The sequence below is a fragment of the Oncorhynchus keta genome, chromosome 35, assembly GCF_023373465.1.
Source record: "Oncorhynchus keta strain PuntledgeMale-10-30-2019 chromosome 35, Oket_V2, whole genome shotgun sequence".
In the NCBI taxonomy this organism is placed as follows: domain Eukaryota; kingdom Metazoa; phylum Chordata; class Actinopteri; order Salmoniformes; family Salmonidae; genus Oncorhynchus; species Oncorhynchus keta.
Window position 1 is genome coordinate 80,937,411 of NC_068455.1, and position 72,089 is coordinate 81,009,499.

The following is a 72,089-nucleotide window of genomic DNA, read 5'->3' on the forward strand; positions in this document are numbered from 1 at the left end:
AGCAGGTCAGATCAGTAGTCTACTAAAGCAGGTCAGGTCAGTAGTCTACTAAAGCAGGTCAGTAGTCTACTAAAGCAGGTCAGGTCAGTAGTCTACTAAAGCAGGTCAGGTCAGTGGTCTACTAAAGCAGGTCAGGTCAGTAGTCTACTAAAGCAGGTCAGGTCAGTAGTCTACTAAAGCAGGTCAGGTCAGTAGTCTATTAAAGCAGGTCAGGTCAGTAGTCTACTAAAGCAGATCAGGTCAGTAGTCTATTAAAGCAGATCAGGTCAGTAGTCTATTAAAGCAGGTCAGGTCAGTGGTCTACTAAAGCAGGTAAGGTCAGTAGTCTACTAAAGCGGGTCAGGTCAGTAGTCTACTAAAGCAGGTCAGATCAGTAGTCTACTAAAGCAGGTCAGGTCAGTAGTCTGCTAAAGCAGGTCAGTAGTCTACTAAAGCAGGTCAGGTCAGTAGTCTACTAAAGCAGGTCAGTAGTCTACTAAAGCAGGTCAGTAGTCTACTAAAGCAGGTCAGTAGTCTACTAAAGCAGGTCAGGTCAGTAGTCTACTAAAGCAGGTCAGGTCAGTAGTCTACTAAAGCAGGTCAGTAGTCTACTAAAGCAGGTCAGTAGTCTACTAAAGCAGGTCAGGTCAGTAGTCTACTAAAGCAGGTCAGGTCAGTAGTCTACTAAAGCAGGTCAGTAGTCTACTAAAGCAGGTCAGGTCAGTAGTCTACTAAAGCAGGTCAGGTCAGTAGTCTATTAAAGCAGGTCAGGTCAGTAGTTTACTATAGCAGGTCAGGTCAGTAGTCTACTATAGCAGGTCAGGTCAGTAGTCTACTAAAGCAGGTCAGGTCAGTAGTCTACTAAAGCAGGTCAGGTCAGTAGTCTACTAAAGCAGGTCAGTAGTCTACTAAAGCAGGTCAGTAGTCTACTAAAGCAGGTCAGGTCAGTAGTCTACTAAAGCAGGTCAGGTCAGTAGTCTACTAAAGCAGGTCAGTAGTCTACTTAAGCAGGTCAGGTCAGTAGTCTACTAAAGCAGGTCAGGTCAGTAGTCTACTAAAGCGGGTCAGGTCAGTAGTCTACTAAAGCAGGTCAGATCAGTAGTCTACTAAAGCAGGTCAGGTCAGTAGTCTACTAAAGCAGGTCAGGTCAGTAGTCTACTAAAGCAGGTCAGGTCAGTGGTCTACTAAAGCAGGTCAGGTCAGTAGTCTACTAAAGCAGGTCAGGTCAGTAGTCTACTAAAGCAGGTCAGGTCAGTAGTCTGCTAAAGCAGGTCAGGTCAGGAGTCTACTAAAGCAGGTCAGGTCAGTAGTCTACTAAAGCAGGTCAGTACAGTAGTCTACTAAAGCAGGTCAGTAGTCTACTAAAGCATATATATATATATATTATATATTAAAGCAGGTAAGGTCAGTAGTCTACTAAAGCAGGTCAGATCAGTAGTCTACTAAAGCAGGTCAGTACAGTAGTCTACTAAAGCAGGTCAGGTCAGTAGTCTACTAAAGCAGGTCAGGTCAGTAGTCTACTAAAGCAGGTCAGTAGTCTACTAAAGCAGGTCAGGTCAGTGGTCTACTAAAGCAGGTCAGGTCAGTAGTCTACTAAAGCAGGTCAGGTCAGTAGTCTACTAAAGCAGGTCAGGTCAGTAGTCTACTAAAGCAGGTCAGGTCAGGAGTCTACTAAAGCAGGTCAGGTCAGTAGTCTACTAAAGCAGGTCAGTACAGTAGTCTACTAAAGCAGGTCAGTAGTCTACTAAAGCATATATATATATATATTATATATTAAAGCAGGTAAGGTCAGTAGTCTACTAAAGCAGGTCAGATCAGTAGTCTACTAAAGCAGGTCAGGTCAGTAGTCTACTAAAGCAGGTCAGGTCAGTAGTCTACTAAAGCAGGTCAGGTCAGGAGTCTACTAAAGCAGGTCAGGTCAGTAGTCTACTAAAGCAGGTCAGTACAGTAGTCTACTAAAGCAGGTCAGTAGTCTACTAAAGCATATATATATATATATTATATATAAAGCAGGTAAGGTCAGTAGTCTACTAAAGCAGGTCAGATCAGTAGTCTACTAAAGCAGGTCAGTACAGTAGTCTACTAAAGCAGGTCAGTAGTCTACTAAAGCAGGTCAGGTCAGTAGTCTACTATAGCAGGTCAGGTCAGGAGTCTACTAAAGCAGGTCAGATCAGTAGTCTACTAAAGCAGGTCAGTGGTCTACTGTGCTGATAGTTCAGAAAGTATTGTCATTAATAGTTGTTACTGCAATTGAATTATACCAATGTGTTTTCATTCATTGAATTCCTTTAGTCTATTTTATGAGAATTTGTAAGATTCTTGTTAACATAAAATAGATGGAGACCAGTCTTATCAATAATAGGTAACATAATTTATTCTCGGAGCACATTCTCACGTTACCACGAACAACAGTTTATATACAATAACATGACGTCATTTCATTGCTTAACAGGATCCCCTCCTCTTGACCGGGACAAAGGGAACTTTAAAAGTTCATTTTGAGTTCATTCTGACCCCCCAGCACATACACAAGACACACAACACAACTTAATTAACTTTTGACTCCTCACCATTATCGATCACCACTTAGCTGACAGTTCTAATTAACAGAAAACCTAGGAATGCACTCACTGTCTTATCTAAAACACCTCAGAGCTCAGTTTGGTCGGTTCAACCACAGGTTAACTACCTTATCTGTTTACTTAATCCACAACCCATTTCTTTCTTCCTAGTTGGAATGGTGTTCATTCACTTTAATTACTCCTTGTCCGTGTCACACAATCCCACCTTATGAACTCATATTGTTAATCAGATATAATAAAACAGAGTATAAGTTTACTTAGTTACAATTCAATTTAAAATGAGAATATTGTTTATTCATTTATTCATAATATTTCTAACAATAGTGAATGTTGATCATTTATTCATAATATTTCTAACAATAGTGAATGTTGATCATTTATTCATAATATTTCTAACAATAGTGAATGTTGATCATTTATTCATAATATTTCTAACAATAGTGAATGTTGATCACAGAGTGAAACTCAGGTCAGACTAAACCAGGTTCATTATTACCTGCTTGACCTGATGATGTCACAGCTTCCTGGCTTTTCAACCCTTTTTGGTTTCACCTGGACACCACCGTTCAATTTCCATTTCAAGTTTGTTTTTGGTTTTTGAGAGACAAGAAGCTCTGTCAGAGGAGTATAAACTTTTTGACGCTTAGGTTTTGAGAGACAAGAAGCTCTGTCAGAGGAGTATCAACATTTTGACGCTTAGGTTTTTAGAGACAAGAAGCTCAGTCAGAGGAGTATCAACTTTTTGACGCTTAGGTTTTGAGAGACAAGAAGCTCTGTCGGAGGAGTATCAACTTTTTGACGCTTAGGTTTTGAGAGACAAGAAGCTCTGTCAGAGGAGTATCAACATTTTGACGCTTAGGTTTTTAGAGACAAGAAGCTCTGTCGGAGGAGTATCAACATTTTGACGCTTAGGTTTTTAGAGACAAGAAGCTCTGTCGGAATATCACCATTTGAACACTGATCTGGGAACACCTTGACATCACCAACTACGACACCATAAACATGGTAATATTGGTTCAACATTACATTCAGATCAGCCAAGGAATGGGGTCCCAATACTTCTGTGTTCAGTTCCTCTTTGTTCTCACCCCAGTGTGCTCCGGCCATCCACTTGTCCTTCTCACTGTTGTAACAGCAGAAGGCTGTCCACAGGAGATCTGGGATGTTCACTCTGTTGTTCAGTTTGTTGTTCTTACTGGGAACTGCTCCAGTCAACACATAGGCTTTTATCCTGTTGTTGTTATCCTTACAGTTATTCACAAGAGCTTCTCTGACTCTCTTCTCCATTGCCCTCCATCTGCCTCGGTTGAAGCCTCTTTTCTGGGGAACGACGTTCGTCAGGGTGAAAGTGGACCTCATGGTATCATTATCAGGTGTGTGCGAACATGGGAACAAGTGACCCCTCTCCAAAGGCATGTTCTTTATTTTTGCATTGTAGTCTGCGTCCACAGCCTGGTTGACTCCTATGTCTATATTATTATTAAGCACCTTCGCCTCATGTTGGGTTTCATCTCTTCTACATGTTTAGCTTCAAGCTGCAGAAACATCAGAAACATCAGTCAGACATTACAACTCTGTAACAAGTTCAGACATTACAACTCTGTAACAAGTTCAGACATTAAAACTCTGTAACAAGTTCAGACATTAAAACTCTGTAACAAGTTCAGACATTACAACTCTGTAACAAGTTCAGACATTACAACTCTGTAACAAGTTTATACATTAAAACTCTGTAACAAGTTCAGACATTACAACTCTGTAACAAGTTCAGACATTACAACTCTGTAACAAGTTTATCTGTAACAAGTTACAACTCTGTAACAAGTTCAGACATTAAAACTCTGTAACAAGTTCAGACATTACAACTCTGTAACAAGTTTATACATTACAACTCTGTAACAAGTTCAGACATTAAAACTCTGTAACAAGTTCAGACATTACAACTCTGTAACAAGTTTATACATTAAAACTCTGTAACAAGTTACAACTCTGTAACAAGTTCAGACATTACTCTGTAACTCTTACAACTAACAAGTTCAGACATTACAACTCTGTACATTACAACTCTGTAACATTTAGACATTACAACTCTGTAACAACAAGTTACAACTCTGTAACAAGTTTATACATTACAACTCTGTAACAAGTTCAGACATTACAACTCTGTAACAAGTTTAGACATTACAACTCTGTAACAAGTTCAGACATTACAACTCTGTAACAAGTTTATACATTACAACTCTGTAACAAGTTCAGACATTACAACTCTGTAACAAGTTTATACATTACAACTCTGTAACAAGTTCAGACATTACAACTCTGTACATTAACATTAACTCTGTAACAAGTTCAGACATTACAACTCTGTAACAAGTTTAGACATTACAACTCTGTAACAAGTTCAGACATACAACTCTGTAACAAGTTTACATTACAACTCTGTAACAAGTTCAGACATTACAACTCTGTAACAAGTTCAGACATTACAACTCTGTAACAAGTTTTACAACTCTGTAACAAGTTCAGACATTACAACTCTGTAACAAGTTCAGAACATTCAGACATTACAACTCTGTAACAAGTTTAGACATTACAACTCTGTAACAAGTTCAGACATTAAAACTCTGTAACAAGTTAGACATTACAACTCTGTAACAAGTTTAGACATTACAACTCTGTAACAAGTTTAGACATTACAACTCTGTAACAAGTTCAGACATTACAACTCTGTAACAAGTTTAGACATTACAACTCTGTAACAAGTTCAGACATTACAACTCTGTAACAAGTTCAGACATTACAACTCTGTAACAAGTTCAGACATTACAACTCTGTAACAAGTTCAGACATTACTCTGTAACAAGTTTAGACATTACAACTCTGTAACAAGTTCAGACATTACAACTCTGTAACAAGTTTATTACAACTCTGTAACAAGTTTAGACATTACAACTCTGTAACAAGTTCAGACATTAACAACATTACAACTGTGTAACAAGTTCAGACATTACAACTCTGTAACAAGTTCAGACATTACAACTCTGTAACAAGTTAGACATTACAACTCTGTAACAAGTTTAGACATTACAACTCTGTAACAAGTTCAGACATTACAACTCTGTAACAAGTTCAGACATTACAACTCTGTAACAAGTTCAGACATTACAACTCTGTAACAAGTTTAGACATTACAACTCTGTAACAAGTTCAGACATTACAACTCTGTAACAAGTTCAGACATTACAACTCTGTAACAAGTTCAGACATTACAACTCTGTAACAAGTTTAGACATTACAACTCTGTAACAAGTTCAGACATTACAACTCTGTAACAAGTTCAGACATTACAACTCTGTAACAAGTTCAGACATTACAACTCTGTAACAAGTTTAGACATTACAACTCTGTAACAAGTTTAGACATTACAACTCTGTAACAAGTTTAGACATTACAACTCTGTAACAAGTTCAGACATTACAACTCTGTAACAAGTTTAAGTTTAGACATTACAACTCTGTAACAAGTTCAGACATTACAACTCTGTAACAAGTTCAGACATTACAACTCTGAACAAGTTACATTACACTCTGTAACAAGTTCAGACATTACAACTCTGTAACAAGTTCAGACATTACAACTCTGTAACAAGTTTAGACATTACAACTCTGTAACAAGTTTAGACATTACAACTCTGTAACAAGTTCAGACATTACAACTCTGTAACAACATTACAACTCTTAACAAGTTCAGACATTACAACTCTGTAACAAGTTTAGACACAACTCTGTAACAAGTTCAGACATTACAACTCTGTAACAAGTTCAGACATTACAACTCTGTAACAAGTTTAGACATTACAACTCTGTAACAAGTTCAGTTTTAACTCTGTAACATTTACATTACAACTCTGTAACAAGTTCAGACATTACAACTCTGTAACAAGTTTAGACATTACAACTCTGTAACAAGTTTAGACATTACAACTCTGTAACAAGTTCAGACATTACAACTCTGTAACAAGTTCAGACATTACAACTCTGTAACAAGTTCAGACATTACAACTCTGTAACAAGTTACATTACAACTCTGTAACAAGTTCAGACATTACAACTCTGTAACAAGTTTAGACATTACAACTCTGTAACAAGTTCAGACATTACAACTCTGTAACAAGTTCAGACATTACAACTCTGTAACAAGTTTAGACATTACAACTCTGTAACAATTACAACTCTGTAACAAGTTCAGACATTACAACTCTCTGTAACAAGTTTAGACATTACAACTCTGTAACAAGTTCAGACATTACAACTCTGTAACAAGTTCAGACATTACAACTCTGTAACAAGTTTATACATTACAACTCTGTAACAATATCTGTAACAAGTTCAGACATTACAACTCTGTAACAAGTTTAGACATTACAACTCTGTAACAAGTTCAGACATTACAACTCTGTAACAAGTTCAGACATTACAACTCTGTAACAAGTTTAGACATTAAACTCTGTAAGTTTAGACATTACAACTCTGTAACAAGTTTAGACATTACAACTCTGTAACAAGTTCAGACATTACAACTCTGTAACAAGTTCATTACAACTCTGAACAAGTTCACAACAACTCTGTAACAAGTTTAGACATTACAACTCTGAACAAGTTTAGACATTACAACTCTGTAACAAGTTCAGACATTACAACTCTGTAACAAGTTTAGACATTACAACTCTGTAACAAGTTCAGACATTACAACTCTGTAACAAGTTCAGACATTACAACTCTGTAACAAGTTCAGACATTACAACTCTGTAACAAGTTCAGACATTACAACTCTGTAACAAGTTTAGACATTACAACTCTGTAACAAGTTTAGACATTACAACTCTGTAACAAGTTCAGACATTACAACTCTGTAACAAGTTCAGACATTACAACTCTGTAACAAGTTTAGACATTACAACTCTGTAACAAGTTTAGACATTACAACTCTGTAACAAGTTTAGACATTACAACTCTGTAACAAGTTTAGACATTACAACTCTGTAACAAGACATTACAACTCTGTAACAAGTTACAAACTCTGTAACAAGTTCAGACATTACAACTCTGTAACAAGTTCAGACATTACAACTCTGTAACAAGTTTATACATTACAACTCTGTAACAAGTTTAGACATTAGTAACAAGTTCACATTACAACTCTGTAACAAGTTTAGACATTACAACTCTGTAACAAGTTCAACTCTGTAACAAGTTTAGACATTACAACTCTGTAACAAGTTCAGACATTACAACTCTGTAACAAGTTCAGACATTACAACTCTGTAACAAGTTTTACAACTCTGTAACAAGTTTAGACATTACAACTCTGTAACAAGTTCAGACATTACAACTCTGTAACAAGTTCAGACATTACAACTCTGTAACAAGTTTTACAACTCTGTAACATTCAGACAACAACTCTGTAACAAGTTTCTGTAACAAGTTTACATACAAGTTCTTACAACTCTGTAACAAGTTCAGACATTACAACTCTGTAACAAGTTCAGACATTACAACTCTGTAACAAGTTTAGACATTACAACTCTGTAACAAGTTTAGACATTACAACTCTGTAACAAGTTTAGACATTACAACTCTGTAACAAGTTCAGACATCTGTAACAACTCTGTAACAAGTTCAGACATTACAACTCTGTAACAAGTTTAGACATTACAACTCTGTAACAAGTTCAGACATTACAACTCTGTAACAAGTTTAGACATTACAACTCTGTAACAAGTTCAGACATTACAACTCTGTAACAAGTTCAGACATTACAACTCTGTAACAAGTTTAGACATTACAACTCTGTAACAAGTTTAGACATTACAACTCTGTAACAAGTTTAGACATTACAACTCTGTAACAAGTTCAGACATTACAACTCTGTAACAAGTTTAGACATTACAACTCTGTAACAAGTTTAGACATTACAACTCTGTAACAAGTTCAGACATTACAACTCTGTAACAAGTTTAGACATTACAACTCTGTAACAAGTTCAGACATTACAACTCTGTAACAAGTTCAGACATTACAACTCTGTAACATTTAGACACAACAAGTTCAGACATCTCTGTAACAACTCTGTAACAAGTTCAGACATTACAACTCTGTAACAAGTTCAGTAACAAGTTATTACAACTCTGTAACAAACTCTGTAACAAGTTCAGACATTACAACTCTGTAACAAGTTCAGACATTACAACTCTGTAACAAGTTGTAACAGATTACAACTCTGTAACAAGTTTACAACTCTGTAACAAGTTTAGACATTACAACTCTGTAACAAGTTCAGACATTACAACTCTGTAACAAGTTCAGACATTACAACTCTGTAACAAGTTTAGACATTACAACTCTGTAACAAGTTCAGACATTACAACTCTGTAACAAGTTTAGACATTACAACTCTGTAACAAGTTCAGACATTACAACTCTGTAACAAGTTCAGACATTACAACTCTGTTTAGACATTACAACTCTGTAACAAGTTCAGACATTACAACTCTGTAACAAGTTTAGACATTACAACTCTGTAACAAGTTCTTACAACTCTGTAACAAGTTCAGACATTACAACTCTGTAACAAGTTTAGACATTACAACTCTGTAACAAGTTTAGACATTACAACTCTGTAACAAGTTCAGACATTACAACTCATTTCAGACAAGTTTTAGACATTACAACTCTGTAACAAGTTCAGACATTACAACTCATTAACAAGTTCAGACATTACAACTCTGTAACAAGTTTATACATTACAACTCTAACAATAACAAGTTCAGACATTACAACTCTGTAACAAGTTCAACATTACAACTCTGTAGTTTATACATTAAAACTCTGTAACAAGTTCCAGACATTACAACTCTGTTCAACATTAGTTTAGACATTACAACTCTGTAACAAGTTCAGACATTACAACTCTGTAACAAGTTTAGACATTACAACTCTGTAACAAGTTCAGACATTACAACTCTGTAACAAGTTTAGACATTCTGTAGTTCAGACATTACAACTCTGTTTTAACAAGTTTAGACATTACAACTCTGTAGTTTACAACTCTGTAACAAGTTTAGACATTACAACTCTGTAACAAGTTCAGACATTACAACTCTGTAACAAGTTTAGACATTACAACTCTGTAACAAGTTTAGACATTACAACTCTGTAACAAGTTCAGACATTACAACTCTGTAACAAGTTCAGACATTACAACTCTGTAACAAGTTCAGACATTACAACTCTGTAACAAGTTTAGACATTACAACTCTGTAACAAGTTCAGACATTACAACTCTGTAACAAGTTCAGACATTACAACTCTGTAACAAGTTTATACATTACAACTCTAACAATATCATTACAACTCTGTAACAAGTTTATACATTACAACTCTGTAACAAGTTCAGACATTACAACTCTGTAACAAGTTTAGACATTACAACTCTGTAACAAGTTCAGACTAACTCTGTAACAAGTTCAGACATTACAACTCTGTAACAAGTTTAGACATTACAACTCTGTAACAAGTTACATTACTCTGTAACAAGTTCAGACATTACAACTCTGTAACAGGAGTTCAGACATTACAACTCTGCAACAAGTTTAGACATTACAACTCTGTAACAAGTTTAGACATTACAACTCTGTAACAAGTTCAGACATTACAACTCTGTAACAAGTTTAGACATTACAACTCTGTAACAAGTTCAGACATTACAACTCTGTAACAAGTTTAGACATTACAACTCTGTAACAACTTACAACTGTAACAAGTTTAGACATTACAACTCTGTAACAAGTTTAGACATTACAACTCTGTAACAAGTTCAGACATTACAACTCTGTAACAAGTTCAGACATTACAACTCTGTAACAAGTTTAGACATTACAACTCTGTAACAAGTTCAGACATTACAACTCTGTTTCAGACATTACAACTCTGTTTAACATTACAACTCTGTAACAAGTTCAGACATTACAACTCTGTAACAAGTTCAGACATTACAACTCTGTAACAAGTTCAGACATTACAACTCTGTAACAAGTTTTACAACTCTGTAACAAGTTCAGACATTACAACTCTGTAACAAGTTTAGACATTACAACTCTGTAACAAGTTCAGACATTACAACTCTGTAACAAGTTCAGACATTACAACTCTGTAACAAGTTCAGACATTACAACTCTGTAACAAGTTCAAACTCTGTAACAAGTTTATACATTACAACTTGTAACAAGTTAGACATTACAACTCTGTACAACTCTGTAAGTTTTAGACATTACAACTCTGTAACAAGTTCAGACATTACAACTCTGTAACAAGTTTATACATTACTCTGTAACAAGTTCAGACATTACAACTCTGTAACAAGTTCAGACATTACAACTCTGTAACAAGTTCAGACATTACAACTCTGTAACAAGTTCCAGACATTACAACTCTGTAACAAGTTTAGACATTACAACTCTGTAACAAGTTCAGACATTACAACTCTGTAACAAGTTTAGTTCAGACATTACAACTCTTACAACTCATTAACAAGTTCAGACATTACAACTCTGTAACAAGTTCAGACATTACAACTCTGTAACAAGTTTAGACATTACAACTCTGTAACAAGTTTAGACATTACAACTCTGTAACAAGTTCAGACATTACAACTCTGTAACAAGTTAACAACAACTCTGTTCAGACATTACAACTCTGTAACAAGTTTAGACATTACAACTCTGTAACAAGTTCAGACATTACAACTCTGTAACAAGTTCAGACATTACAACTCTGTAACAAGTTTATACATTACAACTCTGTAACAAGTAACAAGTTCAGACATTACAACTCTGTACAACTCTGTAACAAGTTCAGACATTACAACTCTGTAACAAGTTCAGACATTACAACTCTGTAACAAGTTCAGACATTACAACTCTGTAACAAGACATTTAACAAGTTCACATTACAACTCTGTAACAAGTTCAGACATTACAACTCTGTAACAAGTTACATTACAACTCTGTAACAAGTTCAGACATTACAACTCTGTAACAAGTTCAGACATTACAACTCTGTAACAAGTTCAGACATTACAACTCACAACTTACAACTCTGTAACAAGTTTAGACATTACAACTCTGTAACAAGTTTAGACATTACAACTCTGTAACAAGTTTAGACATTACAACTCTGTAACAAGTTCAGACATTAGAACATTAGACATTACACTCTGTAACAAGTTCAGACATTACAACTCTGTAACAAGTTCAGACATTACAACTCTGTAACAAGTTTAGACATTACAACTCTGTAACATTAGTTTAGACATTACAACTCTGTAACAAGTTTAGACATTACAACTCTGTAACAAGTTCAGACATTACAACTCTGTAACAAGTTTTAGACATTACAACTCTGTAACAAGTTTAGACATTACAACTCTGTAACAAGTTTAGACATTACAACTCTGTAACAAGTTCAGACATTACAACTCTGTAACAAGTTCAGACATTACAACTCTGTAACAAGTTTAGACATTACAACTCTGTAACAAGTTTAGACATTACAACTCTGTAACAAGTTCAGACATTACAACTCTGTAACAAGTTCAGACATTACAACTCTGTAACAAGTTTAGACATTACAACTCTGTAACAAGTTCAGACATTACAACTCTGTAACAAGTTCAGACATTACAACTCTGTAACAAGTTTAGACATTACAACTCTGTAACAGACATTAGACAACTCTGTAACAAGTTCAGACATTACAACTCTGTAACAAGTTCAGACATTACAACTCTGTAACAAGTTCATTACATTACAACTCTGTAACAAGTAAACTCTGTAACAAGTTCAGACATTACAACTCTGTAACAAGTTCAGACATTACAACTCTGTAACAAGTTTAGACATTACAACTCTGTAACAAGTTTAGACATTACAACTCTGTAACAAGTTTAACAAGTTTACATTACAACTCTGTAACAAGTTCAGACATTACAACTCTGTAACAAGTTTAGACATTACAACTCTGTAACAAGTTCAGACATTACAACTCTGTAACAAGTTCAGACATTACAACTCTGTAACAAGTTTAGACATTACAACTCTGTAACAAGTTTAGACATTACAACTCTGTAACAAGTTCAGACATTACAACTCTGTAACAAGTTCAGACATTACAACTCTGTAACAAGTTTAATTACAACTCTGTAACAAGTTCAGACATTACAACTCTGTAACAAGTTCAGACATTACAACTCTGTAACAAGTTCAGACATTACAACTCTGTAACAAGTTTAGACATTACAACTCTGTAACAAGTTTAGACATTACATTACATTACAACTCTGTAACAAGTTTAGACATTACAACTCTGTAACAAGTTCAGACATTACAACTCTGTAACAAGTTCAGACATTACAACTCTGTAACAAGTTTATACTCAACTGTAACAAGTTCAGACATTACAACTCTGTAACAAGTTTATACATTAAAACTCTGTAACAAGTTCAGTAACAAGTTACATTACTCTGTAACAAGTTCAGACATTACAAACTTTAGACTTACAACTCTGTAACAAGTTCAGACATTACAACTCTGTAACAAGTTTAGACATTACAACTCTGTAACAAGTTCAGACATTACAACTCTGTAACAAGTTCAGACATTACAGAACATTACAACTCTGTAACAAGTTCAGACATTACAACTCTGTAACAAGTTTAGACATTACAACTCTGTAACAAGTTCAGTAACAAGTTCAGACATTACTCTGTAACAGACATTACACTCTGTAACAAGTTTAGACATTACAACTCTGTAACAAGTTTAGACATTACAACTCTGTAACAAGTTCAGACATTACAACTCTGTAACAAGTTTAGACATTACAACTCATTACAACTCTGTAACAAGTTTATACATTAGACAACTCTAACAAGTTCAACATACAACTCTGTAACAAGTTCAGACATTAGAACATTATAACAAGAATTACTCTGTAACAAGTTCAGACATTACAACTCTGTAACAAGTTTAGACATTACAACCTGTAACAAGTTTAGACATTACAACTCTGTAACAAGTTTAGACATTCAGACATTACAACTCTGTAACAAGTTTAGACATTACAACTCTGTAACAAGTTTAGACAGACATTACAACTCTGTAACAAGTTTAGACATTACAACTCTGTAACAAGTTCAGACATTACAACTCTGTAACAAGTTCAGACATTACAACTCTGTAACAAGTTCAGACATTACAACTCTGTAACAAGTTCAGACATTACAACTCATTAACAAGTTACAACTCATGTAACAAGTTAGACATTACAACTCTGTAACAAGTTCAGACATTACAACTCTGTAACAAGTTTAGACATTACAACTCTGTAACAAGTTCAGACATTACAACTCTGTAACAAGTTCATTACAGACATTACAACTCATTAACATTAGTTTTCAGACATTACAACTCTGTAACAAGTTCTTACAACTCTGTAACAAGTTCAGACATTACAACTCTGTAACAAGTTCAGACATTACAACTCTGTAACAAGTTCAGACATTACAACTCTGTAACAAGTTCAGACATTACAACTCTGTAACAAGTTCAGACATTACAACTCTGTAACAAGTTTAGACATTACAACTCTGTAACAAGTTTACATTACTCTGTAACAAGTTCAGACATTACAACTCATTAGACATTACAACTCTGTTTTAGAGACAACAAGTTTAAAACTCTGTAACAAGTTTAGACATTACAACTCTGTAACAAGTTCAGACATTACAACTCTGTAACAAGTTTAGACATTACAACTCTGTAACAAGTTCAGACATTACAACTCTGTAACACATTACAACTCTGTAACAAGTTTATACAGACATTACAACTCTGTAACAAGTTCAGACATTACAACTCTGTAACAAGTTTAGACATTACAACTCTGTAACAAGTTCAGACATTACAACTCTGTAACAAGTTCAGACATTACAACTCTGTAACAAGTTCAGACATTACAACTCTGTAACAAGTTCAGACATTACAACTCTGTAACAAGTTTAGACATATAACTCTGTAGTAACATTACAACTCTGTAACAAGTTCAGACATTACAACTCTGTAACAAGTTTAGACATTACAACTCTGTAACAAGTTTAGACATTACAACTCTAACAAGTTTAGACTCTGTAACAAGTTCAGACATTACAACTCTGTAACAAGTTCAGACATTACAACTCATTAACAAGTTCAGACATTACAACTCTGTAACAAGTTTAGACATTACAACTCTGTAACAAGTTCAGACATTACAACTCTGTAACAAGTTTACAAGTTCAGACATTACATTTAACAACTCTGTAACAAGTTCAGACATTACAACTCTGTAACAAGTTCAGTTTACATTACAACTCTGTAACAAGTTCAGACATTACAACTCTGTAACAAGTTCAGACATTAGTTCAGACATTACAACTCTGTAACAGACATTACAACTCTGTTTTAGACATTACAACTCTGTAACAAGTTTAGACATTACAACTCTGTAACAAGTTCAGACATTAAGTTTAGACATTACAACTCTGTAACAAGTTTAGACATTACAACTCTGTAACAAGTTCATTACCACTCTGAACATTACAACTCTGTAACAAGTTTAGACATTACAACTCTGTAACAAGTTCAGACATTACAACTCTGTAACAAGTTCAGACATTACAACTCTGTAACAAGTTTTAGACATTACAACTCTGTAACAAGTTTAGACATTACAACTCTGAACAAGTTACATTACTCTGTAACAAGTTCAGACATTACAACTCTGTAACATTAGTAACAAGTTCAGACATTACAACTCAAACAAGTTTAGACATTACAACTCTGTAACAAGTTTATACATTACAACTTCAACAATATCACAAGTTCAGACATTACAACTCTTTAGTTAACAAGTTTATACATTACAACTCTGTAACAAGTTAGACATTACTCTGTAACAAGTTCAGACATTACAACTCTGTAACAAGTTCAGACATTACAACTCTGTAACAAGTTTAGACATTACAACTGTAACAAGTTAACATTAGTTTCAGACATTACATTAAAACTCTGTAACAAGTTCAGACATTACAACTCTGTAACAAGTTCAGACATTACAACTCTGTAACAAGTTTAGACATTACAACTCTTAAAACTCTGTAACAACTCTGTTTAGACATTACAACTCTGTAACAAGTTCAGACATTACAACTCTGTAACAAGTTTATACATTAAAACTCTGTAACAAGTTCAGACATTACAACTCTGTAACAAGTTCAGACATTACAACTCTGTAACAAGTTTAGACAGACATTACAACTCTTAACAAGTTCAGACATTACAACTCTGTAACAAGTTTAGTTTTAACAAGACATTACAACTCTGTAACAAGTTTAGACATTACAACTCTGTAACAAGTTTATACATTAAAACTCTGTAACAAGTTCAGACATTACAACTCTGTAACAAGTTTAGACATTACAACTCTGTAACAAGTTTAGACATTACAACTCTGTAACAAGTTTAGACATTACAACTCATTAACAAGTTTATACATTAAAACTCTGTAACAAGTTTAGACATTACAACTCTGTAACAAGTTTAGACATTACAACTCTGTAACAAGTTTATACATTACAACTCTGTAACAAGTAACAAGTTTAGACATTCCAACTCTGTAACAAGTTCAGACATTACAACTCTGTAACAAGTTCAGACATTGCAACTCTGTAACAAGTTCAGACATTACAACTCTGTAACAAGTTTATACATTACAACTCTGTAACAAGTTTATACATTACAACTCAGTAACAAGTTCAGACATTACAGACTCTGTAACAAGTTCAGACATTACAACTCTGTAACAAGTTTATACATTACAACTCTCTGTAAGTTCAGACATTACAACTCTGTAACAAGTTTAGACATTACAACTCTGTAACAAGTTAACAGACATTACAACTCTGTAACAAGTTTAGACATTACAACTCTGTAACAAGTTTAGACATTACAACTCTGTAACAAGTTCAGACATTACAACTCTGTAACAAGTTCATACATTACAACTCTGTAACAGGTTCAGACATTTACAACTCTGTAACAGTTTAGACATTACAACTCTGTAACAAGTTTAGACATTACAACTCTGTAACAAGTTCAGACATTACAACTCTGTAACAAGTTCAGACATTACAACTCTGTAACAAGTTTAGACATTACAACTCTGTAACAAGTTCAGACATTACAACTCTGTAACAAGTTCAGACATTACAACTCTGTAACAAGTTTATACATTACAACTCTGTAACAAGTTCAGACATTAAAACTCTGTAACAAGTTCAGACATTACAACTCTGTAACAAGTTTCAGACATTACAACTCATTAACAAGTTTAGACATTACAACTCTGTAACAAGTTTATACATTGCAACTCTGTAACAAGTTCAGACATTACAACTCTATAACAAGTTCAGACATTACAACTCTTAACAAGTTTAGACATTACAACTCTGTAACAAGTTTAGACATTACAACTCTGTAACAAGTTTGAACATTACAACTCTGTAACAGTTTAGACATTACAACTCTGTAACAAGTTTATACATTAAAACTCTGTAACAAGTTTATACATTACAACTCTGTAAGTTCCAGACATTTACAACTCTGCTTAACAAGTTCAGACATTACAACTCTGTAACAAGTTTAGACATTACAACTCTGTAACAAGTTTATACATTACAGCTCTGTAACAAGTTTAGACATTACAACTCAGTAACAAGTTTAGACATTACAACTCTGTAACAAGTTCCAGACATTACAACTCTGTAACAAGTTTATACATTACAACTCTGTAACAAGTTCAGACATTACAACTCTGTAACAAGTTCAGACAATACAACTCTGTAACAAGTTTAGACATTACAACTCTACAACTCTGTAACAAGTTTATACATTACAACTCTGTAACAAGTTTATTACATTACAACTCATCTGTAACAAGTTCAGACATTACAACTCTGTAACAAGTTTAGACATTACAACTCTGTAACAAGTTCAGACATTACAACTCTGTAACAAGTTCAGACATTACAACTCTGTAACAAGTTTAGTTTATACATTACAACTCTAACAATATCACAAGTTCTATACATTACAACTCTTAACAAGTAACAATTTTATTACATTACATTAACAATATCACAAGTTCACTCTGTAACAAGTTCAGACATTATAACTCTGTAACAAGTTTAGACATTACAACTCTGTAACAAGTTCAGACATTACAACTCTGTAACAAAGTTTAGACATTACAACTCTGTAACAAGTTCAGACATTACAACTCTGTAACAAGTTTAGACATTACAACTCTGTAACAAGTTCAGACATTACAACTCTGTAACAAGTTTAGACATTACAACTCTGTAACAAGTTCAGACATTACAACTCTGTAACAAGTTTCAGACATTACAACTCTGTAACAAGTTCAGACATTACAACTCTGTAACAAGTTTATACATTACAACTCTGTAACAAGTTCAGACATTAAAACTCTGTAACAAGTTCAGACATTAAAACTCTGTAACAAGTTTATACATTACAACTCTGTAACAAGTTTAGACATTACAACTCTGTAACAAGTTCAGACATTACAACTCTGTAACAAGTTCAGACATTACAACTCTGTAACAAGTTTAGACATTACAACTCTGTAACAAGTTCAGACATTTACAACTCTGTAACAAGTTCAGACATTACAACTCATTAACAAGTTCCAGACATTACAACTCTGTAACAAGTTCAGACATTACAACTCTGTAACAAGTTCAGACATTTACAACTCTGTAACAAGTTCAGACATTACAACTCTGTAACAAGTTTATACATTACAACTCTGTAACAAGTTTAGACATTACAACTCTGTAACAAGTTTAGACATTACAACTCTGTAACAAGTTTAGACATTACAACTCTGTAACAAGTTTAGACATTACAACTCTGTAACAAGTTCAGACATTACAACTCTGTAACAAGTTCAGACATTACAACTCTGTAACAAGTTTAGACATTACAACTCTGTAACAAGTTCAGACATTACAACTCTGTAACAAGTTTAGACATTACAACTCTGTAACAAGTTCAGACATTACAACTCTGTAACAAGTTTTAGACATTACAACTCTGTAACAAGTTTAGACATTACAACTCTGTAACAACAAGTTCAGACATTACAACTCTGTAACAAGTTTAGACATTACAACTCTGTAACAAGTTCCGGTTTATACATTTACAACTCTGTAACAAGTTCCAGACATTACAACTCTGTAACAAGTTTAGACATTACAACTCTGTAACAAGTTTAGACATTACAACTCTGTAACAAGTTTATACATTACAACTCTAACAATATCTGTTCAGACATTACAACTCTGTAACAAGTTTAGACATTTATACATTACAACTCTGTAACAAGTTCAGACATTAAAACTCTGTAACAAGTTTAGACAGTAACAAGTTACAACTCTGTAACAAGTTCAGACATTACAACTCTGTAACAAGTTTTACAACTCTGTAACAAGTTTAGACATTACAACTCTGTAACAAGTTTAGACATTACAACTCTGTAACATTAGACATTACTCTGTAACAAGTTTGACATTACAACTCTGTAACAAGTTCAGACATTACAACTCTGTAACAAGTTTAGACATTACAACTCTGTAACAAGTTCAGACATTACAACTCTGTAACAAGTTCAGACATTACAACTCTGTAACAAGTTTAGACATTACAACTCTGTAACAAGTTTAGACATTACAACTCTGTAACAAGTTCAGACATTACAACTCTGTAACAAGTTCAGACATTACAACTCTGTAACAAGTTTAGACATTACAACTCTGTAACAAGTTCAGACATTACAACTCATGTAACAAGTTCAGACATTACAACTCTGTAACAAGTTTATACATTACAACTCTGTAACAATATCACAACAAGTTCAGACATTACAACTCTGTAACAAGTTCAGTAACATTAGACATTACAACTCTGTAACAAGTTTAGACATTACAACTCTGTAACAAGTTCAGACATTACAACTCTGTAACAAGTTTATACATTACAACTCTGTAACAAGTTCAGACATTACAACTCTGTAACAAGTTTAGACATTACAACTCTGTAACAAGTTCAGACATTACAACTCTGTTTAGACATTACAACTCTGTTTCAGACATTACAACTCTGTAACAAGTTTAGACATTACAACTCTGTAACAAGTTTAGACATTACAACTCTGTAACAAGTTTAGACATTACAACTCTGTAACAAGTTTAGACATTACATTACAACTCTGTAACAAGTTCAGACATTACAACTCTGTAACAAGTTTAGACATTACAACTCTGTAACAAGTTTATACATTACAACTCTGTAACAAGTTCAGACATTACAACTCTGTAACAAGTTTAGACATTACAACTCTGTAACAAGTTCAGACATTACAACTCTGTAACAAGTTCAGACATTACAACTCTGTAACAAGTTTAGACATTACAACTCTGTAACAAGTTCAGACATTACAACTCTGTAACAAGTTCCAGACATTACAACTCTGTAACAAGTTTAGACATTACAACTCTGTAACAAGTGTAACAACTCTGTAACAAGTTCAGACATTACAACTCTGTAACAAGTTCCAGACATTACAACTCTGTAACAAGTTCAGACATTTACAACTCTGTAACAAGTTCAGACATTACAGTTTACATTACAACTCTGTAACAAGTTTATACATTACAACTCTGTAACAAGTTCAGACATTACAACTCTGTAACAAGTTCAGACATTACAACTCTGTAACAAGTTTATACATTACAACTCTGTAACAAGTTTATACATTACAAGTTGTAACAGACATTACAACTCTGTAACAAGTTTAGACATTACAAACTCTGTAACAAGTTCAGACATTACAACTCTGTAACAAGTTCAGACATTACAACTCTGTAACAAGTTCAGACATTACAACTCTGTAACAAGTTTAGACATTACAACTCTGTAACAAGTTCAGACATTACAACTCTGTAACAAGTTTAGACATTACAACTCTGTAACAAGTTCAGACATTACAACTCTGTAACAAGTTTAGACATTACAACTCTGTAACAAGTTCAGACATTACAACTCTGTAACAAGTTCAGACATTACAACTCTTCAGACATTACAACTCTGTAACATTAGTTTAGACATTACAACTCTGTAACAAGTTTAGACATTACAACTCTGTAACAAGTTCAGACATTACAACTCTGTAACAAGTTCAGACATTACAACTCTGTAACAAGTTTAGACATTACAACTCTGTAACAAGTTCAGACATTACAACTCTGTAACAAGTTCAGACATTACAACTCTGTAACAAGTTTAGACATTACAACTCTGTAACAAGTTCAGACATTACAACTCTGTAACAAGTTCAGACATTTACAACAACTCTGTAACAAGTTCAGACATTACAACTCTGTAACAAGTTCAGACATTACAACTCTGTAACAAGTTCAGACATTACAACTCTGTAACAAGTTCAGACATTACAACTCTGTAACAAGTTCAGACATTACAACTCTGTAACAAGTTCAGACATTACAACTCTGTAACAAGTTCAGACATTACAACTCTGTAACAAGTTTAGACATTACAACTCTGTAACAGACATTACAACTCTGTAACAAGTTCAGACATTACAACTCTGTAACAAGTTCAGACATTACAACTCTGTAACAAGTTTAGACATTACAACTCTGTAACAAGTTTAGACATTACAACTCTGTAACAAGTTTAGACATTACAACTCTGTAACAAGTTTAGACATTACAACTCTGTTCAGACATTACAACTCATTAACAAGTTTTAGAACATTACAACTCTGTAACAAGTTCAGACATTACAACTCTGTAACAAGTTTAGACATTACAACTCTGTAACAAGTTCAGACATTACAACTCTGTAACAAGTTCAGACATTACAACTCTGTTTAACATTACAACTCTGTAACAAGTTCAGACATTCTGTAACACAACTCTGTAACAAGTTCAGACATTACAACTCTGTAACAAGTTCAGACATTACAACTCTGTAACAAGTTCATTACAACTCTGTGACATTACAACTCTGTTTCAGACATTACAACTCTGTAACAAGTTCAGACATTACAACTCTGTAACAAGTTCAGACATTACAACTCTGTAACAAGTTCAGACATTACAACTCTGTAACAAGTTTATACATTACAACTCTGTAACAAGTTCAGACATTACAACTCTGTAACAAGTTCAGACATTACAACTCTGTAACAAGTTCAGACATTACAACTCTGTAACAAGTTCAGACATTACAACTCTGTAACAAGTTTAGACATTACAACTCTGTAACAAGTTTAGACATTACAACTCTGTAACAAGTTCAGACATTACAACTCTGTAACAAGTTTAGACATTACAACTCTGTAACAAGTTTTAGACATTACAGACATTACAACTCTGTAACAAGTTCAGACATTACAACTCTGTAACAAGTTTAGACATTACAACTCTGTAACAAGTTCAGACATTACAACTCTGTAACAAGTTTAGACATTACAACTCTGTAACAAGTTCAGACATTACAACTCTGTAACAAGTTTAGACATTACAAACTCTGTAACAAGTTTAGACATTACAACTCTGTAACAAGTTTAGACATTTGTGTAACAAGTTCAGACATTACAACTCTGTAACAAGTTCAGACATTACAACTCTGTAACAAGTTTAGACATTACAACTCTGTAACAAGTTCAGACATTACAACATTACTCTGTAACAAGTTCAGACATTAAACTCTGTAACAAGTTCCAGACATTACAACTCTGTAACAAGTTCAGACATTACAACTCTGTAACAAGTTACATTACAACTCTGTAACAAGTTCAGACATTACAACTCTGTAACAAGTTCAGACATTACAACTCTGTAACAAGTTTAGACATTACAACTCTGTAACAAGTTCAGACATTACAACTCTGTAACAGACATTACAACTCTGTAACAAGTTCAGACATTACAACTCTGTAACAAGTTCTGTAACAAGTTCAGACATTACAACTCTGTAACAAGTTCAGACATTACAACTCTGTAACAAGTTTATACATTACAACTCTGTAACAAGTTTACATTACAACTCTGTAACAAGTTCAGACATTACAACTCTGTAACAAGTTCAGACATTACAACTCTGTAACAAGTTTAGACATTACAACTCTGTAACAAGTTTAGACATTACAACTCTGTAACAAGTTTTAGAACAAGTTTATTACAACTCTGTAACAAGTTCAGACATTACAACTCTGTAACAAGTTCAGACATTACAACTCTGTAACAAGTTTATACAGACATTAGACATTACAACTCTGTAACAAGTTTAGACATTACAACTCTGTAACATTACAACTCTGTAACAAGTTCAGACATTACAACTCTGTAACAAGTTCAGACATTACAACTCTGTAACAAGTTTAGACATTACAACTCTGTAACAAGTTCAGACATTACAACTCTGTAACAAGTTTAACAAGTTTACATTACAACTCTGTAACAAGTTCAGACATTACAACTCTGTAACAAGTTTAGACATTACAACTCTGTAACAAGTTTAGACATTACAACTCTGTAACAAGTTTACAACTCTGTAACAAGTTTAGACATTACAACTCTGTAACAAGTTCAGACATTACAACTCATTAACAAGTTCAGACATTACAACTCTGTAACAAGTTTAGACATTACAACTCTGTAACAAGTTCAGACATTACAACTCATTAACAAGTTCAGACATTACAACTCTGTAACAAGTTTAGACATTACAACTCTAACAAGTTTAGACACAAGTTCAGACATTACAACTCTGTAACAAGTTTAGACATTAAAACTCTGTAACAAGTTCAGACATTACAACTCTGTAACAAGTTTAGACATTACAACTCTGTAACAAGTTCAGACATTACAACTCTGTAACAACAAGTTTAGACATTACAACTCTGTAACAAGTTCAGACATTACAACTCTGTAACAAGTTCAGACATTACAACTCTGTAACAAGAGACATTACAACTCTGTAACAACTCTGTTCAGAACAAGTTCAGACATTACAACTCTGTAACAAGTTTAGACATTACAACTCTGTAACAAGTTTAACAAGTTCAGACATTACAACTCTGTAACAAGTTCAGACATTACAACTCTGTAACAAGTTTAGACATTACAACTCTGTAACAAGTTTAACAAGTTCCACATTACAACTCTGTAACAAGTTCAGACATTACAACTCATTAACAAGTTCAGACATTAAGTTCAACTCATGTAACAAGTTCAGACATTACAACTCTGTAACAAGTTTAGACATTACAACTCTGTAACAAGTTCAGACATTACAACTCTGTAACAAGTTCAGACATTACAACTCTGTAACAAGTTTAGACATTACAACTCTGTAACAAGTTCAGTTACAACTCTGTAACAAGACATTACAACTCTGTAACAAGTTCAGACATTACAACTCTGTAACAAGTTTATACATTACAACTCTGTAACAAGTTTTAGACATTACAACTCTGTAAACAAGTTCAGACATTAAGCAACTCTGTAACAAAGTTCAGACAGACATTACAACAACTCTGTAACAAGTTCAGACATTACAACTCTGTAACAAGTTTTAGACATTACAACTCTGTAACAAGTTTGACATTACAACTCTGACATTACACAACTCTGTAACAAGTTTAGACATTACAACTCTGTAACAAGTTCAGACATTACAACTCTGTAACAAGTTTAGACATTACAACTCTGTAACAAGTTTAGACATTACAACTCTGTAACAAGTTCAGACATTACAACTCTGTAACAAGTTCAGACATTACAACTCTGTAACAAGTTCAGACATTACAACTCTGTAACAAGTTTAGACATTACAACTCTGTAACAAGTTTAGACATTATAACTCTGTAACAAGTTCAGACATTACAACTCTGTAACAAGTTTAGACATTACAACTCTGTAACAAGTTCAGACATTACAACTCTGTAACAAGTTTAGACATTACAACTCTGTAACAAGTTCAGACATTACAACTCTGTAACAAGTTCAGACATTACAACTCTGTAACAAGTTTATACATTACAACTCTGTAACAAGTTTAGACATTACAACTCTGTAACAAGTTCCAGACATTACAACTCATTAACAAGTTTAGACATTACAACTCTGTAACAAGTTCAGACATTACAACTCTGTAACAAGTTCAGACATTACAACTCTGCAACAAGTTTAGACATTACAACTCTGTAACAAGTTTAGACATTACAACTCTGTAACAAGTTCAGACATTACAACTCATTAACAAGTTTAGACATTACAACTCTGTAACAAGTTCAGACATTACAACTCTGTAACAAGTTCCAACAAACTCTGTAACAATGTTCAGACATTACAACTCTGTAACAAGTTCAGACATTACAACTCTAACAAGTTTAGACATTAGTAACAAGTTCAGACATTACAACTCTGTAACAAGTTCAGACATTACAACTCTGTAACAAGTTTAACATTAGTTTTAGACATTACAACTCTGTAACAAGTTCAGACATTACAACTCTGTAACAAGTTCAGACATTACAACTCTTCCAGACATTACAACTCTGTAACAAGTTCAGACATTACAACTCTGTAACAAGTTCAGACATTACAACTCTGTAACAAGTTCAGACATTACAACTCTGTAACAAGTTCAGACATTACAACTCTGTAACAAGTTTAGACATTACAACTCTGTAACAAGTTAGACATTACAACTCTGTAACAAGTTTAGACATTACAACTCTGTAACAAGTTTAGACATTACAACTCTGTAACAAGTTTAGACATTACAACTCTGTAACAAGTCTTAGACATTACAACAAAAAGTTCCAGACATTACAACTCTGTAACAAGTTCCAGACATTACAACTCTGTAACAAGTTTGACATTACAACTCTGTAACAAGTTCAGACATTACAACTCTGTAACAAGTTCAGACATTACAACTCTGTAAATATCAAGTTTAGACATTACAACCTGTATACAAGTCTGTAACAAGTTCAGACATTATAACTCTGTAACAAGTTTGACATTACAACTCTGTAACAAGTTCAGACATTACAACTCTGTAACAAGTTTAGACATTACAACTCTGTAACAAGTTCAGACATTACAACTCTGTAACAAGTTTAGACATTACAACTCTGTAACAAGTTCAGACATTACAACTCTGTAACAAGTTCAGACATTACAACTCTGTAACAAGTTTAGACATTACAACTCTGTAACAAGTTCAGACATTACAACTCTGTAACAAGTTCAGACATTACAACTCTGTAACAAGTTTAGACATTACAACTCTGTAACAAGTTCAGACATTACAACTCTGTAACAAGTTTAACAAGTTTACAACTCTGTAAAGTTCAGACATTACAACTCTGTAACAAGTTCAGACATTACAACTCTAACAAGTTCAGACATTACAACTCTGTAACAAGTTCAGACATTACAACTCTGTAACAAGTTCAGACATTACAACTCATTAACAAGTTTAGACATTACAACTCTGTAACAAGTTCAGACATTACAACTCTGCAACAAGTTTAGACATTACAACTCTGTAACAAGTTCAGACATTACAACATTACAACTCTGTAACAAGTTTAGACTTACAACTCTGTAACAAGTTCAGACATTACAACTCTGTAACAAGTTTAGACATTACAACTCTGTAACAAGTTTAGACATTACAACTCTGTAACAAGTTCAGACATTACAACTCTGTAACAAGTTTAGACATTACAACTCTGTAACAAGTTTTAGACATTACAACTCTGTAACAAGTTCAGACATTACAACTCTGTAACAAGTTTAGACATTACAACTCTGTAAATAAGTTCAGACATTACAACTCTGTAACAAGTTCAGACATTACAACTCTGTAACAAGTTCAGACATTACAACTCTGTAACAAGTTCAGACATTACAACTCTGTAACAAGTTCAGACATTACAACTCTGTAACAAGTTTAGACATTACAACTCTGTAACAAGTTTAGACATTACAACTCTGTAACAAGTTTATACATTACAACTCTGTAACAAGTTCAGACATTACAACTCTGTAGACATTACAACTCTGTAACAAGTTTAGACATTACAACTCTGTAACAAGTTTAGACATTACAACTCTTAACAAGTTCAGACATTACAACTCTGTAAATTTCAGACATTACAACTCTGTAACAAGTTCAGACATTACAACTCTGTAACAAGTTTAGACATTACTCTGTAACAAGTTCAGACATTACAACTCTGTAACAAGTTCAGACATTACAACTCTGTAACAAGTTTAGACATTACAACTCTGTAAATAAGTTCAGACATTACAACTCTGTTTAGACATTACAACTCTGTAACAAGTTCAGACATTACAACTCTGTAACAAGTTTAGACATTACAACTCTGTAACAAGTTTAGACATTACAACTCTGTAACAAGTTCAGACATTACAACTCTGTAACAAGTTTAGACATTACAACTCTGTAACAAGTTTAGACATTACAACTCTGTAAACAAGTTCAGACATTACAACTCTGTAACAAGTTTAGACATTACAACTCTGTAACAAGTTCAGACATTACAACTCTTAACAAGTTCAGACATTACAACTCTGTAACAAGTTTACATTACAACTCTGTAACAAGTTTAGACATTACAACTCTGTAACAAGTTCAGACATTACAACTCTGTAACAAGTTCAGACATTACAACTCTGTAACAAGTTCAGACATTACAACTCTGTAACAAGTTTAGACATTTAGACATTACAACTCTGTAACAAGTTTAGACATTACAACTCTGTAACAAGTTCAGACATTACAACTCTGTAACAAGTTCAGACATTACAACTCTGTAACAAGTTCAGACATTACTCTTACAACTCTGTAACAAGTTTAGACATTACAACTCTGTAACAAGTTTAGACATTACAACTCTGTAACAGACAACTCTGTAACAAGTTCAGACATTACAACTCTGTAACAAGTCTAGACAACAACTCTGTAACAAGTTTAGACATTACAACTCTGTAACAAGTTCAGACATTACAACTCTGTAACAAGTTCAGACATTACAACTCTGTAACAAGTTCAGACATTACAACTCTGTAACAAGTTTTATACATTACAACTCTGTAACAAGTTTATACATTACAACTCTGTAACAAGTTCAGACATTACAACTCTGTAACAAGTTCAGACATTACAAGTCTGTAACAAGTTTATACATTACAACTCTGTAACAAGTTTATACATTACAACTCTGTAACAAGTTTATACATTACAACTCAGTAACAAGTTCAGACATTACAACTCTGTAACAAGTTCAGACATTACAACTCTGTAACAAGTTTATACATTACAACTCTGTAACAAGTTCAGACATTACAACTCTGTAACAAGTTTATACAATACAACTCTGTAACAAGTTCAGACATTACAACTCTGTAACAAGTTTAGACATTACAACTCTGTAACAAGTTTATACAAGTTTATAACAATATCTGTAACAAGTTCAGACATTACAACTCTGTACAACTCTGTAACAAGTTTATACATTACAACTCTGTAACAAGTTCAGACATTACAACTCTGTAACAAGTTTAGACATTACAACTCTGTTCAAGTTCAGACATTACAACTCTGTAACAAGTTTATACATTACAACTCTGTAACAAGTCTATACATTACAACTCTGTAACAATTTCAGACATTACAACTCTGTAACAAGTTCAGACATTACAACTCTGTAACAAGTTTAGACATTACAACTCTGTAACAAGTTCATACATCACAACTCTGTAACAAGTTTAGTAACATTAGACATTACAACTCTGTAACAAGTATAGACATTACAACTCTGTAACAAGTTTATACATTACAACTCTGTAACAAGTTTATACATTACAACTCTGTAACAAGTTCAGACATTACAACTCTGTAACAAGTTCAGACATTACAACTCTGTAACAAGTTCAGACATTACAACTCTGTAACAAGTTCAGACATTACAACTCTGTAACAAGTTTAGACATTACAACTCTGTAACAAGTTCAGACATTATACAACTCTGTAACAAGTTTATACATTAAAAACTCTGTAACAAGTTTATACATTACAACTCTGTAACAAGTTTAGACATTACAACTCTGTAACAAGTTCAGACATTACAACTCTAACAAGTTTAGACATTACAACTCTGTAACAAGTTTAGACATTACAACTCTGTAACAAGTTCAGACATTACAACTCTGTAACAAGTTTAGACATTACAACTCAGTAACAAGTTCAGACATTCCAACTCTGTAACAAGTTCAGACATTACAACTCTGTAACAAGTTCAGACATTACAACTCTGTAACAAGTTCAGACATTACAACTCTGTAACAAGTTTATACATTACAACTCTGTAACAAGTTTATACATTACAACTCTGTAACAAGTTCAGACATTACAACTCTGTAACAAGTTCAGACATTCTGTAACAAGTTTAGACATTACAACTCTGTAACAAGTTTAGACATTACAACTTCTTACAACTCTGTAACAAGTTCCAACAACTCTTAACAAGTTCACAAGTTCAGAACAAGTTCAGACAACTCTGTAACAAGTTCATTACAGACATTTACAACTCTGTAACAGAGTTCAGACATTACAACTCTGTAACAAGTTCAGACATTACAACTCTGTAACAAGTTCAGACATTACAACTCTGTAACAAGTTTTACAACTCTGTAACAAGTTACATTACACTCTGTAACAAGTTCAGACATTAAATTACAACTCTGTAACAAGTTTAGACATTACAACTCTGTAACAAGTTCAGACATTACAACTCTGTAACAAGTTCAGACATTACAACTCTGTAACAAGTTTTATACATTACAACTCTGTAACAAGTTCAGACATTACAACTCTGTAACAAGTTTAGACATTACAACTCTGTAACAAGTTCAGACATTACAACTCTGTAACAAGTTCAGACATTACAACTCTGTAACAAGTTTATCTGTACATTACAACTCTTTATAACAAGTTTAGACATTAAAACTCTGTAACAAGTTTAGACATTACAACTCTGTAACAAGTTCAGACATTACAACTCTGTATTAACAAGTTTAGACATTACAACTCTGTAACAAGTTTAGACATTACAACTCTGTAACAAGTTCAGACATTACAACTCTGTAACAAGTTCAGACATTACAACTCATTAACAAGTTTAGACATTACAACTCTGTAACAAGTTTAGACATTACAACTCTGTAACAAGTTCAGACATTACAACTCTGTAACAAGTTCAGACATTACAACTCTGTAACAAGTTTATACATTAAAACTCTGTAACAAGTTTATACATTACAACTCTGTAACAAGTTCTCAGACATTACAACTCTGTAACAAGTTCAGACATTACAAGTCTGTAACAAGTTTATAAGTTTATACATTACAACTCTGTAACAAGTTTATACATTACAACTCTGTAACAAGTTTATACATTACAACTCAGTAACAAGTTCAGACATTTTACAACTCTGTAACAAGTTCAGACATTACAACTCTGTAACAAGTTTAGACATTACAAGCTCTGTCTGTAACAAGTTTATACATTACAACTCTGTAACAAGTTCAGACATTACAACTCTGTAACAAGTTTAGACATTACAACTCTGTAACAAGTTCAGACATTACAACTCTGTAACAAGTTGTACAACTAGACATTACAACTCTGTAACAAGTTTATACAATACAACTCTGTAACAAGTTCAGACATTACAACTCTGTAACAAGTTTATACATTACAACTCTGTAACAAGTTCAGACATTACAACTCTGTAACAAGTTTAGACATTACAACTCTGTAACAAGTTTATACATTACAACTCTAACAAGTTCAACAAGTTTTAGACATTACAACTCTGTAACAAGTTTAGACATTACAACTCTGTAACAAGTTTATACATTACAACTCTGTAACAAGTTCAGACATTACAACTCTGTAACAAGTTTAGACATTACAACTCTGTAACAAGTTCAGACATTACTCTGTAACAAGTTCAGACATTACAACTCTGTAACAAGTTTAACTACATTAAAACTCTGTAACAAGTTTAGACATTACAACTCTGTAACAAGTTCAGACATTACAACTCTGTAACAAGTTTATACATTAAAACTCTGTAACAAGTCTATACATTACAACTCTGTAACAATTTCAGACATTACAACTCTGTAACAAGTTCAGTAACAAGTTCAGACATTACAACTCTGTAACAAGTTTAGACATTACAACTCTGTAACAAGTTCATACATCACAACTCTGTAACAAGTTTAGACATTACAACTCTGTAACAAGTTTAGACATTACAACTCTGTAACAAGTTTATACATTACAACTCTGTAACAAGTTTATACATTACAACTCTGTAACAAGTTCAGACATTACAACTCTGTAACAAGTTCAGACATTACAACTCTGTAACAAGTTCAGTTCCAGACATTACAACTCTGTAACAAGTTCAGACATTACAACTCTGTAACAAGTTTAGACATTACAACTCTGTAACAAGTTCAGACATTATAACAAGTTTAACTCAACTGTAACAAGTTTATACATTACAACTCTGTAACAAGTTTTACAACTCTGTACATTACAACTCTGTAACAAGTTTTACAACTCTGTAACAAGTTAGACATTACAACTCTGTAACAAGTTTATACATTACAACTCTGTAACAAGTTTAGACATTACAACTCTGTAACAAGTTTATACATTACAACTCTGTAACAAGTTTATACATTACAACTCAGTAACAAGTTCAGACATTACCAACTCAACTCTGTAACAAGTTCAGACATTAAAACTCTGTAACAAGTTTAGACATTACAACTCTGTAACAAGTTCAGACATTACAACTCTGTAACAAGTTTAGACATTACAACTCTGTAACAAGTTTATACATTACAACTCTGTAACAAGTTTATACATTACAACTCTGTAACAAGTTTACATTACACTCTGTATTTCAGACATTTACAACTCAAGTAACAAGTTCAAGTTTACATTACAACTCTGTAACAAGTTCAGACATTACAACTCTGTAACAAGTTCAGACATTACAACTCTGTAACAAGTTTATACATTACAACTCTGTAACAAGTTTAGACATTACAACTCTGTAACAAGTTCAGACATTACATTAAAACATTACAACTCTGTAACAAGTTTATACATTACAACTTCAGACATTACAACTGTAACAAGTTTAGACATTACAACTCTGTAACAAGTTTATACATTACAACTCTGTAACAAGTTCAGACATTACAACTCTGTAACAAGTTCAGACATTACAACTCTGTAACAAGTTTAGACATTACAACTCTGTAAACTCTGTAAGTTCAGACATTACAACTCTGTAACAAGTTCAGACATTACAACTCTGTAACAAGTTCAGACATTCAACTCTGTAACAAGTTTAGACATTACAACTCTGTAACAAGTTCAGACATTACAACTCTGTAACAAGTTCAGACATTACAACTCTGTAACAAGTTCAGACATTACAACTCTGTAACAAGTTCAGACATTACAACTCTGTAACAAGTTTATACATTAAAACTCTGTAACAAGTTCAGACATTACAACTCTGTAACAAGTTCAGACATTACAACTCTGTAACAAGTTTATACATTACAACTCTGTAACAAGTTCAGACATTACAACTCTGTAACAAGTTCAGACATTACAACTCTGTAACAAGTTTATACATTACAACTCTGTAACAAGTTCAGACATTACAACTCTGTAACAAGTTTAACATTACAACTCTGTAACAAGTTTATACATTACTCTGTAACAAGTAACATTAGTTCAGACATTACAACTCTGTAACAAGTTCAGACATTACAACTCTGTAACAAGTTCAGACATTACAAGTAACAAGTTCAGACATTACAACTCTGTAACAAGTTCAGACATTACAACTCTGTAACAAGTTTAGACATTACAACTCTGTAACAAGTTTATACATTACTCTGTAACAAGTTTATACATTACAACTCTGTAACAAGTTCAGACATTACAACTCTGTAACAAGTTCAGACATTACAACTCTGTAACAAGTTTAGACATTACAAGTCTGTAACAAGTTCAGACATTACAACTCTGTAACAAGTTTATACATTACAACTCTGTAACAAGTTCAGACATTACAACTCTGTAACAAGTTCAGACATTACAACTCTGTAACAAGTTCAGACATTACAAGTCTGTAACAAGTTCAGACATTACAACTCTGTAACAAGTTTATACATTACAACTCTGTAACAAGTTTAGACATTACAACTCTGTAACAAGTTCAGACATTACAACTCTGTAACAAGTTCAGACATTACAACTCTGTAACAAGTTCAGAGTTCAGTAACATTACATTACAACTCTGTAACAAGTTTATACATTACAACTCTGTAACAAGTTCAGACATTACAACTCTGTAACAAGTTCAGACATTACAACTCTGTAACAAGTTTATACATTACAACTCTGTAACAAGTTCAGACATTACAACTCTGTAACAAGTTCAGACATTACAAGTCTGTAACAAGTTCAGACATTACAACTCTGTAACAAGTTTATACATTACAACTCTGTAACAAGTTCAGACATTACAACTCTGTAACAAGTTCAGACATTACAACTCTGTAACAAGTTCAGACATTACAACTCTGTAACAAGTTCAGACATTACAACTCTGACATTAACTCTGTAAGTTCAGACATTACAACTCTGTAACAAGTTCAGACATTACAACTCTGTAACAAGTTCAGACATTACAACTCTGTAACAGAGTTTCAGACATTACAACTCTGTAACAAGTTCAGACATTACAACTCTGTAACAAGTTCAGACATTACAACTCTGTAACAAGTTTATACTCTGTATTACAACTCTGTAACAAGTTCAGACATTACAACTCTGTAACAAGTTCAGACATTACAACTCTGTAACAAGTTCAGACATTACAACTCTGTAACACGTTTATACATTACAACTCTGTCACAAGTTTAGACATTACAACTCTGTAACAAGTTTAGACATTAAGTCATTAACAAGTTCACAATTTAACGATCTAGACTTAAGTTAAAGTGGATGCAACACATTCAATACACATGTTGAATGAATAGAGATTAGAACTACCTGAGGCTCTATCATCCAGGACTGACTTGGTCTACCCGATATATTACCAGTGAAGGTGTAGGCTGAGAACACAGGGATCCTGTTGGTCGTGTCGTAGAGAGTTGCAAACCTGTAGGTGTTTTTGAACAACTGGCAGATCGGCTTGTAGCGGTTCTGGTTCTGGACCGTCCCACCAACCAAAATACCTGGGAGATTTGGAGTTGTCCCCTCCAGGAAGAACTTCTGGCACTGTGGAACATCACTGAACTTAACCACTACATGAGAGAGAGAAGGAGGAAGGAGAGAGAGGAGGAGGAGAGTAGAGAGATGATTCAATACCCCCATCATCACCTGAAGACTGGACACCACAGAGACAAAGATGAAGTTACAGAGACCAGTTGGTAGACTGGAGAGTGTTGAGCTGAGTCAGGACAGACTGTTTTAAATAGTTATTAGAGACCAGTTGGTAGACTGGAGAGTGTTGAGCTGAGTCAGGACAGACTGATTTAAATAGTTATTACAGAGACCAGTTGGTAGACTGGAGAGTGTTGAGCTGAGTCAGGACAGACTGTTTTAAATAGTTATTAGAGACCAGTTGGTAGGCTGGAGACTGCTGAGCTGAGTCAGGACAGACTGATTTAAATAGGTTTTCAGAGACTCCTCCTTCAGATGTCAAGACAGAAAGGGTTGATTTGCATAAACTCCTCTGTTCGTTTCAATGGAAACTGCTGTAACAAATAACATGTGTCTCACCTACTGTAGTATAAGAACCCAAAACTTAATCACACAAGATTATAGTTCTGGGTTAATGAGATGAACTGCTCTAAATAGTGACTGCATCCACACTTTGGTTCTGGTAGAAAAACGTTTTAGGATAAAAACATGACTTTACTCAGCATAGAGTCTGTCAGAAGATACACATCACACTATTACAACAGTGGGACTGTTCTGGAATTACGGTTGCTGAGTTCACATTCATTAATATAACTATATATTATATCTATTGTATATCTATTGTTATAACTATATATTATATCTATTGTATATCTATTGTTATAACTATATATTATATCTATTGTATATCTATTGTTATAACTATATATTATATCTATTGTATATCTATAGTTATAACTATATATTATATCTATTGTATATCTATTGTTATAACTATATATTATATCTATTGTATATCTATAGTTATAACTATATCTATTGTATATCTATTGTATATCTATTGTATATCTATTGTATATCTATTGTTATAACTATATATTATATCTATTGTATATCTATAGTTATAACTATATCTATTGTATATCTATTGTATATCTATTGTTATGACTATATCTATTGTATATCTATTGTATATCTATTGTTATGACTATATCTATTGTTATAACTATATCTATTGTATATCTATAGTTATAACTATATCTATTGTATATCTATAGTTATAACTATATCTATTGTATATCTATAGTTATAACTATATCTATTGTATATCTACTGTTATAACTATATCTATTGTATATCTATAGTTATAACTATATCTATTGTATATCTATTGTTATGACTACATCTATTGTATATCTATAGTTATAACTATATCTATTGTATATCTACTGTTATAACTATATCTATTGTATATCTATAGTTATAACTATATCTATTGTATATCTATAGTTATAACTATATCTATTGTATATCTATTGTTATAACTATATCTATTGTATATCTATTGTTATAACTATATCTATTGTATATCTATAGTTATAACTATATCTATTGTATATCTATTGTATATCTATTGTATATCTATTGTTATGACTATATCTATTGTATATCTATTGTTATAACTATATCTATTGTATATCTATAGTTATAACTATATCTATTGTATATCTATTGTTATGACTATATATTATATCTATTGTATATCTATTGTTATAACTATATCTATTGTATATCTATAGTTATAACTATATCTATTGTATATCTATTGTTATGACTATATCTATTGTATATCTATTGTTATAACTATATCTATTGTATATCTATTGTTATAACTATATATTATATCTATTGTATATCTATTGTTATAACTATATCTATTGTATATCTATAGTTATAACTATATCTATTGTATATCTATTGTTATGACTATATATTATATCTATTGTATATCTATTGTTATAACTATATCTATTGTATATCTATAGTTATAACTATATCTATTGTATATCTATTGTTATGACTATATCTATTGTATATCTATTGTTATAACTATATCTATTGTATATCTATTGTTATAACTATATATTATATCTATTGTATATCTATAGTTATAACTATATATTATATCTATTGTATATCTATTGTTATAACTATATATTATATCTATTGTATATCTATAGTTATAACTATATCTATTGTATATCTATTGTTATAACTATATCTATTGTATAACTATAGTTATAACTATATCTATTGTATATCTACTGTTATAACTATATCTATTGTATATCTATAGTTATAACTATATCTATTGTATATCTATAGTTATAACTATATCTATTGTATATCTATTGTTATGACTATATCTATTGTATATCTATAGTTATAACTATATCTATTGTATATCTATAGTTATAACTATATCTATTGTATATCTATAGTTATAACTATATCTATTGTATATCTATTGTTATAACTATATATTATATCTATTGTATATCTATAGTTATAACTATATCTATTGTATATCTATTGTTATGACTATATCTATTGTATATCTATTGTTATGACTATATATTATATCTATTGTATATCTATAGTTATAACTATATATTATATCTATTGTATATCTATAGTTATAACTATATCTATTGTTATAACTATATCTATTGTATATCTATAGTTATAACTATATATTATATCTATTGTATATCTATAGTTATAACTATATATTATATCTATTGTATATCTATAGTTATAACTATATATTATATCTATTGTATATCTATTGTTATAACTATATCTATTGTTATAACTATATCTATTGTATATCTATTGTTATAACTATATCTATTGTATATCTATTGTATATCTATAGTTATAACTATATCTATTGTATATCTATAGTATATCTATTGTTATAACTATATCTATTGTATATCTATTGTATATCTATAGTTATAACTATATCTATTGTATATCTATTGTATATCTATTGTTATAACTATATCTATTGTTATAACTATATCTATTGTTATAACTATATCTATTGTTATAACTATATCTATTGTTATAACTATATCTATTGTTATAACTATATCTATTGTTATAACTATATCTATTGTTATAACTATATCTATTGTTATAACTATATCTATTGTATATCTATAGTTATAACTATATCTATTGTATATCTATTGTTATAACTATATCTATTGTATATCTATTGTTATAACTATATCTATTGTATATCTATTGTTATAACTATATCTATTGTATATCTATTGTTATAACTATATCTATTGTATATCTATTGTTATAACTATATCTATTGTTATAACTATATCTATTGTTATAACTATATCTATTGTATATCTATTGTTATAACTATATCTATTGTATATCTATTGTTATAACTATATCTATTGTATATCTATTGTTATAACTATATCTATTGTATATCTATTGTTATAACTATATCTATTGTTATAACTATATCTATTGTTATAACTATATCTATTGTTATAACTATATCTATTGTTATAACTATATCTATTGTATATCTATTGTATATCTATTGTATATCTATTGTATATCTATTGTTATAACTATATCTATTGTTATAACTATATCTATAGTTATAACTATATCTATTGTATATCTATTGTTATAACTATATCTATTGTATATCTATTGTTATAACTATATCTATTGTATATCTATTGTTATAACTATATCTATTGTATATCTATTGTTATAACTATATCTATTGTTATAACTATATCTATTGTTATAACTATATCTATTGTTATAACTATATCTATTGTTATAACTATATCTATTGTTATAACTATATCTATTGTTATAACTATATCTATTGTTATAACTATATCTATTGTATATCTATTGTTATAACTATATCTATTGTATATCTATTGTTATAACTATATCTATTGTATATCTATTGTTATAACTATATCTATTGTATATCTATTGTTATAACTATATCTATTGTATATCTATTGTTATAACTATATCTATTGTTATAACTATATCTATTGTATATCTATTGTTATAACTATATCTATTGTATATCTATTGTATATCTATAGTTATAACTATATCTATTGTATATCTATTGTTATAACTATATCTATTGTTATAACTATATCTATTGTATATCTATTGTTATAACTATATCTATTGTATATCTATTGTTATAACTATATCTATTGTTATAACTATATCTATTGTATATCTATAGTTATAACTATATCTATTGTATATCTATTGTATATCTATAGTTATAACTATATCTATTGTATATCTATTGTTATAACTATATCTACTGTTATAACTATATCTATTGTATATCTATAGTTATAACTATATCTATTGTATATCTACTGTTATAACTATATATTATATCTATTGTATATCTATTGTTATAACTATATCTATTGTATATCTACTGTTATAACTATATATTATATCTATTGTATATCTATTGTTATAACTATATCTATTGTATATCTACTGTTATAACTATATATTATATCTATTGTATATCTATAGTTATAACTATATCTATTGTATATCTATTGTTATAACTATATCTATTGTATATCTACTGTTATAACTATATCTATTGTATATATCTATAGTTATAACTATATCTATTGTATATCTACTGTTATAACTATATCTATTGTATATCTATAGTTATAACTATATCTATTGTATATCTATTGTTATAACTATATCTATTGTATATCTACTGTTATAACTATATCTATTGTATATCTACTGTTATAACTATATCTATTGTATATCTATAGTTATAACTATATCTATTGTATATCTACTGTTATAACTATATATTATATCTATTGTATATCTATTGTTATAACTATATATTATATCTATTGTATATCTATAGTTATAACTATATCTATTGTATAACTATAGTTATAACTATATCTATTGTATATCTACTGTTATAACTATATCTATTGTATATCTACTGTTATAACTATATCTATTGTATATCTACTGTTATAACTATATCTATTGTATATCTACTGTTATAACTATATATTATATCTATTGTATATCTACTGTTATAACTATATATTATATCTATTGTATATCTATAGTTATAACTATATCTATTGTATAACTATAGTTATAACTATATCTATTGTATATCTACTGTTATAACTATATCTATTGTATATCTATAGTTATAACTATATCTATTGTATATCTACTGTTATAACTATATATTATATCTATTGTATATCTATAGTTATAACTATATCTATTGTATATCTACTGTTATAACTATATCTATTGTATATCTATAGTTATAACTATATATTATATCTATTGTATATCTATTGTTATAACTATATATTATATCTATTGTATATCTATTGTATATCTACTGTTATAACTATATATTATATCTATTGTATATCTATTGTTATAACTATATATTATATCTATTGTATATCTATTGTTATAACTATATATTATATCTATTGTATATCTATTGTTATAACTATATATTATATCTATTGTATATCTATTGTTATAACTATATATTATATCTATTGTATATCTATTGTTATAACTATATATTATATCTATTGTATATCTATTGTTATGACTATATCTATTGTATATCTATAGTTATAACTATATCTATTGTATATCTACTGTTATAACTATATCTATTGTATATCTATAGTTATAACTATATCTATTGTATATCTACTGTTATAACTATATATTATATCTATTGTATATCTATTGTTATAACTATATATTATATCTATTGTATATCTATTGTTATAACTATATATTATATCTATTGTATATCTATTGTTATAACTATATATTATATCTATTGTATATCTATTGTTATAACTATATATTATATCTATTGTATATCTATTGTTATAACTATATCTATTGTATATCTATTGTTATGACTATATCTATTGTATATCTATAGTTATAACTATATCTATTGTATATCTATTGTTATAACTATATATTATATCTATTGTTATAACTATATATTATATCTATTGTTATAACTATATATTATATCTATTGTTATAACTATATATTATATCTATTGTATATCTATTGTTATAACTATATATTATATCTATTGTATATCTATTGTATATCTATTGTATATCTATTGTTATAACTATATATTATATCTATTGTATATCTATTGTTATAACTATATATTATATCTATTGTATATCTATTGTTATAACTATATCTATTGTTTTTATTGTTGTTGTTGTGTGATTTGGATGAATCCCCTCTACCACACGGAACCCCACTAATCTACCGACGGAAATGCACGAGGTGGCTAACAGACCTCCATCCTATGCTAGCTTGCTACCGATGGCCTGGCTAGCTGTCTAAATCGCCGTGACTCCCAACCAACCTCTCCACTCACTGGACCCTTTTGATCACTCGACTAAGGATGCCTCTCCTTAATGTCAAGATGCCTTGTCCATTGCTGTTCTGGTTAGTGTTTATTGGCTTATTTCACTGTAGAGCCTCTAGTCCTGCTCACTATACATTATCCAATTTATTAGTTCCACCACCCACACATGCAATGACATCTCCTGGTTTCAATGATGTTTCTAGAGACAATATCTCTCTCAGAGAGAGAGAAACAGGATGAGACAGGGAGGAACAGAGAGAGAGAGTAGAACAGGATGAGGCAGGGAGGAACAGAGAGAGAGTAGAACAGGGTGAGACAGGGAGGAACAGAGAGAGAGAGAGTAGAACAGGATGAGACAGGGAGGAACAGAGAGAGAGAGTAGAACAGGATGAGGCAGGGAGGAACAGAGAGAGAGTAGAACAGGGTGAGACAGGGAGGAACAGAGAGAGAGTAGAACAGGGTGAGACAGGGAGGAACAGAGAGAGTAGAACAGGATGAGACAGGGAGGAACAGAGAGAGAGAGTAGAACAGGATGAGACAGGGAGTAACAGAGAGAGTAGAACAGGATGAGACAGGGAGGAACAGAGAGAGAGTAGAACAGGGTGAGACAGGGAGGAACAGAGAGAGAGTAGAACAGGGTGAGACAGGGAGGAACAGAGAGAGTAGAACAGGATGAGACAGGGAGGAACAGAGAGAGAGTAGAACAGGATGAGACAGGGAGTAACAGAGAGAGTAGAACAGGATGAGACAGGGAGGAACAGAGAGAGAGTAGAACAGGGTGAGACAGGGAGGAACAGAGAGAGTAGAACAGGATGAGACAGGGAAGAACAGAGAGAGAGAGAGAACAGGATGAGACAGGGAGGAACAGAGAGAGAGTAGAACAGGATGAGACAGGGAGTAACAGAGAGAGTAGAACAGGATGAGGCAGGGAGGAACAGAGAGAGAGTAGAACAGGATGAGACAGGGAGTAACAGAGAGAGTAGAACAGGATGAGACAGGGAGGAACAGACAGAGAGTAGAACAGGATGAGACAGGGAGGAACAGAGAGAGAGAGTAGAACAGGATGAGACAGGGAGTAACAGAGAGAGTAGAACAGGATGAGACAGGGAGGAACAGAGAGAGAGTAGAACAGGGTGAGACAGGGAGGAACAGAGAGAGAGTAGAACAGGGTGAGACAGGGAGGAACAGAGAGAGAGTAGAACAGGGTGAGACAGGGAGGAACAGAGAGAGAGTAGAACAGGGTGAGACAGGGAGGAACAGAGAGTAGAACAGGATGAGACAGGGAGGAACAGAGAGAGAGAGAGTAGAACAGGATGAGACAGGGAGGAACAGAGAGAGTAGAACATGATGAGACAGGGAGGAACAGAGAGAGAGAGTAGAACAGGATGAGACAGGGAGGAACAGGGAGAGAGTAGAACAGGATGAGACAGGGAGGAACAGAGAGAGAGAGTAGAACAGGATGAGACAGGGAGGAACAGAGAGAGAGAGAGTAGAACAGGATGAGACAGGGAGGAACAGAGAGAGTAGAACATGATGAGACAGGGAGGAACAGAGAGAGAGTAGAACAGGATGAGACAGGGAGGAACAGAGAGAGAGAGAGTAGAACAGGATGAGACAGGGAGGAACAGAGAGAGAGAGTAGAACAGGGTGAGACAGGGAGGAACAGAGAGAGAGAGTAGAACAGGATGAGACAGGGAGGAACAGAGAGAGAGAGAGTAGAACATGATGAGACAGGGAGGAACAGAGAGAGTAGAACATGATGAGACAGGGGGAACAGAGAGAGTAGAACATGATGAGACAGGGAGGAACAGAGAGAGAGAGTAGAACAGGATGAGGCAGGGGGAACAGAGAGAGTAGAACATGATGAGACAGGGAGGAACAGAGAGTAGAACATGATGGTTTACCTATAATCACCTGAAACATACTGTTGGACCAGTATATTAGGAGGGATTGGTTTACCTATAATCACCTGAAACATACTGTTGGACCAGTATATTAGGAGGGATTGGTTTACCTATAATCACCTGAAACATACTGTTGGACCAGTATATTAGGAGGGATTGGTTTACCTATAATCACCTGAAACATACTGTTGGACCAGTATATTAGGAGGGATTGGTTTACCTATAATCACCTGAAACAAGTATGAGTTGGTTAGTCTACATTTGAATTCTGCAGCAACAGGAAGTGAATAGCATACAGTAGGAATTGAATAGCCTACAGTAGGAATTGAATAGACTTCAGCAGGAATTGAATAGACTACAGAATTAATTGAATAGCCTACAGCAGGAAGTGAATAGCCTACAGTAGGTATTGAATAGACTACAGCAGGAATTGAATAGCCTACAGTATGAATTGAATAGACTACAGCAGGAAGTGAATAGCCATCAGCAGGAAGTGAATAGCCTACAGCAAGAAGTGAATAGCCTACAGCAGGAAGTGAATAGCCTTCAGCAGGAAGTGAATAGCCTACAGCAAGAAGTGAATATCCTACAGTAGGAACTGAATAGCCTACAGTAGGAACTGAATAGCCTACAGTAGGAAGTGAATAGGCTACAGTAGGAAGTGAATAGCGTACAGCAGGAAGTGAATAGCCTACAGCAGGAAGTGAATAACCTACAGCAGGAATTGAATAGCCTACAGCAGGAAGTGAATAGCCTAAAGCAGGAAGTGAATATCCTACAGTAGGAACTGAATAGCCTACAGCAGGAAGTGAATAGCCTACAGTAGGAATTGAATAGCGTACAGCAGGAAGTGAATAGCCTACAGCAGGAAGTGAATAGCCTACAGCAGGAAGTGAATAGCCTACAGCAGGAAGTGAATATCCTACATTAGGAAGTGAATAGCCTACAGCAGTTACTCTGAAACGCACCCCCAGGGGAACGCTGAATGCCGTCATGGGAACACCAGGTAAAAATGTGATTCACATCGGTCCATTTATATTTTCTAACGGGGATATACATTTGGGTGAGGTTTTTCCTCGCCTGAGGAGCCTGGTTTCACTGCCAAAAGTAAAATGAAACCATCTCGTGTTCAGCGAAATAACAACACAATGTCCAATTTTATTAAGTCAGTTTAAGAACAAATTCTTATTTTCAATGACGGACCGAGGAATAGTGGGTTAACTGGTCTAGGAACAGTGGGTTAACTGGTCTAGGAATAGTGGGTTAACTGGTCTAGGAACAGTGGGTTAACTGGTCTAGGAACAGTGGGTTAGCTGGTCTAGGAACAGTGGGTTAGCTGGTCTAGGAACAGTGGGTTAACTGGTCTAGGAACAGTGGGTTAACTGGTCTAGGAACAGTGGGTTAACTGGTCTAGGAACAGTGGGTTAACTGGTCTAGGAACAGTGGGTTAACTGGTCTAGGAACAGTGGGTTAACTGGTCTAGGAACAGTGGGTTAGCTGGTCTAGGAACAGTGGGTTAACTGGTCTAGGAACAGTGGGTTAACTGGTCTAGGAACAGTGGGTTAACTGGTCTAGGAACAGTGGGTTAACTGGTCTAGGAACAGTGGGTTAACTGGTCTAGGAACAGTGGGTTAACTGGTCTAGGAACAGTGGGTTAACTGGTCTAGGAACAGTGGGTTAGCTGGTCTAGGAACAGTGGGTTAACTGGTCTAGGAACAGTGGGTTAACTGGTCTAGGAACAGTGGGTTAGCTGGTCTAGGAACAGTGGGTTAACTGGTCTAGGAACAGTGGGTTAACTGGTCTAGGAACAGTGGGTTAACTGGTCTAGGAACATTGGGTTAACTGGTCTAGGAACAATGGGTTAACTGGTCTAGAAACAGTGGGTTAGCTGGTCTAGGAACAGTGGGTTAACTGGTCTAGGAACAGTGGGTTAACTGGTCTAGGAACAGTGGGTTAGCTGGTCTAGGAACAGTGGGTTAACTGGTCTAGGACCAGTGGGTTAACTGGTCTAGGAACAGTGGGTTAGCTGGTCTAGGAACAGTGGGTTAACTGGTCTAGGAACAGTGGGTGAACTTGTCTAGGAACAGTGGGTTAGCTGGTCTAGGAACAGTGGGTTAGCTGGTCTAGGAACAGTGGGTTAACTGGTCTAGGAACAGTGGGTTAACTGGTTTTGGAACAGTGGGTTAACTGGTCTAGGAACAGTGGGTTAACTGGTCTAGGAACAGTGGGTTAGCTGGTCTAGGAACAGTGGGTTAACTGGTCTAGGAACAGTGGGTTAACTGGTCTAGGAACAGTGGGTTAACTGGTCTAGGAACAGTGGGTTAGCTGGTCTAGGAACAGTGGGTTAACTGGTCTAGGAACAGTGGGTTAGCTGGTCTAGGAACAGTGGGTTAGCTGGTTTAGGAACAGTGGGTTAACTGGTCTAGGAACAGTGGGTTAACTGGTCTAGGAACAGTGGGTTAGCTGGTCTAGGAACAGTGGGTTAGCTGGTTTAGGAACAGTGGGTTAACTGGTCTAGGAACAGTGGGTTAACTGGTCTAGGAACAGTGGGTTAGCTGGTCTAGGAACAGTGGGTTAACTGGTCTAGGAACAGTGGGTTAACTGGTCTAGGAACAGTGGGTTAGCTGGTCTAGGAACAGTGGGTTAACTGGTCTAGGAACAGTGGGTTAACTGGTCTAGGAACAGTGGGTTAACTGGTCTAGGAACAGTGGGTTAACTGGTCTAGGAACAGTGGGTTAACTGGTCTAGGAACAGTGGGTTAACTGGTCTAGGAACAGTGGGTTAACTGGTCTAGGAACAGTGGGTTAACTGGTATAGGAACAGTGGGTTAACTGGTCTAGGAACAGTGGGTTAACTGGTCTAGGAACAGTGGGTTAACTGGTTTTGGAACAGTGGGTTAACTGGTCTAGGAACAGTGGGTTAACTGGTCTAGGAACAGTGGGTTAACTGGTCTAGGAACAGTGGGTTAACTGGTCTAGGAAGAGTGGGTTAACTGGTCTAGGAACAGTGGGTTAACTGGTCTAGGAACAGTGGGTTAACTGGTCTAGGAACAGTGGGTTAGCTGGTCTAGGAACAGTGGGTTAACTGGTCTAGGAACAGTGGGTTAGCTGGTCTAGGAACAGTGGGTTAACTGGTCTAGGAACAGTGGGTTAACTGGTCTAGGAACAGTGGGTTAGCTGGTCTAGGAACAGTGGGTTAACTGGTCTAGGAACAGTGGGTTAACTGGTCTAGGAACAGTGGGTTAGCTGGTCTAGGAACAGTGGGTTAACTGGTCTAGGAACAGTGGGTTAGCTGGTCTAGGAACAGTGGGTTAACTGGTCTAGGAACAGTGGGTTAACTGGTCTAGGAACAGTGGGTTAGCTGGTCTAGGAACAGTGGGTTAACTGGTCTAGGAACAGTGGGTTAACTGGTCTAGGAACAGTGGGTTAACTGGTCTAGGAACAGTGGGTTAACTGGTCTAGGAACAGTGGGTTAGCTGGTCTAGGAACAGTGGGTTAGCTGGTCTAGGAACAGTGGGTTAACTGGTCTAGGAACAGTGGGTTAACTGGTCTAGGAACAGTGGGTTAACTGGTCTAGGAACAGTGGGTTAACTGGTCTAGGAACAGTGGGTTAGCTGGTCTAGGAACAGTGGGTTAGCTGGTCTAGGAACAGTGGGTTAACTGGTCTAGGAACAGTGGGTTAACTGGTCTAGGAACAGTGGGTTAGCTGGTCTAGGAACAGTGGGTTAACTGGTCTAGGAACAGTGGGTTAGCTGGTCTGGGAACAGTGGGTTAGCTGGTCTGGGAACAGTGGGTTAGCTGGTCTAGGAACAGTGGGTTAACTGGTCTAGGAACAGTGGGTTAGCTGGTCTAGGAACAGTGGGTTAACTGGTCTAGGAACAGTGGGTTAGCTGGTCTAGGAACAGTGGGTTAACTGGTCTAGGAACAGTGGGTTAGCTGGTCTAGGAACAGTGGGTTAGCTGGTCTAGGAACTGCCTTGTTCAGTGGCAGAACAACATATTTTTCCCTTCTCAGCTCAGGGATTCGATCTAGCAACCTTTCCTCAGCTACACTTTATTTATTATATGTGCAAAAGTACTATCTCACAACCTGACGAAACATTTAGAAACAAAACATGCTAATTTTAAAATAAGCCACAGGAGTATTTTGAGCGAGAATTACGACCAACTTTCAAGTAGTAAGACATTTGTGAAAGCAAAAAAATAAAAAATACTACACAGACAATGTCTTCATCAAACAACACGACACATCAGTGACATGTCAGGAGATGTTTTGAAACTATTGCTGCTTCGCATACAAGCCAGTGAATTATATGCGTGACAGCTGGATGAGTCAGACGTGGCTGGTCTGGCACAGCTCCTGGTATACAGTTGAAGTCGGAAGTTTACATACACTTAGGTTGTTGTCATTAAAACTCGTTTTTCAACCACTCCACAGATGTCTTGTTAACACACTATAGTTTTGGCAAGTCAGTTAGGACATCTACTTTGTGCACGACACAAGTCATTTTTCCAACAATTGTTTACAGACAGATTATTTCACTTATAATTCACTGTATCACTATTCCAGTGGGTCAGAAGTTTACATTCACTAAGTTGACTGTGCCTTTAAACAACTTGGAGAATTCCAGAAAATTATGTCATGGCTTCAGAAGCTTATGATAGGCTAATTGACGTCATTGAGTCAATTGGATGTGTACCTGTGGATGTATTTCAAGGCCTACCTTCAAACTCAGTGCCTCTTTGCTTGACATCATGGGAAAATCAAAAGAAATCAGCCAAGACATCAGAACAAAATGTAGACCTCCACAAGTCTGGTTCATCCTTGGGAGCAATTTCCAAATACCTGAAGGTACCACGTTCATCTGTACAAACAATAGTACACAAGTATAAACACCATGGGACCACGCAGCCGTCATACCACTCAGGAAGGAGACGCGTTCTTTCTCCTAGAGATGAACGTACTTTGGTGCGAAAAGTGCAAATCAATCCCAGAACAACATCAAAGGACCTTGTGAAGATGCTGGAGGAAACAGGTACAAAAGTATCTATATCCACAGTAAAACGGGTCCTATATCGACATAACCTGAAAGGTTGTTCATCAAGGAAGAAGCCACTGCTCCAAAACGGCCATAACAGCCGGGTTGTGATGTTATGTTTAATAAATGTGTCGTATAGTGTGTGTGGCAGGCTTACAATGATGGCATAAAACAACCGTTGAGAGTGCGCTGACCCTGGTGCTAGAGGGGTACAGCTGACCCTGGTGCTAGAGGGGGTACAGCTGACCCTGGTGCTAGAGGGGTACAGCTGACCCTGGTGCTAGAGGGGTACAGCTGACCCTGGTGCTAGAGGGGGTACAGCTGACCCTGGTGCTAGAGGGGGTACAGCTGACCCTGGTGCTAGAGGGGGTACAGATGACCCTGGTGCTAGAGGGGGTACAGCTGACCCTGGTGCTAGAGGGGTACAGATGGAGGTTGAATGTTTGAAGATGTACAGGACTATAAAACGTTTGGGAGCCACTGCATAGGTCATACAAGCCAACATTCAAGGAACATTTGATGTAAACAATTAGCAAATAAATGTCCACAACTTTTAAATCACAATTTCAAAGGTAATTTGCGGTGGATGAATCAGAATTAGTTGGGTAACATAAGTAATTCAGATGTCATATCTGCATAATATTCTCATGTGAAATAGTTTTTTTTTAGAATGTATTTCTAATAGACTCTAGTGTTGGCAGTTGCATTTCTTCCCTCAGCTGGGGCTCAGTCACTTGGGGCCCAGAGAGGGGAGAGGTCAGGCTTGTCTTTTACATGTCTCTGGTGCTATGCAGAATATTAGAAAGGGAAGAGGACAGAATGGAACATTGTCTTCATGTGTGAATTTATCTGTTAAACCATGTGAAGGGATGGCGTGATTAAGGGGGAACCAATTACTTGTCTCCACAATGTCTGTGCTCCAGTCACTCCCCTCAGTGAGCTTGTCCAGGAGTGGGGTCAAGAGGGGGTTTACTTGAGATGGGAGGAGTTGACAATTGAGTTGTGCCATTGGACGAGGTAATGGTAGTGCTATGAAGTACCAGGAACGAGATTAGAACCTCGTCTTAGGGACCAAACTGAACGATAGTTATAATATAATAATAATATATGCCATTTAGCAGACGCTTTTATCCAAAGCGACTTACAGTCATGTGTGCATACATTCTACGTATGGGTGGTCCCGGGAATCGAACCCACTACCCTGGTGTTACAAGCACCATGCTCTACCAACTGAGCTACAGAAGGACCATAGCGAATGCTATCTGGCTATGGGATACTCCTCTCTCTTAAGTAAAAGTATTTATTTGTGAACTGTTCCTTAAATCTGTGGTTTGTCATGTAGGTTGAGAGGGGTGTATCTTGGCTATAAAAGATCTTTGTCATTTTCTGTAGTCACTTTCAATGGTTCATTAGAGATGGTGCATCATTGAAAGTCAAAAGGCTATTGCAAAGCTCTTATTATTAAAGATGTAGTTTAAATATAACTCTGACTGGTGTGTGAAGTTTGTAACTCTCCTCAATTGGTAAAGCAGAAATAAGCCACCACAAATTTTACATGAAGTTTAATTATGTGACCTGCTTCAGCTGGTAATTGAAGAACTTAAAAATGTTTTACTTAAGCGAAGCAGTCATTTTAAATATTATACATGAAGGGAGGTTAGACTGGGGAACAAAGTAACACAGCTAAATAACTCCAATTAGAAACCATGTAGAAAGCTCTTATTCAATGTGATAATGGTTGTGTCACGACTCCTACCGAAGGTGGCTCCCCTTCCCGTTCAGGTAGAGCTCGGCGGTCGTCGTCACCGGTCTACTAGCTGCTACCGATCCCTTTTCCCCTTTTCGTTTTGTTGGGTCTAATTGCCTTCACCTGTTCCTTGTTTGGGGTTTTGGGTTGGGGTTATTTAAGTTCAGTTAGATTGATAATTATATTCATTGAAATACTAATCCTTTGCTCTCTCATTCGGGAATAATTGGGTTATTTAAGTTCAGTTAGCCCGCCTGTGTCCGTGCTTGTTTGAGGTTTTTGGTCAAGGAGTGTTCCTGTCTTTTGGATTGTCCGCTGTACAGCGTATGTACCTGCGTAGTACATTTTTGGAGTGTTGTGCGTCACCCTCTTTGTGCGCAGTGTTTGTACGGAAAAAAGTGTTTTTTCCGAATCCTCTGCTCTCTGCGCCTGACTCCACTGAAGAATCAACAGCTGCTGAGTCTGAGGTGTTAACCAGCCCAGTGCTGCTCTGACCACAGTGTTGTTAGGAAACACATGTTCTAACTCTACATACACAGCTTTGTGTCAGCTGTTACTGTGAACTACTTCAGTTACTGGAAATAAACTCAGCAGTGGTCAGACCACAATACACCAACATAAACAACACCAATTAATGAAACCATTATTTCAGACTATAGATACAGAATGCACCAAGTTGTACACATCTTCCTCCATTTCATTCAGTTGTACACATCTTCCTCTGTTTCATTCAGTAGGACACATCTTCCTCCATTTCATTCAGTAGGACACATCTTCCTCCATTTCATTCAGTAGGACACATCTTCCTCCATTTCATTCAGTAGGACACATCTTCCTCCATTTCATTCAGTAGGACACATCTTCCTCCATTTCATTCAGTAGGACACATCTTCCTCCATTCCATTCAGTAGGACACATCTTCCTCCATTTCATTCAGTAGGACACATCTTCCTCCATTCCATTCAGTAGGACACATCTTCCTCCATTTCATTCAGTAGGACACATCTTCCTCCATTTCATTCAGTAGGACACATCTTCCTCCATTCCATTCAGTAGGACACATCTTCCTCCATTTCATTCAGTAGGACACATCTTCCTCCATTTCATTCAGTTGGACACATCTTCCTCCATTTCATTCAGTAGGACACATCTTCCTCTGTTTCATTCAGTAGGACACATCTTCCTCCATTTCAGTCAGTAGGACACATCTTACTCCATTCCATTCAGTAGGACACATCTTCCTCCATTTCATTCAGTAGGACACATCTTCCTCCATTCCATTCAGTAGGACACATCTTCCTCTGTTTCATTCAGTTGAACACATCTTCCTCAATTTCATTCAGTAGGACACATCTTCCTCCATTTCATTCAGTTGTACACATCTTCCTCCATTTCATTCAGTTGGACACATCTTCCTCCATTTCATTCAGTAGGACACATCTTCCTCCATTTCATTCAGTAGGACACATCTTCCTCCATTTCATTCAGTAGGACACATCTTCCTCCATTCCATTCAGTAGGACACATCTTCCTCCATTTCATTCAGTAGGACACATCTTCCTCCATTTCATTCAGTAGGACACATCTTCCTCCATTCCATTCAGTAGGACACATCTTCCTCCATTTCATTCAGTAGGACACATCTTCCTCCATTTCATTCAGTTGGACACATCTTCCTCCATTTCATTCAGTAGGACACATCTTCCTCTGTTTCATTCAGTAGGACACATCTTCCTCCATTTCAGTCAGTAGGACACATCTTCCTCCATTCCATTCAGTAGGACACATCTTCCTCCATTTCATTCAGTAGGACACATCTTCCTCCATTTCATTCAGTAGGACACATCTTCCTCCATTCCATTCAGTAGGACACATCTTCCTCCATTTCATTCAGTAGGACACATCTTCCTCCATTTCATTCAGTAGGACACATCTTCCTCCATTCCATTCAGTAGGACACATCTTCCTCCATTTCATTCAGTAGGACACATCTTCCTCCATTCCATTCAGTAGGACACATCTTCCTCCATTTCATTCAGTAGGACACATCTTCCTCCATTTCATTCAGTTGGACACATCTTCCTCCATTTCATTCAGTAGGACACATCTTCCTCCATTTCATTCAGTTGGACACATCTTCCTCCATTTCATTCAGTTGGACACATATTCCTCCATTTCATTCAGTAGGACACATCTTCCTCCATTTCATTCAGTAGGACACATCTTCCTCCATTTCATTCAGTAGGACACATCTTCCTCCATTCCATTCAGTAGGACACATCTTCCTCCATTTCATTCAGTAGGACACATCTTCCTCCATTTCATTCAGTTGGACACATCTTCCTCCATTTCATTCAGTAGGACACATCTTCCTCTGTTTCATTCAGTAGGACACATCTTCCTCCATTTCAGTCAGTAGGACACATCTTCCTCCATTCCATTCAGTAGGACACATCTTCCTCCATTTCATTCAGTAGGACACATCTTCCTCCATTTCATTCAGTAGGACACATCTTCCTCCATTCCATTCAGTAGGACACATCTTCCTCCATTTCATTCAGTAGGACACATCTTCCTCCATTTCATTCAGTAGGACACATCTTCCTCCATTCCATTCAGTAGGACACATCTTCCTCCATTTCATTCAGTAGGACACATCTTCCTCCATTCCATTCAGTAGGACACATCTTCCTCCATTTCATTCAGTAGGACACATCTTCCTCCATTTCATTCAGTTGGACACATCTTCCTCCATTTCATTCAGTAGGACACATCTTCCTCCATTTCATTCAGTTGGACACATCTTCCTCCATTTCATTCAGTTGGAATCATATTCCTCCATTTCATTCAGTAGGACACATCTTCCTCCATTTCATTCAGTAGGACACATCTTCCTCCATTTCATTCAGTAGGACACATCTTCCTCCATTCCATTCAGTAGGACACATCTTCCTCCATTTCATTCAGTAGGACACATCTTCCTCCATTTCATTCAGTTCGACACATCTTCCCCATTTCATTCAGTTGGACACATCTTCCTCCATTTCATTCAGTTGGACACATATTCCTCCATTTCATTCAGTAGGACACATCTTCCTCCATTTCATTCAGTTGGACACATCTTCCTCTGTTTCATTCAGTTGGACACATCTTCCTCCATTTCATTCAGTAGGACACATCTTCCTCCATTTCATTCAGTTGTACACATCTTCCTCCATTTCATTCAGTTGGACACATCTTCCTCCATTTCATTCAGTTGGACACATCTTCCTCTGTTTCATTCAGTTGGACACATCTTCCTCCATTTCATTCAGTAGGACACATCTTCCTCCATTTCATTCAGTTGTACACATCTTCCTCCATTTCATTCAGTTGGACACATCTTCCTCCATTTCATTCAGTTGGACACATCTTCCTCCGTTTCATTCAGTAGGACACATCTTCCTCCATTTCATTCAGTTGGACACATCTTCCTCCATTTCATTCAGTTGGACACATCTTCCTCCATTTCATTCAGTTGGACACATCTTCCTCCATTTCATTCAGTTGGACACATCTTCCTCCATTTCATTCAGTTGGACACATCTTCCTCCATTTCATTCAGTTGGACACATCTTCCTCCATTTCATTCAGTTGGACACATCTTCCTCTGTTTCATTCAGTAGGACACATCTTCCTCCATTTCATTCAGTTGGACACATCTTCCTCCATTTCATTCAGTTGGACACATCTTCCTCCATTTCATTCAGTAGGACACATCTTCCTCCATTTCATTCAGTTGGACACATCTTCCTCCATTTCATTCAGTTGGACACATCTTCCTCCATTTCATTCAGTAGGACACATCTTCCTCCATTTCATTCAGTAGGACACATCTTCCTCCATTTCATTCAGTAGGACACATCTTCCTCCATTTCATTCAGTAGGACACATCTTCCTCCATTTCATTCAGTAGGACACATCTTCCTCCATTTCATTCAGTAGGACACATCTTCCTCCATTTCATTCAGTTGGACACATCTTCCTCCATTTCATTCAGTAGGACACATCTTCATCCATTTCATTCAGTTGGACACATCTTCCTCCATTTCATTCAGTAGGACACATCTTCCTCCATTCCATTCAGTAGGACACATCTTCCTCCGTTTCATTCAGTAGGACACATCTTCCTCTGTTTCATTCAGTTGGACACATCTTCCTCCATTTCATTCAGTAGGACACATCTTCCTACATTTCATTCAGTTGGACACATCTTCTACCATTTCATTCAGTAGGACACATCTTCCTCCATTTCATTCAGTAGGACACATCTTCCTCTGTTTCATTCAGTTGGACACATCTTCCTCCGTTTCATTCAGTAGGACACATATTCCTCCATTTCATTCAGTTGGACACATCTTCCTCCATTTCATTCAGTAGGACACATCTTCCTCCATTTCATTCAGTAGGACACATCTTCCTCTGTTTCATTCAGTTGGACACATCTTCCTCCATTTCATTCAGTAGGACACATCTTCCTCCATTCCATTCAGTAGGACACATCTTCCTCCATTTCATTCAGTAGGACACATCTTCCTACATTTCATTCAGTTGTACACATCTTCCTCCATTTCATTCAGTTGGACACATCTTCCTCCATTTCATTCAGTAGGACACATCTTCCTCCATTTCATTCAGTAGGACACATCTTCCTCTGTTTCATTCAGTTGGACACATCTTCCTCCATTTCATTCAGTAGGACACATCTTCCTCCATTTCATTCAGTAGGACACATCTTCCTCCATTTCATTCAGTAGGACACATCTTCCTCTGTTTCATTCAGTTGGACACATCTTCCTCCATTTCATTCAGTAGGACACATCTTCCTCCATTCCATTCAGTAGGACACATCTTCCTCCATTTCATTCAGTAGGACACATCTTCCTCTGTTTCATTCAGTTGGACACATCTTCCTCCATTTCATTCAGTTGGACACATCTTCCTCCATTTCATTCAGTAGGACACATCTTCCTCCATTTCATTCAGTAGGACACATCTTCCTCCATTTCATTCAGTTGGACACATCTTCCTCCATTTCATTCAGATGGACACATCTTCCTCCATTTCATTCAGTAGGACACATCTTCCTCCATTTCATTCAGTTGGACACATCTTCCTCCATTTCATTCAGTAGGACACATCTTCCTCCATTTCATTCAGTAGGACACATCTTCCTCCATTTCATTCAGATGGACACATCTTCCTCCATTTCATTCAGTAGGACACATCTTCCTCCATTTCATTCAGTTGGACACATCTTCCTCCATTTCATTCAGTAGGACACATCTTCCTCCATTTCATTCAGTTGGACACATCTTCCTCCATTTCATTCAGTAGGACACATCTTCCTCCATTTCATTCAGTAGGACACATCTTCCTCCATGTGTCAGAGGCCTTGTGGAATATTAATGAATGTGAACTCAGCAACCGTAACCTCGGTGCTGCTATTCCATGGAAAGAGCAGATAACATTTCACAACATTTTCAACACGGCACCTGAATTGTGTCTTTGTATTTTGTGTCTGTTTTTTCTTTCTTCCGAAAAACAATCCTCAATTCACCATTTAACTTAATTTATTACAATTTTATTTCTGTTCATTCATCCAATTCACAAGATCAAAGTTTCCCTATTTTTTTTGGAAACAAAATGAGTGAAATGTAATTTTAATTGTCAACTGACTACTTAAGTAACTCTTGTCTGAAACCAGAACGGCCCAAAGGACAAGAGCCTCTTGTTTCTGTAGCAAGGAGCAGCGTGATGTACCAGTACTGGACAGGAAGATAGTCTGTTAGAAGGCCTTGTACTCCATCATCTCCTTAATGCTGAGTGCCAAGCAGAGACACATCTGGTCCTATTTTTACAGTCTTTGGTATGACTCAACCAGGGATCAAACCCCAATCCCCTATCAGGGTGGATACTCTACCCACTAGGCAACTAAGTTGACTCTTGCAAGTCCAATAATTATGTCAGCCAGGACTCATTTAAACAGACAAGTACAGGTTTTCTGGTCAATGTAATAAACAAAATGAAAAGGAAGTTGACTGCTTGCAGGCCGGGTGCTCTGTTTACTTCAGACACACCTTCTCCCAGAAATCATGACAGAAGAGTTCCTCATTCAGTTAGATAATATTTACTCAGTGGCATCCTGAGACATTGATAGATCATGAGAGAAGAGTTCCTCATCCAGTAAGATAATATTTATTCAGTGACATCCTGAGGCATTGATAGATCATGAGAGAGGAAGAAAAACTCTCAGTGTACACAGTCACTACATCCGGGTTCAGCATCTAGGAGAACAGAGAGGGTACATTCATTCTGCATTAAACTAACAAGTCAAGGTTCATCTGGGGAATTTGATAATCAGTTGGCCAGACAACCGTCAGTAGAAGGAAGCGCAGGAGGTTAAAAACATTCAACATGACTTTTCCTCCTAAGATTTTGTTTATGAAATCATGTTCAAACAAAGTCAATGTGTTAAAAGTTCACTTTGGTCCAAAACGCAAAAATAACAGCTTGCAACTGTACAGCTGATGAATGCACCATCATAACCGGTCATTTAATGATGAATTAGAGAGAAGATCAATTCCTGAATGATCTCTGTGGTCCTTCTGTGGCTCAGTTGGTAGAGCATGGCGCTTGTAACGCCAGGGTAGTGGGTTCGATTCCTGGGACCACCCATACGTAGAATGTATGCACACATGACTGTAAGTCGCTTTGGAAAAAGCGTCAGCTAAATGGCATATATTATTTATATTATATATTACTCTACAGCTTCATTCCAAAAACAAATACCCAAGTCTCCCCATTTCTTTAAAACACTTATCTAGGAAAAGCCAAGCTTACTAGGGCTCTTTCATACCGTCCCTAGGAGGGATCCGTCACTTTGAGTGGGTTGTGTCACTGATGTGACCTTCCTGTCTGGGTTGCCCCCCCTTGGGTTGTGCTGTGGCGGAGATCTTTGTGGGCTATACTCGGCCTTGTCTCAGGATGGTAAGTTGGTGGTTGAAGATATCCCTCTAGTGGTGTGGGGGCTGTGCTTTGGCAAAGTGGGTGGGGTTATATCCTTCCTGTTTGGCCCTGTCCGGGGGAAGATCTGACCCCTCCTGTGTCAGCCTCCAGTATTTATGCTGCAGTAGTTTGTGTCGGGGGGCTAGGGTCAGTTTGTTATATCTGGAGTACTTCTCCTGTCCTATGCGGTGTCCTGTGAATTTAAGTTTTATCTCTCTAATTCTCTCTTTCTTTCTCTCTCTCAGAGGACCTGAGCCCTAGGACCATGCCTCAGGACTACCTGACATGATGACTCCTTGCTGTCCCCAGTCCACCTGGCCGTGCTGCTGCTCCAGTTTCAACTGTTCTGCCTGTGATTATTATTATTGGACCATGCTGGTCATTTATGAACATTTGAACATCTTGGCCATGTTCTGTTATAATCTCCACCCGGCACAGCCAGAAGAGGACTGGCCACCCCACATTGCCTGGTTCCTCTCTAGGTTTCTTCCTAGGTTTTGGCCTTTCTAGGGAGTTTTTCCTAGCCACCGTGTTTCTACACCTGCATTACTTGCTGTTTGGGGTTTTAGGCTGGGTTTCTGTACAGCACCTCGAGATATCAGCTGATGTACGAAGGGCTATATAAATACATTTGATTTGATTTGACATGACATTCTCAATGGTAGATTTACATGAAAATGTATAATTCCTATGGAATAGGCATTTAGGAGGTGAGTCAGTCCCATGGAATAGACCTATAGGAGGTGAGTCAGTCCCATGGAATAGACCTATAGGAGCTGAGTCAGTCCCATGGAATAGGCCTATAGGAGGTGAGTCAGTCCCATGGAATAGACCTATAGGAGGTGAGTCAGTCCCATGGAATAGACCTATAGGAGATGAGTCAGTCCCATGGAATAGACCTATAGGAGGTGAGTCAGTCCCATGGAATAGGCATTTAGGAGGTGAGTCAGTCCCATGGAATAGACCTATAGGAGGTGAGTCATGGAATAGACCTATAGGAGATGAGTCAGTCCCATGGAATAGACCTATAGGAGGTGAGTCAGTCCCATGGAATAGGCCTATAGGAGATGAGTCACATTTGATTAGTTACTGCATTTCCATGGAAACGTACAGAGGAGTTTATGCAAATCAACCCTGTCTGTTTTGACACCTGAAGGAGGTTGTCTCTGAAAACCTATTTAATAAATCAGTCTGTTCTGACTCAGCTCAACAGTCTCCAGTCTACCAACTGGTCTCTGTAATAACTATTTAAATCAGTCTGTCCTGACTCAGCTCAGCAGTCTCCAGTCTACCAACTGGTCTCTGTAATAACTATTTAAATCAGTCTGTCCTGACTCAGCTCAACAGTCTCCAGTCTACCAACTGGTCTCTGTAACTTCATCTTTGTCTCTGTGGTGTACAGTCTTCAGGTGATGATGGGGGTATTGAATCATCTCTCTACTCTCCTCCTCCTCTCTCTCCTTCCTCCTGCTCTCTCTCGTGTAGTGGAGAAGTTCTTCCTGGAGGGGACAACTCCAAATCTCACGTTATTATGGTTGGTGGGAGAGTCCAGGATCAAAACCGCTACAAGCCGATTTGTCAATTGTTCAACAACATCTGGATCACTCGATATTCACCACAAGAGGTCGAGAAGAGAGAATAGGTCAAGAAGAGAATAGGTCGAGAAGAGAGAGAGAGAGGGTAGAGGCAGGGCGCTGCATCCAACTGGCAATTTAATTCAAAGTTAATTTTATTAAATTGACTAAATGTGTAAATCAATAAAATCAATAAAAAATAAGTAGTCTATACTAGCCTGTGTCAGCAGTAGTCTATAGGTCTATATTACCCTGTGTCAGCAGTAGTCTATAGGTCTATACTAGCCTGTGTCAGCAGTAGTCTATAGGTCTATACTACCCTGTGTCAGCAGTAGCCTATAGGTCTATATTACCCTGTGTCAGTAGTAGTCTATAGGTCTATACTACCCTGTGTCAGCAGTAGCCTATAGGTCTATACTAGCCTGTGTCAGCAGTAGCCTATAGGTCTATATTACCCTGTGTCAGTAGTAGACTATAGGTCTATACTACCCTGTGTCAGCAGTAGTCTATAGGTCTATACTACCCTGTGTCAGCAGTAGTCTATAGGTCTATATTACCCTGTGTCAGCAGTAGTCTATAGGTCTATATTACCCTGTGTCAGCAGTAGTCTATAGGTCTATATTACCCTGTGTCAGCAGTAGTCTATAGGTCTATACTACCCTGTGTCAGCAGTAGCCTATAGGTCTATACTACCCTGTGTCAGCAGTAGTCTATAGGTCTATATTACCCTGTGTCAGCAGTAGCCTATAGGTCTATACTACCCTGTGTCAGCAGTAGTCTATAGGTCTATACTACCCTGTGTCAGCAGTAGCCTATAGGTCTATACTACCCTGTGTCAGTAGTAGTCTATAGGTCTATACTACCCTGTGTCAGCAGTAGTCTATAGGTCTATATTACCCTGTGTCAGCAGTAGTCTATAAGTCTATACTACCCTGTGTCAGCAGTAGTCTATAGGTCTATACTACCCTGTGTCAGTAGTAGTCTATAGGTCTATACTACCCTGTGTCAGCAGTAGTCTATAGGTCTATATTACCCTGTGTCAGCAGTAGTCTATAGGTCTATACTACCCTGTGTCAGCAGTAGTCTATAGGTCTATACTACCCTGTGTCAGTAGTAGTCTATAGGTCTATATTACCCTGTGTCAGTAGTAGTCTATAGGTCTATACTACCCTGTGTCAGTAGTAGTCTATAGGTCTATACTACCCTGTGTCAGCAGTAGTCTATAGGTCTATATTACCCTGTGTCAGCAGTAGTCTATAGGTCTATACTACCCTGTGTCAGTAGTAGTCTATAGGTCTATATTACCCTGTGTCAGCAGTAGTCTATAGGTCTATATTACCCTGTGTCAGCAGTAGTCTATAGGTCTATATTACCCTGTGTCAGCAGTAGTCTATAGGTCTATATTACCCTGTGTCAGCAGTAGTCTATAGGTCTATACTACCCTGTGTCAGTAGTAGTCTATAGGTCTATATTACCCTGTGTCAGCAGTAGTCTATAGGTCTATACTACCCTGTGTCAGCAGTAGTCTATAGGTCTATATTACCCTGTGTCAGCAGTAGTCTATAGGTCTATCTACTACCCTGTGTAAGCAGTAGTCTATAGGTCTATACTACCCTGTGTCAGCAGTAGTCTATAGGTCTATACTACCCTGTGTCAGCAGTAGTCTATAGGTCTATATTACCCTGTGTCAGCAGTAGTCTATAGGTCTATATTACCCTGTGTCAGCAGTAGTCTATAGGTCTATACTACCCTGTGTCAGCAGTAGCCTATAGGTCTATATTACCCTGTGTCAGCAGTAGCCTATAGGTCTATACTACCCTGTGTCAGCAGTAGTCTATAGGTCTATATTACCCTGTGTCAGCAGTAGCCTATAGGTCTATACTACCCTGTGTCAGCAGTAGTCTATAGGTCTATACTACCCTGTGTCAGCAGTAGCCTATAGGTCTATATTACCCTGTGATTTTTGTTGTAATAAAAAAGATACTGCTAATGTCTGGAGACATAAAGTGTAGTAGAAATGTTGGTAAGACTCCAGAACTCCCATCAAAAGCTAGCCAGCTTACTGGCTACCAGAGATCTGCATGGAGGAATGGGCCAAAATACAAGCAACAGTGTGTGAAAACCTTGTGAAGACTTACAGAAAGTATTGAGATAAACTTATGTTATTGACCAAATACTTATTTTCCACCATCATTTTCAAATAAATTCATTACAAATCCTACAATGTGATTTTCAGGATTTTTTTCTCATTTTGTCTGTCATAGTTGAAGTGTACCTATGATGAAAATTACAGGCCTCTCTCATCTTTTAAAGTGGGAGAACTTGCACAATTGGTGGCTGACTAAATGCTTTTTTGCCCCACTGTAAATATACAATGTTTTCTCTCCCTCCCCTTTCACTATAAGGTCTGTTGTGTTCTGTTGAATTCAGCGCATGTGACAAATAACATTTGGTTTGATTAGGGAGAGAAAACAACAGCTGGTGCACGATATCTAAGGAAGTCTCGAGTCATTGCTCGACTGAGGTAGAGTTTCTCATGACCACATTACCTACTGAGAGAGATTTTTATCTATATTCTTTGCAACTGTTTACATACCACCACGGTCAGAGGCTGGAACCAAGATAGCATTGAATGAGCTGTACTCCGCCATAAGCAAACAAAAAACCCTCACCCAGAGGCGGCTCTCCTACAGGGAAACTTAAATCCATTTTACCTAATTTCTATCAGCATGTTAAATGTGCAACCAGAGGGAAACAAAGTCTAGACCACAATACTCCACACACAGAGACACATACAAAGTTCTCCCTCGCCCTCCATTTGGCAAATCTGACCATAATTCTATCCTCCTGATTCCTGTATACAAGCAAAAATGACAGCAGGAAGCACCAGTGACTAGATCAATAAAAAAGTGGTCAGATGAAGCAAATGCTAAACTACAGGACTGTTTTTCCATCACATCTATGTGGAACATGTTCCAGGATTCCTCCGATGGCATTGAGGAATACACCACATCTGTTATGGGCTTCATCAATAAGTGCATCGATGACGTCGTCCCCACAGTGACCGTACGTACATACCCCAACCAGAAGCCATGGATTACAGGCAGCGTCCGCACTGAGCTAGAGATGCCGCTTTCAAGGAGCGGGACTCGAACCCAGAAGCTTATAAGATATTCCAACTGTCCCTCCAACGAACCATCAAACAGGCAAAGCGTCAATACAGGACTAAGATGAAGTCGTACTACACCGGCTCTGACAATCGTTGGATGTTGCAGGGCCTTTAAACCATTACAGACTACAAAGGGAAGCACAGCCGAGAGCTGCCCAGTGACACGAGCCTTCCAGATGAACTAAACTACTTCTATGATCACACTGAAACATGCATTAGAGCATCAGCTGTTCCGAAGACTGTGTGATCACGCTCTCCGCGGCCGAGGTGAGTAAGACCTTTAAACAGGTCAACATTCACAAGGCCGCAGAGCCGGATGGATTACCAGGACGTGTACTGCGAGCATGCGCTGACCAACTGTCTTCACTGACCTTTTCAACCTCTCCCTGTCCGAGTCTGTAATGCCAATGTGTTTTAAGCAGACCACCATAGTCTGTGCCCAAGAACACGAAGGTAACCTGCCTAAATGTCTACCGACCAGTAGCACTCACGTCTGTAGCCATGAAGTGCTTTGACAGGCTGGTCATGGCTCACATCAATACACATCGATTAAGTTCTTCATGGAGGGGACAACTCCAAATATATTATTTTGGTAAGTGTGACAGTCCAGGATCAAAACCGCGACAAGCCGATTTGCCAGTTGTTCAACAACATCTGGATCACTTGATATTCACCAAAAGAGGTCGAGAAGAGAGAATAGGTCGAGAAGACACCTATACACCCACTGTATTCACATCCTACCATACCTTTGTCTGTACATTATGCGTTTAATCTACTCTACCATGCCCAGATATCTGCTCCTCTTGCTCTCTGTTCTGAATGTACTGAGCGTCCAGTTCTTTTAGCCTTTAGCCATACCCTTAACCTACTCCTTCTCTGTTACTCTGGTGATGTGGAGGTTAATCCAGGTTCTGCAGTGCCTAGCTCCACTCCCATTCCCCAGGTGCTCTAATTTGTTGACTTATGTAATCGTAAAAGCATTGGTTTCATGCATGTTAACATTAGAAGCCTCCTTCCTAAATTTGTTTTATTCACTGCCCTAGCACACTGTGCCAACCCGGATGTCCTAGCCGTGTCTGAATCCTGGCTCAGGAAGACCACCAAAAACCCAGACATTTCCATCCCTAACTACAACATTTTCCGACAAGATAGAACTGAGCAAAGGGTGTGGTGTTGCAATCTACTGCAGAGAGAGCCTGCAGAGTTCTGTCTTACTATCCAGGTCTGTACCCAAACAATTCGAGCTTCTACTTTTAAATATCCACCTTTCCAGAAACAAGTCTCTCACTATTGCTGCTTGCTATAGAACACCCTCTGCCCCCAGCTATACCCTATGTGAGCTGATTGACCCCCATATATCTTCAGAGCTGGTGCTGCTAGGTGACCTAAACTGGGACTTGCTTAACACCCCAGAAATCCTACAATCTAAGGTTGATGCCCTCAATCTCACACAAATTATCAATGAACCTATCAGGTACAACCCCAAATCCGTAAACACGGGCAACCTCAGATATCATCCTAAAAAATTGCCCTCCAAATACACCTCTGTGGTTTTCAATCAAGATCTCAGTGAGCACTGCCTCATTGCCTGCATCCGTAATGGGTCTGCGGTCAAATGACCACCCTCATCACTGTCAAATCCTTCCTAAAACACTGAGCGAGCAGGCCTATCTAATCGACCTGGCCCGGGTATCCTGGAAGGATATTGACCTCATCCCATCAGAAGATGCCTGGTCATTCTTTAAAAGTGCCTTCCTCACCATCTTAAATAAGCATGCCCCTTTCAAAAAAATTTGAACAAGGACCAGATATAGCCCTTGGTTCTCTCCAGACTTGACTGCCCTTGACCAGCACAAAATCATCCTCTGGCATTCTGCATTAGCATCAAATAGCCCCCGCGATATGCAACTTTTCAGGGAAGTTAGGAACCAATATACACAGTCAGTTAGGAAAGCTAAGGCAGGCTTTTTCAAGCAGATATTTGCCTCCTGTAGCACAAACTCAAAGTTCTGAGAAACTGTAAAGTCCATGGAGAATTAGAGCACCTCCTGCCAGCTGCCCACTGTACTGAGGCTAGGAAACACTGTCACCACCGATAAATCCGCTATAATATAGAATTTCAATAAGCATTTTTCTACGGCTGGCCATGCTTTCCACCTGGCTACCCCTACCCCGGTCAATAGCCCTGCACTCCCCATCGCAACTTGCACCTTCCTCCCCATTTCTCCATCACCCAAATCCAGAGAGCTGATGTTCTGAAAGAGCTGCAAAATCTGGACCCCTACAAATCAGCCGGGCAAGACAATCTGGACCCTCTCTTTCTAAAATGATCTGCCGAAATTGTTGCAACCACCATCACTAGCCTGTTCAACCTCTTTCGTATTGTCTGAGATTCCCAAAGATTGGAAAGCTGCCGCGGTCATCCCCCTCTTCAAAAGGGGGAGAAACTCTAGACCCAGACTGCTACAGATCTATATATATCCTACCCTGCCTTTCTAAGGTCTTCGAAAGCCAAGGTAACAAACAGATGACCGACCATTTAGAATCCCACCGTACCTTCTCCGCTATGCAATCTGGTTTCAGAGCTGGTCATGGGTGCACCTCAGCCACGCTCAAGATCCTAAACGATATCATAACCGCCATCGATAAGAGACATTACTGTGCAGCCATATTCATTGACCTGGCCAAGGCTTTCGACTCTCAATCACCACATTCTTATTGGCATACTCAACAGTCTTTGTTTCTCAAATGATTGCCTCACCTGGTTCATCAACTACTTCTTTTATTATTATTATTCTCTGATAGAGATAGATTGAGCTCTGATAGAGTTCAGTGTGTCAAATCGGAGGGCCTGTTGTCCGGAGCTCTGGCCGACTCTATGGGGGTGCCACAGGGTTCAATTCTCAGGCCGACTCTCTTCTCTGTATGCATCAATGATGTCGCTCTTGCTGCTGGTGATTCTCTGATCCACCTCTATGCAGACGACACCATTCTCTATACTTCTGGCCATTCTTTGGACACTGTGTTAACTAACCTCCAGACAAGTTTCAATGCCATACAACTCTCCTTCCGTGGCCTCCAACTGCTTTAAATGCAAGTAAAACTAAATGCATGCTCTTCAACCGATCACTGCCTACACCTGCCAGCCCATCCAGCATCACTATTCTGGACGGTTCTGACTTAGAATACGTGGACAACTACAAATACCTAGGTGTCTGGTTAGACTGTAAATCCTCCTTCCAGACTCACATTAAGCATCTCCAATCCAAAATTAAATCTAGAATCGGCTTCCAATTTCGCAACAAAGCATCCTTCACACATGCTGCCAAACATACCCTCGTAAAACTGACCATCCTACAGATCCTTGACTTTGGCGATGTCATTTACAAAATAGCCTCCAACATTCTTCTCAACAAATTGGATCCAGTCTATCACAGTGCCATCCGTTTTGTCACCAAAGCCCCATACACTACCCACCACTGTGACCTGTACGCTCTTGTTGGCTGGCCCTCGATTCATACTCGTCACCTTACCAACTGGCTCCAGGTCATCTACAAGTCTCTGCTTGGTAAAGCCCCGCCTTATCTCAGCTCACTGGTCACCATAGCAGCACTCACTCATAGCACGCACTCCAGCAGGTATATCTCACTGGTCACCCCCAAAGCCAATTCCTCCTTTGGCCGCCTGTCCTTCTAGTTCTCTGCTGCCAATGACTGGAACGAACTGCAAAAATCACTGAAGCTGAAGAATCATATCTCCCTCACTAGCTTTAAGCACCAGTTGTCAGAGCAGCTCACATATCACTGCACCTGTACATAGCCCATCTGTAAACAGCCCATCTATCTACCTCATCCCCATACTGTATTTATTTATTTATCTTGCTCCTTTGCACCCCAGTATCTCTACTTCCACATTCATCGTCTGCACATCTACCATTCCAGTGTTTAATTGGTATATTGTAATTACTTCGCCACCATGGCCTATTTACTGCCTTACCTCCCTTATCTTAACTCATTTACACTCACTGTACATAGACTTTTTGTTTTATTTTTTCTACTGTATTATTGACTGTATGTTTTGTTAATTCCATGTGTAACTCTGTTGTATGTGTCGAACTGCTATGCTTTATCTTGGCCAGGTCGCAGTTGTAAATGAGAACTTGTTCTCAACTAGCCTACCTGGTTAAATAAAGGGTTAGGGTTATATATATATATATATATATATATATATATATATATAAATACCTGGTTAAATAAAGGGTTAGGGTTATATATATATAAATACCTGGTTAAATAAAGGTGAAATAAAAAATCATAATAATTTTTTTTTAAACACAAAAAGAAAGAAGAAACATATCTGATATAGACTATAGCCTAGACCTCCTCTAAGAAGCGTATCTGATATAGACTATAGCCTTGACCTACTCTAAGAAACGTATCTGATATAGACTATAGCCTAGACCTCCTCTAAGAAACGTATCTGATATAGACTATAGCCTTGACCTCCTTTAAGAAACGTATCTGATATAGACTATAGTCTAGACCTCCTCTAAGAAACGTATCTGATATAGACTATAGCCTAGACCTCCTCTAAGAAACGTATCTGATATAGACTATAGCCTAGACCTCCTCTAAGAAACGTATCTGATATAGACTATAGCCTAGACCTCCTCTAAGAAACGTATCTGATATAGACTATAGTCTAGACCTCCTCTAAGAAACGTATCTGATATAGACTATAGCCTAGACCTCCTCTAAGAAACGTATCTGATATAGACTATAGCCTAGACCTCCTCTAAGAAACGTATCTGATATAGACTATAGCCTAGACCTCCTCTAAGAAACTTATCTGATATAGACTATAGCCTAGACCTCCTCTAAGAAACATATCTGATATAGACTATAGCCTAGACCTCCTCTAAGAAACATATCTGATATAGACTATAGCCTAGACCTCCTCTAAGAAACATATCTGATATAGACTATAGCCTAGACCTCCTCTAAGAAACATATCTGATATAGACTATAGCCTAGACCTCCTCTAAGAAACATATCTGATATAGACTATAGCCTAGACCTCCTTTAAGAAACGTATCTGATATAGACTATAGCCTAGACCTCCTCTAAGAAACATATCTGATATAGACTATAGCCTAGACCTCCTCTAAGAAACATATCTGATATAGACTATAGCCTAGACCTCCTCTAAGAAATGTATCTGATATAGACTATAGCCTAGACCTACTCTAAGAAACGTATCTGATATAGACTATAGCCTAGACCTCCTCTAAGAAACGTATCTGATATGGTCTATAGCCTTAGCCTTCTCTAAGAAACGTATCTGATATAGACTATAGCCTAGACCTCCTCTAAGAAATGTATCTGATATAGACTATAGCCTAGACCTACTCTAAGAAACATATCTGATATAGACTATAGCCTAGACCTCCTCTACGAAACGTATCTGATATGGTCTATAGCCTTAGCCTTCTCTAAGAAACGTATCTGATATAGACTATAGCCTAGACCTCCTCTAAGAAATGTATCTGATATAGACTATAGCCTAGACCTACTCTAAGAAACGTATCTGATATAGACTATAGCCTAGACCTCCTCTAAGAAACGTATCTGATATAGACTATAGCCTTGACCTCCTTTAAGAAACGTATCTGATATAGACTATAGTCTAGACCTCCTCTAAGAAACGTATCTGATATAGACTATAGCCTAGACCTCCTCTAAGAAACGTATCTGATATAGACTATAGCCTAGACCTCCTCTAAGAAACGTATCTGATATAGACTATAGCCTAGACCTCCTCTAAGAAACGTATCTGATATAGACTATAGTCTAGACCTCCTCTAAGAAACGTATCTGATATAGACTATAGCCTAGACCTCCTCTAAGAAACGTATCTGATATAGACTATAGCCTAGACCTCCTCTAAGAAACGTATCTGATATAGACTATAGCCTAGACCTCCTCTAAGAAACGTATCTGATATAGACTATAGCCTAGACCTCCTCTAAGAAACGTATCTGATATAGACTATAGCCTAGACCTCCTCTAAGAAACATATCTGATATAGACTATAGCCTAGACCTCCTCTAAGAAACATATCTGATATAGACTATAGCCTAGACCTCCTCTAAGAAACATATCTGATATAGACTATAGCCTAGACCTCCTCTAAGAAACATATCTGATATAGACTATAGCCTAGACCTCCTTTAAGAAACGTATCTGATATAGACTATAGCCTAGACCTCCTCTAAGAAACATATCTGATATAGACTATAGCCTAGACCTCCTCTAAGAAACATATCTGATATAGACTATAGCCTAGACCTCCTCTAAGAAATGTATCTGATATAGACTATAGCCTAGACCTACTCTAAGAAACGTATCTGATATAGACTATAGCCTAGACCTCCTCTACGAAACGTATCTGATATGGTCTATAGCCTCCTTCTCTAAGAAACGTATCTGATATAGACTATAGCCTAGACCTCCTCTAAGAAATGTATCTGATATAGACTATAGCCTAGACCTACTCTAAGAAACATATCTGATATAGACTATAGCCTAGACCTCCTCTACGAAACGTATCTGATATGGTCTATAGCCTTAGCCTTCTCTAAGAAACGTATCTGATATAGACTATAGCCTAGACCTCCTCTAAGAAATGTATCTGATATAGACTATAGCCTAGACCTACTCTAAGAAACGTATCTGATATAGACTATAGCCTAGACCTCCTCCACGAAACGTATCTGATATGGTCTATAGCCTTAGCCTTCTCTAAGAAACGTATCTGATATAGACTATAGCCTAGACCTCCTCTAAGAAATGTATCTGATATAGACTATAGCCAAGACCTACTCTAAGAAACATATCTGATATAGCCTATAGCCTAGACCTCCTCTACGAAACATATCTGATATGGTCTATAGCCTTGGCCTTCTCTAAGAAACGTATCTGATATAGACTATAGCCTAGACCTCCTCTAAGAAACGTATCTGATATAGACTATAGCCTAGGCCTCCTCTAAGAAACGTATCTGATATAGACTATAGCCTAGACCTACTCTAAGAAACGTATCTGATATAGACTATAGCCTAGAGCTCCTATAAGAAACATATCTGATATAGACTATAGCCTAGACCTCCTCTAAGAAACGTATCTGATATAGACTATAGCCTTGACCTCCTTTAAGAAACATATCTGATATAGACTATAGCCTAGACCTCCTCTAAGAAACGTATCTGATATAGACTATAGCCTAGACCTACTCTAAGAAACGTATCTGATATAGACTATAGCCTAGACCTCCTCTAAGGAACGTATCTGATATAGACTATAGCCTAGACCTCCTCTAAGAAACGTATCTGATATAGACTATAGCCTAGACCTCCTCTAAGGAACGTATCTGATATAGACTATAGCCTAGACCTCCTCTAAGAAACGTATCTGATATAGACTATAGCCTAGACCTCCTCTAAGAAACGTATCTGATATAGACTATAGCCTAGACCTCCTCTAAGAAACGTATCTGATATAGACTATGGCCTAGACCTCCTCTAAGAAACGTATCTGATATAGACTATGGCCTAGACCTCCTCTAAGAAACATATCTGATATGGAATATAGCCTAGACCTCTTCTAAGAAACGTATCTGATATAGACTATAGCCTTGACCTCCTTTAAGAAACGTATCTGATATAGCCTATAGCCTAGGCCTCCTCTAAGAAACATATCTGATATAACCTATAGCCTAGACCTCTTCTAAGAAACGTATCTGATATAGACTATAGCAGCCTATAGCCTAGCCCTTCTCAAATAGGCCCTGGTCTAAAGTAGTGCACTACATAGGGAATAGGGCTCTGGTCTAAAGAAGTGCACTACATAGGGTATAGGGTTCAAATAGTCCCTGGCCTAAAGCAGTGCACTCCATAGGGAATAGGGTTGAAATAGGCCCTGGTCTAAAGTAGTGCACTACATAGGGAATAGGGCTCTGGTCTAAAGTAGTGCACTACATAGGGAATAGGGTTCAAATAGTCCCTGGCCTAAAGTAGTGCACTCCATAGGGAATAGGGTTGAAATAGTTCCTGGCCTAAAGTTGTGCACTCCATAGGGAATAGGGTTGAAATAGTCCCTGGCCTAAAGTTGTGCACTCCATAGGGAATAGTGTTCCATTTGGAACGAAGCAATACATTACTGACCTGGGAGAAAACATGGAGAACCCTGAACTCACCATGTTACCAATCTGTCACCAATCACTCTGCTGATCCATCAGAAACCAATAAATATCTCCAGGTCTGTTGAATAAAGTTATTTTCATTGTAACTGAGGTCATACTGACACTCACACACACACACACACACACACACACACACACACACACACACACACACACACACACACACATTTATTTTCTATTGTACAGACTTGTCTACTGTTGTCTGTCGCCCCCCAGTGGTTGTCATTATAATGTCATGTATTTATGTATTTATTTTCTATTGTACAGAGTTGTCTACTGTTGTCTGTCGCCCCCCAGTGGTTCTTTGTTGTAACAACGAACTTATTTCCTTCCCAAATGGGACCCTATGTAGTGCACTATAAAGGGAACAGGGGGCCATTAGGGACGTATTAACTGGAATATGTTGTTGCACTACGTCCTAATGATTAGCTCTGGTCCAGGGTGTGACGTGCATCTTGATGAAGCTGAACCGTGTTGATGGATATAACACCCTTGACCAGAGCTACCTAACAATACACAGCTAGCTGGATAATAAGTCCTGTTATCTGATATTCTGAATACGGTTGTATTTTATACGTTGTTAAAAGGAGAAATCCGCACACTGCTCTTGCTGGTATCACTGCTCTTGCTGGTATCACTGCTCTAGCTAGTATCACTGCTCTTGCTGGTATCACTGCTCTAGCTGGTATCACTGCTCTAGCTGGTATCACTGCTCTTGCTGGTATCACTGCTCTTGCTGGTATCACTGCTCTAGCTGGTATCACTGCTCTTGCTGGTATCACTGCTCTTGCTGGTATCACTGCTCTAGCTGGTATCACTGCTCTAGCTGGTATCACTGCTCTAGCTGGTATCACTGCTCTAGCTGGTATCACTGCTCTAGCTGGTATCACTGCTCTTGCTGGTATCACTGCTCTAGCTGGTATCACTGCTCTTGCTGGTATCACTGCTCTAGCTGGTATCACTGCTCTTGCTGGTATCACTGCTCTAGCTGGTATCACTGCTCTTGCTGGTATCACTGCTGTTTATTCAGCTTTCCGTATCGGCCTCAAGGCCTTCGTCAGAGCTTTGTGAGTGTTAGTCGTTTCCACCCTTATGTAGACATGGCATCTAATGGGGTTGGAGTCGAGGAGAAATAAACACGTGTTACCAAATATAACAATGTGCATTTATAAGTATTCTGATAAAGTGTGTGTGCTGCCATTCTGTTAGAAGGTAACATATTGTTTTATTACAATGGTTCAAATGTATTTTCATTGTGTTCCATGGTGTTATTCGCCCTAGTGGAGTTTTCTGGTACTTAGAAAGACGACGCAAACAGGAAGAATAGAATTCGTTCTGCACGCAAAGAAGCAGCTAAAAACAACGCTACGGTGCAGGTCTTTCAGTTATTTCTTGTTACGCTTCAGCCTTGGAAATATGTGTTTGTAAGTTCGATTCAAGCATTTAGCTAGTGATGATAATCTTGTTATTGATAGAGTTGCTTACATATCAATGTTGGTTGGTTGGTTGCATTTACTCACAAATTGCAATGCCTTTAATGTATGTCTTTAGCTGTATTACTTTGCTCGTGCGTCATGCAAACGAATTGTAAAATATACAATACTGTAGTTTTGTTACTGTTTCTAGTGTAATATGCTTTGTTATTCTACATAGATGGTTGTACATTATTAGAGTAATGAAAGGAGCCAATTACCATATGAGTAACAATTAGCTCTATGGTTTGGCATCATGCCAGATGCATGGTACCTTAGCGCGTGCTTTGTATTTATGCAACTTCAAATGTTTAATGTACAGCTACAGTATATCGGTGTGAATTGAATACTAAAGTATATTCTTTCATGTATTTTGCAGTTTCACAACATAAACGTTTCAAATATATTCATTCAAGAAAAGTTACAAAAAAGTTACGATTTGGGAGTTTTATTTAAGACTTAGTTGTTGGCTATCTGTCTAGTTTTGCATGGGAACGCAACTCAAGGGCAGCATGTGTACATAACACGTATTAAGTTAGGCTACTGTCTTAATCACTAATCGTCTTCCTCACACACACTTAAACAAAATACAATCATTTATTTGGCAGATTAATTTATTCATGTTTCACAATTGGATAATCCCATAAAAAGACAGACATCACCATTCCTACCAAGGATAGTGTGAGTGAACTTCGGGAGAAGGGGGAATGGGGTGGGGGGAGGGAACTGTAGCAACACTATGAGCTGGTGGCTGGGTCCTACCAAGGACAGTGTGAGTGAACTTCGGGAGAAGGGGGAATGGGGTGGGGGGAGGGAACTGTAGCAACACTATGAGCTGGTGGCTGGGTCCTACCAAGGACAGTGTGAGTGAACTTCGGGAGAAGGGGAATGGGGTGGAGGGGGAACTGTAGCAACACTATGAGCTGGTGGCTGGGTCCTACCAAGGACAGTGTGAGTGAACTTCGGGAGAAGGGGGGAATGGGGTGGGGGGAAACTGTAGCAACACTATGAGCTGGTGGCTGGGCGCCGCGGGCTGGTGGCTGCGGTGTAGTGACCGAACAGGGGCGACGGAGGGCGGCAGACAATTGTCAAAATATCGCCTCAAATTCAGGTGCTGCCACAGGCGACGGTCTAATGGGAGGACTGGCCCTGATCCCGTCTGTAAAACCCA

The 72,089-nt window shown here is 36.5% G+C and overlaps 1 protein-coding gene across 1 annotated transcript; it reads right to left on the reverse strand.

Moving 5' to 3' along the window:
- Positions 1 to 3,416: 3,416 nt before the first annotated feature.
- Positions 3,417 to 34,624, reverse strand: LOC127915547 (endonuclease domain-containing 1 protein-like). Its single transcript, XM_052495720.1, has 2 exons — positions 34,022 to 34,624; positions 3,417 to 4,049 (listed from the first exon to the last, which is right to left on the reverse strand). The coding sequence occupies exons 1-2, from the start codon at positions 34,346 to 34,348 to the stop codon at positions 3,417 to 3,419; spliced, it is 960 nt and encodes a 319-aa protein (XP_052351680.1). The 5' UTR covers positions 34,349 to 34,624.
- Positions 34,625 to 72,089: the final 37,465 nt, after the last annotated feature.

Coding starts and splice junctions, on each gene's coding strand:
- LOC127915547 (XM_052495720.1), bottom strand. CDS start 34,348: ATGATGGGGGTATTGAATCATCTCTCTACTCTCCTCCTCCTCTCTCTC. Junction 4,050..34,021: donor CCTGGATGATAGAGCCTCAG/GTAGTTCTAATC, acceptor CATGAGGCGAAG/GTGCTTAATAATAATATAGA.